The sequence below is a fragment of the Bubalus kerabau genome, chromosome 7 (genome assembly GCF_029407905.1).
Source record: "Bubalus kerabau isolate K-KA32 ecotype Philippines breed swamp buffalo chromosome 7, PCC_UOA_SB_1v2, whole genome shotgun sequence".
NCBI classification, from domain to species: Eukaryota; Metazoa; Chordata; class Mammalia; order Artiodactyla; family Bovidae; genus Bubalus; species Bubalus kerabau.
Genome location: NC_073630.1, coordinates 10097905 through 10160375, shown reverse-complemented (window position 1 = coordinate 10160375; position 62471 = coordinate 10097905). Strand labels below are relative to the sequence as shown.

The following is a 62471-nucleotide window of genomic DNA, read 5'->3' as shown; positions in this document are numbered from 1 at the left end:
GAAGCATCACTACGAACAAAGCTAGTAGAGGTGATGAAATTCCAGTTGAGCTATTTCAAATCCTAAAAGATGATGCTGTGAGAGTGCTGCACTCAATATGCCAGCCTATGTGGAAAATTCAGCAGTGGCCACAGGACTGGAAAAGTTCAGTTGTCATTCTAATCCCAAAGAAAGGCAACGCCAAAGAATATTCAAACTACAGCACAATTGCTCTCATCTCACATGCTAGCAAAGTAATGCTCAAAATTATCCAAGTGAAGCTTCAACAGTGTGTGAACCAAGAACTTCCAGATGTTCAAGCTGGATTTAGAAAAGGCAGAGGAACCAGAGATCAAATTGCCAATATCCATTGGATCACTGAAAAAGCAAGAGAGTTCCAGAAAGACATCTGCTTTATTGACTACGCCAAAGCCTTTGCCTGTGTGGATCACAGCAAACTGTGGAAAATTCTTCAAGAGATGGGAATACCAGACCACCACTTGACCTGCCTCCTGAGAAATCTGTATGCAGGTCAAGAAGCAACAGTTAGAACCTGACATAGAACAACAGACTGGTTCCAAATTGGGAAATAGTATGTCAAGGCTGTATACTGTCACCCTGCTTATTTAACTTAGATGCAGAGTACATCATGAGAAACGCTGGGCTGGAAGAAGCACAAGCTGGAATCAAGATTGCTGGGAGAAATATCAATAACCTCAGATATGCAGATGACACCACCCTAATGGCAGAAAGCAAAGAAGAACTAAAGAGCCTCTTGATGAAAGTGAAAGAGGAGAGTGAAAAAGGTGGCTTAAAGCTCTACATTCAGAAAACTAAGATCATGGCACCCGGTCCCATCACTTCATGGCAAATGGATGGGTAAACAATGGAAACAGTGAAAGACTTTGTTTTGGGAGGCTCTAAAATCATTGCAGATGGTGACTGCAGCCATGAAATTAAGATGCTTGCTCCTTGGAAGAAAAGCTATGACCCACCTAGACAGCATATTAAAAAGTAGAGGCATTACTTTGCTGACAAAAGTCCATCTAGTCAAAGCTACGGTTTTTCCGGTAGTCATGTATGGATGTGGGAGTTGGACTATAAAGAAAGCTGAGCGCCAAAGAATTGATGCTTTTGAACTGTGGTGTTGGAGAACTCTTGAGAGCCCCCTGGACTGCAAGGAAATCAAACCAGTCAATCTTAAAGGAAATCAGTCTTGAATATTCATTGGAAGGACTGATGCTGAAGATGAAACTCCAATACTTTGGCCACCTGATGTGAAAAACTGACTCACTGGAAAAGACCCTGATGCTGGGAAAGTTGAAGGCAGGAGGAGAAGGCGACAACAGAGGATGAGGTGGTTGGATGGCATCACCAACTTGATGGACATGAGTTTGATCAAGCTCTAGGAGTTGGTGATAGACAGGGAAGCCTGGTGTGCTGCAGTCCATGGGGTCACAAAGAGTCAGACATGACTAAACGACTGAACTGAACTAAGGATCTCTAAGATGCAGAAGTTACTTTTTCCCTTAAAATTCCAATAGTGTACATCTGGGCCTTCATTCCATTTATTGTAGAAACCAGATATATCCAAAATAACTATGAGAATTTTCTGGGGGCTTACGTTTCTACTAACTACCTCACAATCTAGGGTTTTTGGTGAAATCTCTCTCTCTGTCTGGTCTGTCCTCAGATTTCAGACCTCCTTCCACATCAGCACGTAGTGTGGACGTCACCCCATAGTTTCCTTTCCCACAGAACCACTGATACAAGATACACAGGCTTCTGTGTATGATACAAGGCTTCTGTGTATGGTTTGGGATGACCATAGGCATTTATAGAATAGCTTACAGTTTTAAACTTAATATGAGATAGAAATGGCTCACAAAATTAATTTCCAACATGCTTATATCTCTCCTTTAATTCATTCTATAGCTATAATGCTGAAACATATTTCATGTTCTTCATTTTTTTCCACCTGTAATTAGACAGGAGTTCCTGGTTGGCCTCAGCCTTTAACCAAAATAATGTTATTTTCATTTAGAACAATTCTTAGAACACAGCACTGAACACAAGCCATTATTCAGTAAATTAATATTTAGATTTTTCAAAAAGATTGTTTGGCTATAATCAAAACTCTGGAGACATCCCAGAATAGGAAAAAAACAAAACAAACAAACAAACATATTATATATATATACACACACACACACACACACATGCCTCAAAACATGGTGAATTCAATTACAGCTTTATTTTTTCGAACTTCATATTTGTAAATTATTTATTAGGGTTTTCCCTGGTGGCTCAGATGGTAAAGCGTCTGCCTGCAATTTGGGAGACCAGGGTTCGATCCCTGGGTCAGGAAGATCCTCTGGAGAAGGAAATGGCAACCCACTCCAGTACTGTTGCCTGGAAAATTCCATGGATGGAGGAGACTGGTAGGCTACAGTCCATGGGGTCACAAAGAGTCAGACACGACTGAGTGACTTCACTTTCACTTATTAGATGTACAATATTTTTAGAGTTATCTTTTAGCTTTTAATATTCAGTATATTTTAAAATGCTAATTATTATTCAGGAAATAATTCAGTAAAAAGCAATTATTTCCTGAATAATAATTCAGTAAAAAGCAATCATTCTCATAGCAAATTTAAGGACCAGGAAATGCTGGTTTATTAACAATATTATCCTTGACTCATCATGTCATTGTTTATCCCAGCATTTGTCAACTTATTCTATCTAAAATCCATCAACCTTTGTACTCATCAGACCTAAAGAAGAAACTGTACTCCTGTACTAAAGAACAGAAGGATCGTAGGGTGAGAGGACCCGAGATGTGAGCCTCTCAGAGGTCACTATCACCCTGTGACTGTGGCTGAGATAAATCCTTTGTTGCTGTTGATGACTATTTGAAGTGCTTCCTTCACTTTTTCCATTGTAGAATATTTAGGGAGTTCCAGAATATTATGACATGTCAGTGATTTTGGGAAATCGCTTTCACTGCAAGTCTCAGGACAGCAAAACCGGATTCCTGGTTTCTGTATGCCTTTTACATGTAGTCTATCATTTCCTGTAAGAAAAACTAAAAAGAAATAAGCTTCAGTTAAGGTAGTTCACAGAAAGAACAAAACTTAAAATGAAAAGGAAGAAATTAATCATTTCATTCAAAAATATTTATTGGGTCCCCCTTGTGCAAAGAGAACTACATGGGACCACGTTGGGTGAAGAAAAATCATGACATTTGGTCTTTGTCTTTGGAGAGTTCACGATCTAGTTGGGGGGAAATTACGCATGTGAAAAGATAACAGCAAGATACAAGGAGTTTAGTTGAGCTCAGCTAGGAAGTATGATGTGAAGAGATAATGAAGACACTGAGCCTCAAGGCAGGGAGAGAGGTGCCAGGTTAGGGTGACAGGGAAGCTTCAGGCAGAAAGAAAAAACCAGAGGAGAAGATGTATGTGAACTCACTGAATGTACAGCCAACAGAATCCCTGGACTGAAACAAAAGTTTCCCATTAAGAAAGAACATTGGGAAGGTAGTTTGGGCTTGTGGAGAAGTAGTTAAGTTTGTGGAAAAGTTGTCCTCAAACATCCTCAGTAGCAACAAAAATAGCAAGAAAGATGTGTACGCATCTCAAGAAGAACTAAGAAATGGGATGAAAGATAAGAGAATAAGGCATTAAATCTGCCCTATACTAAAGCTGAAACTCCAATACTTTGGCCACCTCATGCGAAGAGTTGACTCATTGGAAAAGACTCTGATGCTGGGAGGGATTGGGGGCAAGAGGAGAAGGGGACGACAGAGGATGAGATGGCTGGATGGCATCACTGATTCGATGGACATGAGTCTCAGTGAACTCCAGGAGTTGGTGATGGACAGGGAGGCCTGGCGTGCTGCGATTCATGGGGTCGCAAAGAGTTGGACACGACTGAGCGACTGATCTGATCTGATCTGATGGAAACCCAGGTTTCCCACTAAGAGAGGTTCTTATGTCTTAGTGGTCTTGAACACGGGCTTTGAATTAGCCTGCTGGGTTCAAATTCTCATTCTGACATTAACCAACTGTCAGAACATAGGCAAGCTACTAAATGCTGCAAGCCTCTTTTTCCTCATATCTGAAGTGGGGGAAAATAAAGGTACCTGCTTCATAGGCTGCTATTAGGATAAAGGGAAGTAAAAGTTATAAAGTGATCAGGACAGTGCCTGGTATAGAGTAAGCATACAATATAAATGTTATTATTATCATCATCAGCGGTCACTGGAACTATAATCATTAATAGTATTTGAGATAGTTTACATTGCCCTAATTCCATAGGACTTTAGATAAGTAAATAAAGGTAGGAATGTGAGATAAAAGGCTCAATTAGGAGCCAACTAAAGTGAAGAAAGAAGACACAAACTGGGTCAGTGTAGACAAGGTAGTAAAATAACAATATCTTTATTACTATCATTTTTTAAAATGGAAAACAGGCTTAAGTAAGAAAATGAACGCTGGTCTAGAAGCTAGGGGACCTGCATTCTAACCCTTGCTTTGCCATTAACATTTGTGATACACTATTAATGACTTTATCTCAAATAAGATATTTTAAAAGATATGTAATTATAGATTCATCTATTTCTGCAATACTTACAGAGGAATTTTCTCTTTTCATCCAAAGTTAAATTATGGAAAGCTTTCCAAAACATCAGTATAGTAGGATGTGACTCATGGTATCCTTGCTCATATATAGAATTCTTGAAAAAAAAAAAGGAGAAATTTGGTTTTTAGGGGTAATTTTTGTTTGGAAGACTTGGGGGCACTTTAGTTATTACCTACCTTTTCAAATTGTTCCCAGTCATAGTCAGTATTTCCAATTATTGCTCTCATTAGTTCTTCAGGCTTGAAATGTTTAAGTATCTCTTTGTCAAAAAGTTTATAAAATCCTCTCTGAAATTCCTCATAAACTGCCTTTACAGAGGTGTTGAAAACATAATCAACACACTTAGAAACATAGTCTTTCCTGAAGGAAGCAAAAAAAAAGGCCAATAATATACTTAACCAGTGACTAAACTATTCTCTACTTTGCCTTTTCATCATTTCTATTAAGAAAGAAAAGTAAGTTACATCTGCAGAGCACACAACGCTATATGACACAGGGCTACGAAAACATCCAGTCAGCTGGAAGAAGAGAGCATGGAGAATATGCAGAAGCATGAAGGCTTTGTTTTGCTCCCATTGCCCCAACCACATTCAGGATGATATTTTAAAAACACCAATCTGAATATGTCATTCTCCCGCTTAAAATCTTTAAAAGACTTCTCATTGCCTGGAAGGTAAATTTCAAACCACTTTAGCAGGATTAAAAAGGTCTCCATGGGGGAAGGGGGTAAAAAACCATGGGCTCCATGACGTGCCCCTTGCCTGACTCTGCAGTCTCTGCCCACTGCCATTTGAACCTCCGGCCATGCTGACCTTCAGTTCACTGGCCTCACTGTCTCCCTTACAGTTAGGCCACAGCAGGCAGAGCTTCCTTTTCACCTGGCAACTTCCGTCACTCATCAGAATTAAAAATGAACATGACTTTCTCAGGGTTGGTCCTCTGTTCTACTCTCTCTCCCCTCTCACAGCACATCACTGTGTGTAAATTATGTCTGCAGATTGTCTTCTCCAATTTGTGATGAATTTCCTGAGAGCAGGTGTGCTACTGGAGATATTTCCACCAGATATCACCCTAAAACATGCTAATCTCCTACCCTTTGAGCATCCTTCAAGGACCATCATTTCTGAATCAACCTCCTCTGTCCTCCCCTGTAACCAGTGGTGTGCTGGTAAATGTTCTACAACCAGCTTTCTTAAAAGGTGAGGGAACAAGATGGAACCCTCATTTGCAGCATTTGCCAATTTCTGTGGTTTACCTGTCACCTTCTAGTTTCTTAACTGGTTTTCATTTTCTTCGGAGTGTTCGTCCTTATCTGACTTTCTATTACATAATAATTTATTGACTTTCTGCTCCACTGTAATTTCTGCTCCAGATTTTGCATCTTTTTTTACTGCCGTATCTCTGACACCTAGAATAGGGTCTAGTATAGAGTAGGGGCTCAAAAAATAATTGTTAAATGAACAGTGTAAAGTGCTGCAAAGGAAATATTTAATCTTGACTCCTTTCGTCCCTTCTTTTCCTGTAACCTTTAATCCTTTGAAAAAGATCAGAAGCTAAAATGATCATCTGGAAAGACTGGGTAGCTCAGACGGTAAAGAATCTGTCTGAAATGCGGGAAACCTGGGTTCAGTCCCTGGGTTGGGGAGATCCCCTGGAGGAACGTATGGCAACCCATTCCAGTATTCTTGCCTGGAGAGTCCCACTGGACAGAGGAGCCTGGTGGGCTACAGTCCATGGGGTCACAAAGAGTTGGACACAGCTGAGCGACTGAGCACAGCAAAAGACAAAATATATTTATAAAGCATAGTGATATAAACATTTTATGTGTATTCAAAACAGATGTGTGATGTCTCAAACTTACTTGTTGCTTTGGTCTACAAATACAGAAATCCCATTTGGAATTAAATCAACATCATTTTGGTCCCAGTGTATCTGTAACCAAAATATATTCAGGTACCAAACATGAAAGAAAGTCTGAATAGTCAACCACAAGACCATTATTGCTAGTACATTCTTCCCTATAAAACTTTAAATAACTAGGCATTAAATAATTATTTATATAGTTCAATCATCTAACTATATATATAAATAAAAACATACCATAGTATATGCTATATATTGCTTTATGCATATATCATTCCATTTAATTTTTTACAGTGTTCACATTGATTGAATAATTGCTATCTTTTCACTTTGAGAGTGTATAGACATAAGGCATCAAATAAGGAGCAAGTGGGGGAAAAGTCTTACAGTACCGAAGTATAATACCCTTCAAAAAACATATCCAATATATAAGATATTATAATAAAAAACATTTTTAAAAACATTAATCTAAACTATAATCTGATTTTCATTAGTACTCACAGAAAAACGTAGGCCAAATTCTTCTTTAATGTCATTAGCATCATCATTTAGAACTTCTTGCAAACACCTAATGAAAATTTTGGTTTAAAATATACATATTATTCCTACACAACTTCAAAAGAAATAAATGGTCAATGGAAAAAATGGGAACAATATAAAAATTTATAAAGTGTATTAAAAGTCATGTAAATTTCTTCTCCACCTTCCCATTCCCTCTTCCTAGAGTTAACCTTTACAAGTTTGATTGGTCAGATTACTGCCTATCATGTGGACACTGCTGAATCTTGGTGGAAATTTTCAGAAAGGAGCCCCTTCCCCTAGACCAGCCCTTCCCCTAAACCAGGCCTTATTTTGTCTCCCAGGGGACATTTGGCAAAATCTGGAGACATCTTTGGTTGTCACAATTAAAGGGAGTGTTATGATTAAAGGGGGTCCCTTGGACTGCAAGATCAAACCAGTCAATCCTAAAGGAAATCAGTCCTGAATATTCATTGGAAGGACTGAAGCTGAAGCTGAAACTACAATACTTTGGCCATCTGATGCAAAGAACTGACTCGTTGGAAAAGATCCTGACGCTGGGAAAGATTGAAGGCAGTAAGAGAAGGGGATGACAGAGGATGAGCTGGTTGGATGGCATTACCAACTCGATGGACATGAGTTTGAGCAAGCTTCCCTGATAGTTCAGTTGGTAAAGAATCTGCCTGCAATGCAGGAGATTCCTGTGTCAGGAAGATCCGCTGGAGAAGGAATAGGCTACCCACTCCAGTATTCTTGGGTTTTCCTTGTGGCTCAGCTGGTGAAAAGAATCCACCTGCAATGCAGGAGAGCTGGGTTTGATCCCTGGGTTGGGAAGATCCCCTGGAGAAGGGAAAGGCTACCCACTCCAGTATTCTGGAGAATTCCATGGACTGTAAAGTCCTTGGGGTCGCAAAAAGTCTGACACGACTGAACGACTTGCACTTAGTACTGGCATCTAGTGGGTAGCAGCCCCATATGCTGCTAGGCATCTCTACAATGTCCAAGTCAGTCTTTCACAACAAAGAATTATGTAGCCCAAAATGTGTGTACTGCCAAGGTTGAAAAGCCCTGCTCTACACTGTCAGAGTATATGGTATAAATCTAGCCAGTGTTTTCTTTCACTAACAGTACACAGGAAGAGAATCTTTTTCTTCCATCTGTTGCCAACTCTATGCTATATGAAAAACTTTGTAACAGTCGTCAGTCTATAAGCAGAAAAATTATATCTCATTTTCATCTGCATTTTCTTGGTTACTAGTAAGGTTGAGCATATTTTTTGTTTATATATATACATATAGTCATATCTATATTATACAAAGATATTAATCCATTGTCTATCACGTGTTGCCAGTTTTTTCTTTACAGAATATAGTTGGCCTTTTAACCTAGAACAAGCATTTTTCAATCCTTAAAAAATAAAGTTCATGGGCTTCCCTCCTGGCTCAGTGGTAAAGAATCTGCCTACAAATGCAGGAGACACAGGTTCGATCTCTGATCCGGGAAGATCCCACATGCTGCAGAGCAACTATGCCCGTGCACCACAACTACTGAGCCTGTGCTCTAGAGCCTGGGGGCCGCAACTACTGACCCTCGTGCTGCAGCTACTGAAGCCTGCATGCCCTACAGCCCATGCTCTGCAACAAGAGAAGCCACCACAATGAGAAGCTCGAGTACTACAACTAGAGTGCCCCCCACTCCCTGCATCTACACAAAGCCTGCCCAGCATGAAGACCTAGCACAGCCAAAAAATAAATAAAAATGAAAAACCAAAGTTTGTGACATGCTGATTTAGTGAAATAAGTGAAATATGATTTAATAGGATTGATTTAAAATCAGTATAGCATGCATGATTCTCATTACGAATATCATGTTCTATCCAAAGCAACTATTTCCATCTGGATAAATTCAAGAGACTAGACCACAGCTCTGTTCATTGTGCCATTGCTAATTAGAGGAGCATTTGGCTTTTTTCCACTTCTGAAGGTTTACTTGATTATAAGTTATGCTAAAATTCAAACTCATCTAAAAAGCATGCACATTTATTGAACCTGAAGACCTTATCTGTGTGTGTGTATGTGTCTGTGTGTAACATTATTTGTGTCTAAACAACTGAGAAGGACTGAGACTGACTAGATACACAGTCCTAAAAAAAAATTATATTTACTCACTTTCCAAAAGAAGGACTGAGTTCTTTTAAATCTTCCAATGATGGCTCCTGGTCCAGAAGTTTCTTAAACAGAGCCAGTGGGAAAGGGAGGTAGACAACATTAAAATTATATAGGGAGAGTCCACACAGCATCCCAAAGAGGAAATACATCTTCTTCTCAAATTTAGGCTAGAGAAGAAAAAAAAATCCTTTATGTATTAAATATAATCAATAATCCAAACATAATTAGATTAGTAAAAAAAAGTTTGGTTCCTTTTTCTCAGAGTCAGAAATTAGAAACAAAATGAGCTTTAGGAAAATAAAAATTTGAGGTTCTTATATAGGTTATAATACAATATAAAATTCTTCTGTAAGTTAAAATACAAATTTTAACAGTTCAGAATATTAAACAAATGAATTTGCTTTTTGTGACTGACAGCATATCTGGAATATGAAAAAAATGCTCAGTGAACCTTAAAAATGAAGGTTTTCACTATTGAATTTTACAGTGTTTGTCTTCAAATTCATGTAGAAAATGACCCCAGGAAGGAAGGGTATACTTTATGCCTGCAGCGGGCATCAGTCATGCCAGGGGTGTGTCAGAGGAGTGCTGGCCCCTTCAGCAACGCAGCCCCCAACCCAGGCGTGGTTACAGGGACAAGCATATGGGTCAGGGAAGGTGACTGATGCTGTTGAGTATGAAGGTCTGTGGAAGGAAGAAGGAAAGAGTCCTGATAAAATTGGCTTCACTCTTCTCTGCACTGTGTGGTCCTGGATGAAGTAAACCCTGGCTACATCTGGCCAGGCCGTCACTGCAGCCCAACCGACAGGTCACGATTCCAAGACTTCAATTCCAGTGCCGGCTTTGCTGTTAGCTGATCACTGACTTTAGGCCACCCATATAGTAATCTGTGCTTCAATCTACTTGCTCTATTTACTTCCTAGTGTAATTGCCTAGGAGAAACGTTAAAAATGCACTTAAATTTTCAAAAGGAGTTAAAAGTTCAATACAAGTACTCTCCAAAGGAGACCTCTTCTAATCTAATCAGTCTTACTTCCTGTATTTGTAAGGTGTCCCTGATTCTAGTGGATTTTGTCTCTTTGTTTTCTATCCAGCAGTATAGTATTCAGTAACACTTAAGGGGGCTTTGGGATCACTCTTAAATTTATATCCTCACTTGGTCACTTGCAAGTTGAATATCCACTCAGTTCAGTTCAGTCTCTCAGTCGTGTCTGACTCTTTGAGATCCCATGGACTGCAGCCATGTCAAGACACCCTGTCCATCACTAACTCCCAGAGTTCACTAGAGTTCATTCAAACTCATGTCCATTGAGTTAGTGATGCCATCCAACCATCTCATCCTCTATTGTCCCCTTCCCCTCCTGCCTTCAATCTTTCTCAGCATCAGGGTCTTTTCAAATGAAACAGTTCTTCACATCAGGTAGCCAAATTATTAGAGTTTCAGTTTCAATATCAGTCCTTGCAATGAATATTCAGGACTGATTTCATTTAGGATGGACTGGTTGGATCTCCTTGCAGTCCAAGGGACTGTCAAGAGTCTTCTCCAGCACCCCAGTCCAAAAGCATCAACTCTTTAGCACTCAGCCTTCTTTATAGTCCAACTCTCACATCCATACATGACCACTGGAAAAACCACAGCTTTGACTAGATGGACCTTTGTTGGCAAAGTAATGTGTCTGCTTTTTAATATGCTGTCTAGGTTGGTCATAACTTTCCTTTCAAGGAACAAGTGTCTTTTTAATTTCATGGCTGCAGTCACCATCTGCAGTGAATTTTGAGCGCCCCAAAATAAAGTCTCTCACTGTTTCCACTGTTTTCCCATCTATTTGCCATGAAGTTATAGGACTGGATGTCATGATCTTAGTTTTCTGAATGTTGAACTTTAAGCCACCTTTTACACTCTCCTCTTTCACTTTCATCAAGAGGCTCTTTAGTTCTTCTTCACTTTCTGCCATAAGGGTGGTATCATCTGCATATCTGACGTTATTGATATTTCTCCTGGCAATCTTGATTCTAGCTTGTGCTTCACCCAGCCCAGCATTTCTCATGACGTACTCTGCATATAAGTAAAATAAGCAGAGTGACAGTATACAGCCTTTACGTACTCCTTTCCTTATTTGGAACCAGTCTGTTATTCCATAGAGACTTCCCTGGTGGCTCAGATGGTAAGGCGTCTGCCTACAATGTGGGAGACCTGGGTTCAATCCCTGGGTCGGGAAGATCTCATGGAGAAGGGAATGGCAACCCACTCCAGTATTCTTGTCCTCCCCCACGAAAAAAGGGGCTCAAAGAAATATTTGACTTCCCTGGTGGCTCACACGATAAAGTGTCTGTCTACAATGCGGGAGACCTGGGTTTGATCCCTGGGTTGAGAAGTTCCCTGGAGAAGGAAATGGCAACCCACTCCAGGGTCTTGCCTAGAAAATCCCATGGACAGAGGAGCCTGGCGTCCATGGGGTCATAAAGATTTGGACACGACTGAGCGACTTCACTTTCACTTTCTTTCTTTCTTGTTGTTCCATATCCAGTTCTAACTGTTGCTTTCTGACCTGCATACAGGTTTCTCAAGAGGCAGGTCAGGTAGTCTGGTATTCCCATCTCTTTAAGAATTTTCCAAAGTTTGTTGTGATCCACACAGTCAAAGGCTTTGGCATAGTCAATAAAACAGAAATAGATGTTTTTCTGGAACTCTCTTGCTTTTTCGATGATCCAGTAGATGTTGGCAATTTGATCTCTGGTTCTTCTGCCTTTTCTAAATCCAGCTTCAACATCTGGAAGTTTGTGGTTCAAATACTGTTGAAGCCTGGCTTGGAGAATTTTGAGCATTACTTTATTAGCATGTGCGATAAGTGCAATTGTGCGGTAGTTTGAGCATTCTTTGGCATTGCCTTTCTTTGGGATTGGAATGAATACTGACCTTTTCCAGTCCTGTGGCCACTGCTGAGTTTTTCAAATTTGCTGGCATATTGAGTGCAGCACTTTCACAGCATCATCTTTTAGGATTTGAAATAGCTCAGCTGGAATTTCATCACGTCCACTAGCTTTGTTCGTAGTGATGCTTTCTAAGGCCCACTTGACTTCACATTCCAGGATGTCTGGCTCTAGGTGAGTGATCACACCATCGTGATTATCTGGGTCATGAAGATCTTTTTTGTATAGTTCTTCTGTGTATTCTTGCCACCTCTTCTTAATATCTTCTGCTTCTGTTAGGTCCATACCATTTCTGTCCTTTATTGTGCCTATCCTTGCATGAAATGTTCCCTTGGTATCTCTAATTTTCTTGAAGAGATCGCCAGTCTTTCCCATTCTATTGTTTTCCTCTATTTCTTTGCACGATTACTGAGGAAGGCTTTCTTATCTCTCCTTGCTATTCTTTGGAACTCTGCATTCAAGTGGGTATATTTTTCCTTTTTTCCTTTGCTTTTTGCTTCTCTTTTCATAGCTACTTGTAAGGCCTCCTAAGACATCCATTTTGCTTTTTTGCATTTCTTTTTCTTGGGGAATGTCTTGATTCCTGTTTCCTGTACAATGTCATGAACCTCCATCCATAGTTCTTCAGGTACTCTATCAGATATAATCCCTTGAATTGATTTGTCACATCCACTGTATAATCGTGAGGGATTTGATTTAGGTCATACCTGAATGGTCTAGTGGTTTTCCCTACTTTCTTCAATTTCAGTCTGAATTTGGCAATAAGGAGTTCATGATCTGAGCCACAGTCAGCTCCTGGTCTTGTTTTTGCTGACTGTATAGAGCTTCTCCATCTTTGGCTGCAAAGAATATAATCAATCTGAATTCAGTATTGACCATCTGGTGTTGTCCATGTGTAGAGTCTTCTCTTGTGTTGTTGGAAGAGGATGTTTGCTAAGACCAGTGCATTCTCTTGGGAAAACTCTATTAGCCTTTGTCCTGCTTCATTCTGTACTCCAAGGCCAAATCTTCCTGTTACTCCAGGTATCTCTTGACTTCCAATTTTTGCATCCAGTCCCCTATAATGAAAAGGACATCTTTTTGGGGTGTTAGTCCTAGGTCTTGTAGGTCTTCATAGAACCGTTCAACTTCAGCTTCTTCAGCATTACTGGTTGGAGCATCAGATCAGATCAGATCAGTCGCTCAGTCGTGTCCAACTCTTTGCGACCCCATGAATCGCAGCACGCCAGGCCTCCCTGTCCATCACCAACTCCCAGAGTTCACCCAGACTCACGTCCATTGAGTCAGTGATGCCATCCAGCCATCTCATCCTCTGTCGTCCCCTTCTCCTCCTGCTCCCAATCCCTCCCAGCATCAGAGTCTTTTCCAATGAGTCAACTCTTTGCATGAGGTGGCCAAAGTACTGGAGTTTCAGCTTTAGCATCATTCCTTCCAAAGAAATCCCAGGGCTGATCTCCTTCAGAATGGACTGGTTGGTTGGAGCATAGACTGGGATTAATGTGATATTGAATGGTTTGCCTTGGAAATGAACAGAGATCATTCTGCCATTTTTGAGATTGCATCCAAGTACTGCATTTCGGACTCTTGTTGCGTATGATAGCTACTCCATTTCTTGTAAGGGATTCTTGCCTATAGTAGTAGATATAATGGTCATCTTATTTAAATTCACCCATCCAGTCCATTTTAGTTCTCTGATTCCTAAAATGTCAACGTTCACTCTTGCCATCTCCTGTTTGACCACTTCCAATTTGTCTTGATTCATGGACCTAACATTCCAGGTTCCTATGCAATTTTGCTCTTTACAGCATCAGACTTTGCTTCTATCACCAGTCACATCCACAACTGGATGGTTGTTTTTGCTTTGGCTCTGTCTCTTCATTCTTTCAGGAGTTACTTCTCCACTGATCTCTAATAGCATATTGGGTACCTATCGACCTGGGGAATTCATCTTTCAGTGTCCTAATTTTTCGCCTTTTCATACTGTTCACGGGGTTCTCAAGGCAAGAATACTAAAGTGGTTTGCCATTCTCTTCTTCAGTGGACCACGTTTTGTCAGCACTCTCCACCATGACCCTTCCTTCTTGAGTGGCCCTATAAGGCATGGCTCATAGTTTCACTAAGATAGACAAGGCTGTGGTCCATGTGATCAGATTGATTAGTTTTCTGTGATTGTGGTTTTCAGTCTGTCTGCCTTCTGATGGAGAAGGTAAGAGGCTTATGGAAGCTTCCTGATGGGAGAGACTGACTGAGGGGGAAATTGGGTCTTGTTCTGATGGGCGGGGCCATGCTCAGTAAATCTTTAATCCAATTTTCTGTTAATGGGTAGAGCTGTGTTCCCTCCCTGTTATTTACTTGGGGCCAAACTATGGTGGGGCTTCCCTGGTGGCTCAGAGGTTAAAGCATCTACCTCCAATGCGGGAGACCTGGGTTTGATCCCTGGGTTGGGAAGATCCCCTGGAGAAGAAAATGGCAACCCATTCCAGTATTCTTGCCTGGAGAATCCCATGGACAGAGGAGCCTGGTAGGCCACAGTCCATGGGGTCGCAAAGAGTCGGATACGACTGAGCGACTTCACTTTCACTTTCAAACTATGGTGGAGGTAATGAATATCTGTAGACAGTTTATTTAATCTCTCTGTGCCTCAGTTTCTTCATCTGTAAAATGGGGCAAACCACCTATCTCATAGAGTTGATATGAGGTTTATTTTCTTCCTTTCCATTCCCTACTTGCATTGTTTTGATATATTTAGTCCCTATCCTTCGTCATTAACCTCAGGGCTCCATTTTCCAATGACACTTTTTCCAATCACTTCAGTCCCCCTTGATTTCTTTAGGTCCTAAGAAAGAATCCCTTAAATTTGTATAGTGACCTAAAGTTTTCAGGGAACTTCACACTTTGACATACCTTTTATCTTGTTTTAATCTCACAATAGCTCTATAAAGCAGGCAGAATAGAAATTAGTTTTGCTAGTACTTAGGCATTTTTACCGGAGAAGGCAATGGCAACCCACTCCAGTACTCTTGCCTGGAAAATCCCATGGACGGAGGAGCCTGGTAGGCTGCCGTCTATGGGGTTGTACAGAGTCGGATACGACTGAAGTGACTTAGCAGCAGCAGCAGCAGGCATTTTTACAGTTGAAGAAACTAAAAACTCAGAGAGGCTAAATTATATACCCACCATCACTCAAGACTAGATCTCTGGGCTTCTCATCTCACAAGAGTGCTTCCTTCCCTATCCTACCTATTACCCAACAACTATTACAACAGACCCTGATGCTGGACAAGATTGAAGGCAGGAAGAGAAGGGGACAACAGAGGATGAGATGGTTGGATGGCATCACCGCCTTGATGGACATGAGTTTGAGCAAGCTCCAGGAGTTGGTGATGGACAGGGAAGCCTGGCATGCTACAGTCCATGGGGTTGCAAAGAGTCAGAAACAACTGAGCAACTGAACTGAATTGATTACAACACAAAGTCAGCAGCACAAAATTTCAAAAACTTTCTAAAATTCCTGGTATTTTAGTCTTATTGCTCTATCTACATATATAAAATGTTTTCAAAGCAAAGAGATTGTGTTATCCACTAATCTGAATCTTCTATAGTATTTAATACAATGTGGGAACTTCAAGAAACAGCCAGTAAAAACTTGCTGGTTGACCCTACCAATGGCACACCTTAGCCACTCCTATCTTTTAGAGATTCATTCTTTCTCAAAAAGATGTTTAGTGGCTAAACATCTAGCCGCTAAATTGTGTCCAATTCTTTCGGGACTCCATGGACTGTAGCCTGCCAGGCTCTCTGTTCATGAATTTTCCCAGGCAAAAATACTGGAGTGGGTGGCTTCTCCAGGGTATCTTTCCCACCCAGGGATCAAATCCATGTCTCCTGCATTAGCAGGCAGATTCTGTACCACTGAGCCACCTGGGAAGCCCTTCTAAAAAGATACAAAACACCTTTTAGTACTTTTTCACTCTCATTCATGTTCTCTTCCTGTACCCTTTTCTTTCTGGGTTCCAAACTTCACCATATCATTTGAAAGAGTATTTGGAAGTTTATGGGAAAGGAGATCAATAAATTGAAGTTCAACATGTGATTCTTGTTAGAATTATTTGCTCTGTGTTACTAACAGAGAAGGCTTCCCTTGTGGCTCAGCTGATAAGGAGTCTGCCTGCAATTCAGAAGACCTGGATTCAATCCCTGCATTGGGAAGATCTCCTGGAGGAGGGCATGGCAATCCACTCCAGTATTCTGGCCTGGAGAACCCCATGGACAGAGAACTTTGCTACCAAAGGCTACCAAAGGCTACAGTCCACATGGTCACATAGAGTCTGACATGACTGAGTGACTAACACACACACACACACTAATAGAGAAATGAAGTTTTTACTACTTTAAGAAAATGTTTGTAAAAATATAATTATTTCATAAATGAATCATCTTATTAGAATTAGCAATTATCTCTAGGATTCTGTTAACAATTTCTCTCCTAGTTTGAAACTCTAGATTACTGCCTCTTAAAATTTAGGAAACCACCCAATATTCAACCAAGTGTAATACATCTAAACAATGGAATACTACTCAGCAATAGAAGGGAATGAACTATGATAGATACAACAACACACATGATTCTCAATATCATTATGCTGAGTGAAAGGACAGATACAAAGACTACTTATGATTCCATTTATGTAAAATTCTAGGAAATTCAAATTATAGTGTCAGAAATCGAATCAGTGGTTGCATAGGCATGGGCAGGGAATAGAAGCAGGGAGAAGTAGGATCAGAAAGGAACCTGAGGAAACTCTAGGGGATGATGGATGTGTTCACTGTCTTTTGTTTTCATTGTCTTGAATTTCATGGGCATAGATGTACATCAAAATGTATCAAAGTGCACATTTTATGTACCATTTATCATATCTCAAATATACCTTATTCAAGCTGTTTGAAAATTTAATGTCATATAAATCACCTGGCAATCTTATAAAAATATATATTCTGATATGGGCCTGAGATTCTGCTTTTCTAACAGTTCCAGGTAATGCTGGAACTTCCGCTCTGTGGACCACATTTTGAGTAGCAAGGTTTTGTGACCTAATTTTACATTAGCAGGTATTGTGTTCATTTACAGTATATGGTATACTTTTTCTGTTCTGAAAAACCATAAGAAAACAAATAAAAGACTTACTTTGACAGGAAACCACATGTAGGAATCCTCTTCGGGATATATGAACATTCCATATTCTTCCTTGGTCATAGATTCAAATATACAGTGAAAAAACTCAGACTTCACCCCTTCCCCCACAGAACGAATTTCTTTAATAAATTCAACCTGAGAAAAGAGGACTTTGTCAGGTCCAGACTTAAAATATAATGCCTTGACATTTACAGAAAAGTTTCAAGCCTCCTGCCATCACCAGAATTCCCAGAACCCACTCTCCTTACCTAACTGTACTATGCTCTCTCACTTTGCTTCTGATAGTGGGTGCCGTGAGCCTGCTTACTGTCAGATTACTGTATAGTGAGTACATGGGTCCCTCCCATGGCCACATGAACCAAGTGAAGTGAGGTTCTGGCAACACTCAACATTCACCAATTATGCTGACTAACATCTTGAACCAAATTTTGATGTGCTTCAAACCCCTGAGCCCCTAAATTTCTCAATTTTTCTCTCTTGTCTAGCTTCCTCTCATCAGTCAAGCTTTACAACTTAGGCTACAGTCAACAAATATTTGGTTTCTTCTGCCTCGCCCCTCATTAGAACTTCAGATAAACAGCCCTCCCTCCCTGTCAGCCTGGACATGGCACCTTTGTTGGAAATTTCAGAGCTGACTGCCCAGAGCCCTCATGTGAGCATCAATAAGAACTGGTCCCTCTTTTCTAAAGTCTACCTCTGGGATTTGCAGTGCGAGTACTATCTTAGATTTCCTCCCATCTCTCTAACTACTCTTTGTTGTAAATATTTATGTGTTTATTTGGCTGTGTCAGGTCTTAGTTGTGGCATGTGGTATCTTTAGTTGGGATATGCAAGATCTTTAGTTGCCGCATAGGAACTCTTAGTTGTGGCATGCATAATCTAGTTCCCTGACCAGGCATCAAACCCAGGCCCCCTGCATTGGGAGTGTAGAGTCTTATCCACTGGACCGCTGAGCAAGTCCCTCTAACTACTCCTTCTATACTTCCCTTCCGTTTGTTTCTTTTCATCTTTTTAATGTAAATATCACCAAGCTTCACTGAGAGTTCTCTTTCACTTCTCTTTACCTAGATTTACCTCCTTGGCCTTGTCCATCATCACCAAGGGCCTGCCTCACATTCCATCAAGATATACCAAGAATAAATTAAGCTTGCTTCTGATTTTCTTACTTCCACTCATTTATACAACAAGGTTGTCTTTGCTATGGTCAGGACGTGCTCATAAAGAGCTCGACAACTTTGACTTGTTGAGAGTCTACATTTTGATTGGATTTCTCTTGAAGTTTACCTTCTTACCTCTTTGTCATTTCCTGTAGGCAGAATCACTTTCTATTGATTTCCTCATAATCAAGATTTAAAGGAAAATAGGTACAGAGGGAGATAAAAACTAGAAAGCCTAGCTTATAAAATCCTTTCCTCATTTTCCATCAGAATCCTGAGACCCAACTCTCAGAGTCTGACTTCCTCTCTGAGAACCTAACTTTTCCCTTCTTGGCTGATATCAGGAAAATGCACTCCCCTCTGGACAGATGCCAGCTCTCACCTACAAAGTTAATCTTTATTCTGTGGGCAAAGGATCTGAAGTATTACACAGTAAAAACCTTACAGATGCCCCCAAGGATGAAGTGAAGGATGGCTAGGAAATGGAACCAACACAGTGGAAAGTCTGTGACTAAAACTAGAGCCAAAAGTATCCATTCTACCTGCCGCTTGCTGAATGCATTCATTGCCCCAATTCTTCACCCCTCCTTGGCCCAGGTCTTTCGCATGTGGCTTTATAGTTCCTCTCATTAAAAAGGCTGAGTATAGCTTTTTTTCGGATCCGCCATCTGCGGTGGAACCGCCGCCAAGATGCAGATTTTCGTGAAGACCCTGACGGGGAAGACCATCACTCTCGAGGTCGAGCCCTCGGATACAATAGAAAATGTAAAGGCCAAGATCCAGGATAAGGAAGGAATTCCTCCTGACCAGCAAAGACTGATCTTTGCTGGCAAGCAACTGGAAGATGGACGTACTTTGTCTGACTACAACATTCAAAAGGAGTCCACTCTTCATCTAGTGTTGAGACTTCGTGGTGGCGCTAAGAAAAGGAAGAAGAAGTCTTACACCACTCCCAAGAAGAACAAGCATAAGAGAAAGAAGGTTAAATTGGCTGTTCTGAAATACTATAAGGTGGATGAGAATGGCAAAATCAGTCGCCTTCGCCGGGAGTGTCCCTCAGATGAATGTGGTGCTGGAGTTTTTATGGCCAGTCACTTTGACAGACATTATTGTGGCAAATGTTGTCTGACCTATTGTTTCAACAAACCAGAAGACAAGTAATTGTATATTGGTTAATAAAGATATGAGCTAACATTTAAAAAAAAAAAAAAAAAAAGGCTGAATATATTATGCCAGCCCTTGACTTGAGTTCAGCCATGTGACTTGATTTGACTAAACCAATGTTTGTTGTCTAACTGGGCCTGCTATCTTTTTTTTGGCAGTGGCTTGGCAGGTGGGTGTGGAGGGGCCTTGCTATCTTGTACCTCTGACACTGATATGCGAACATGTTTGTGGGTCCTAGGAAGAAGATGGAAAACATAGGAGTCAGGGCCAGACTGCCTGAGCCAGGCCAAGCCTAGGTAACCAATCCCTAGCCAATTCTCAAACATGTAAACAGGTACAGACAAAATCTGAAAAGCCACTCAGATGAGTTCAACTTAGAGCAGCAGTCTCAGCAGAACTGCAGATCTGTAAAATTACTATTTTAAGTCACTATGCTTTGGGATGGTTCATTATGAAGCATTTCTGTAGCCAAAGGTAACTAACTAATAGTTAGCTCATAGAGCCAATGGTCAATTAAACATCCTGGAGCTTTTCTCTGAAGGGTAAGCAAGGAATCCTGGTAACCATTAGGCTGATAACTATAGTTGCAAATACAGGTTCTCCTTGTACCACATTATATAAATGTTCCCCCCACACACATCAGTAAAAATATTATGAGGATTTTTAGCATACCACTAATATTTTCTGGAGGTCAGTGTCTTCAGCTTGGCTTAACTGACATAGAGCATCTTCAACTAAGTGACTTCGTCTGACTCTAAGCGTAAATGAAGGAGATTCATCCCTTCTTGGCAGAATTATTCCCCTAAAATCCATGTAGTTGTTCACTTCAGATTTCTAGAAAAAGAAATATTTTAGGAATCCTCATAGGAGTACAAGAAATTGTGTAATATTTCAAATAAACATTTTATATAGCATACATTTATGCCAACCATTGCTATATATACTCATATCGCAATAACTTAAGTAAAAGAGCATTTAACTATAATTTGGAAGACAAAGAGATCATAAAATCTATGGCACCAAGGAATTGCGCAAATGATGGAATACTCAGTTAAGTTCAGTTGCTTAGTTGTGTCCGACTCTTTGCGACCTCATGAATTGCAGCATGCCAGGCCTCCCTGTCCATCACCAACTCCCAGAGTTCACCCAAACTCATGTGCATCAAGTTGGTGATGCCATCCAGCCATCTCATCCTCTGTCGTCCCCTTCTCCTCCTGCCCCCCATCTCTCCCAGCATCAGAGTCTTTTCCAATGAGTCAACTCTTCGCATGAGGTGGCCAAAGTACTAGAGTTTCAGCTTTAGCATCATTCCTTCCAAAGAAATCCCAGGGCTGATCTCCTTTAGAATGGACTGGTTGGATCTCCTTGCAGTCCAAGGGACTCTCAAGAGTCTTCTCCAACACCACAGTTCAAAAGCATCAATTCTTCGGTGCTCAGCTTTCTTCACAGTCCAACTCTCACATCCATACATGACCACTGGAAAAACCATAGCCTTGACTAGACGGACCTTTGTTGGCAAAGTAATGTCTCTGCTTTTGAATATGCTATCTAGGTTGGTCATGACTTTCCTTCCAAGGAGTAAGCGTCTTTTAATTTCATGGCTGCGGTCACCATCTGCAGTGATTTTGGAATACTACACAGCCATTAAAAAAAAAACTAACAAAATTTTGCCTTTTGCAGCAACATGGATGGACTTGGAGGGCATTTTGCTACGTGAAGTACAACGTATGGAAAAAGACAAATACTGTATGATATCATTTACATGTGGAATCTAAAAACTACAACAAACTAGTGAATAAAACAAAAAAGAAGGAGACTAACAGATACAGAGAACAAACTAGTGTTTACCAGTGGGGAGAGGAAAGCTGGGAGGGGCAATATAGGAGTAGAGGGGAAGGGGTACAAACCATTAGATACAAAATAAGCTACAAGTATATATTGTACAACACAGGGATATAGCCAATATTTTATAATAACTATAAATGAAGTATAACCTTTAAAAATTGTGAATCGCTATATTGCATGTCTGTAATTTATATAATATTGTACACCAACTATGATTTAATTTTTTTTTTTTTAAAAAAAAAGGTTAATGGGAAATGTTACAGTGGAAGAATGTGGTCACCATCTGAACCCACTGATGAATCTCAGAATGAACAAAAGTGAAACCACCAGAAATAATGCACTGAAATATGGAGAGGTGAAAATAAACTGAGCCTGGAATTTGCTTTACAATACTTAACAAAAATATGGGAATTCCCTGGTGGCCAGAGGTTAGGACTTCGAGCTTTCACTGCTGAGGGTGAGGGATCAAACCCTGTCAGGGAACTAAGATCCTACAAGCTGCATGCCACAGCAAAAAAAAAAAAAAAAAAGAAACTTTAGCAAAAGTAGTAGCAACTAAAAATTTAAAAAATGATAAATGAAGTATGGCAAAATGTTGATGACTGCTGAAAATTTGTGCTGGGGTTTAATATGCCATTATCTCTACTTTGTATATATTTGAAAATTTTACATAATGAAAAATAAGACATACATACCAGCATTCTTATTTGGGAATCAGCTTGCAATAATTTAATTTTGGACACCAAATTAAAGGCAAATGGAAAATCACTGAAAATAATCAGATTGAAGTTTTCTGCAGGTATCTAAAAATTAAAAAGACAGAAGAATTTTGATAATCAAAAGAAAAGGAAGCCTTCATTCCTTTACCTCACTACCTTAAATTATTTACCTCCATACTTTATAGAATTCATTTTTAAGAATCTAAATTACCTAGAAACAAATTTCTAGGAAAATGCATTTGCTTTGTGGCTGAAAGATACTTTAAGTTATCCAAGAGCATCTACTTTAGCAAATTCAGCATTATAATGAGGACATTTTCAGATCATAACTTACAAAGAAGCTACATAGCTATTAATGTATTTCCCTTTCCCTTTTAAAGTACAAAAAATATTCAGAAAGTAAAATATTATTCTTACCAGGTTTTTTTCCCTATTGATCACTCTTCTTCTATCTTCATAAAAGTCCAACAAAAAGGAGAATTCATTTATGTGGAACATATCTTCTGGTAATCGACAGTTAGTTTTGTTTACCTTAAAGAAAATACAACCTGTGATATTTATTTTCTATCAATGAGTAACTTAATCTATTTTTATATATGGCTCAGTTCAGTCGCTCAGTTGTCTTTGCGACTGTTGTCCGACTCTTTGCGACCCCATGGACCGCAGCATGCCAGGCCTCCCTGCCCATCACCAACTCCCGGAGTTTACCCAAACTCATGTCCATTGATTCGGTGATGCCATCCAACCATCTCATCCTCTATCGTCCCCTTCTCCTCCTGCCTTCAATCTTTCCCAGCATCAGGGTCTTTTCAAATGAGTCAGCTCTTTGCATCGGGCGGCCAAAGTATTGGAGCTTCAGCTTTAGCATCAGTCCTCCAGTGAATATTCAGGGTTGATTTCCTTTAGGATTGTTGGTTTGATCTTCTTGCTGTCCAAGGGACTCTCAAGAGTCTTCCCCAACACCACAGTTCGAAAGCATCAATTCTTTGGCACTCAGCCTTCTTTATGGTCCAACTCTCACATCTGTACATGACTACTGGAAAAACCACAGCTTTGACTGTATGGACCTTTGTCAGCAAAGTAATGTCTCTGCTTTTTAATACGCTACTTAGGTGTGTCAAAGTTTTTCTTCCAAAGAATAAGCGTCTTTTCATTGCATGCCTACAGTCACCATCCACAGTAATAATCAAAATATCTAATTTTAAAAAATGGGCAGACGAACCGAACAGACTTTTTTCAAAGAAGACTTACAGATGCCCAACAAGTACATGAAAATATGCTCAACATCATTAATCATTAGGGAAATGCAAATCAAAACCATAGTGCAATATTACCTTATGGCTATTAGAATGGCTATCATCAAAAATACAAGAGAGAAGTGTTGGTGAGGATGTGGAGAAAAAGGAACTTCCGTGCACCATTAGTGGGAATGTCAATTGGTGTGGGCACTATGGAAAACAGTATGAAGGCTTCCTCACAAAATTAAAAATAGAACTACCACATGATCCAGCAATCCCACCTTTGGGTATAGAGCCAAAGGAAATGAAATCACCTGCTCAAAGAGATACCTACAGCCCCATGTTCATTTTAGCATTATTTAGAATAGCCAAGATAAATAAACAACCTAAGCGTCCATGGACAGATGAATGGATAAAGAAGATATGGTGTGTATATATGTGTACACATATACACTGGTACATACATATATACGCAATGGAATTTTATTCAGCCATGAGAAACAAGGAAATCCTGCCATTTGCAACAACATGGATGGATGGTGAGGACATTATGCTAAGCAAAATACTTCAGAGAAAGGCAAATACAGTAAGATATCACTTACACATGAGATCTAAAAAAAGCTAAACTCAGAAACAGAGTGGAGTGGTGGTTTATAGAATTGGGGGTGGGAGAAAAGGAGAGATGTTGCTCAAACGGTACAAACTTGCAGTTATAAGATAAATAAGTTCTGGGGATTTAATGCACAGCATGGCGATCATAGTTAACAATATTGTACTATATAGTAGAAAGTTGCTAAGACAGTAGATCTTAAGTGTTCTTACCACACTAAATAAACAGTAACTATAAGTGTTTTGTAATATATATGTGTCTAGAAAGAGAAAAAGTGGAAGTAGTAACAGATTTTATTTCTTTGGGCTCCAAAGTCACTGAGGATAGTGACTGTAGCCATGAAATTAAAAGACTCCTGCTCAGTGGAAGGAAAGTTATGACAAACCTAGAGAGAATATTAAAAAACAGAGATACCGCTTTGCTGACAAAGGTCCATATAGTCAAAACTATGGTTTTTCCAGTAATCGTATACAGATGTGAGAGTTGGACCATAAAGAAGACTGAGCGCCAAAGAATTACTGCTTTCATAACGTGGTGCTGGAGAAGACTCTTGAGAGTCCCTTGAACAGTGAGAAGATCAAACCAGTCACTCCTAAAGGAAATCAACCCTGAATGTTCACTGGAAGGACTGACGCTGAAGCTGAAGCTCCAATACTTTGGCCATCTGATGCGAAGAACCGACTCACGTGAAACGACACTGATGCTGGTGAATACTGAAGGCAAAATGAGACGTGGGCAACAGAGGATAGTAGGCAACAGACTTAGTGACTGAACAACAACAAATCAAATTAACACACTGTACACCTTAAACTTACACAATGTTCTATTTCAGTTATATCTTAATAAAGATGGAGGAAATACACTACTTTAGAAATATGAGTGCATTATTACTTCTGAAAAGCACTAACTTTTTGCACACAATACTCTCTCCTATTGAGACTGATATTTTGTGATGAAACAGTACTCTTGCCTGGAAAATCCCATGGACAGAGGAACCTGGTAGGCTATAGTCCATGGGGTCGCAAAGATTCAGACAGGACTGAGTGACCTCACTTTCACTTTCTTTTTGTTTTGGTTACCAATTGAGCAATTTATATTTATAAAAGCATCTATTTTAGCTAATTATTTTTCAATTGAACAATATCAATTTAATTCTGCTCTTCTATTTAAAATGCTCTGATTCCTTCCTGTCCTCCAATAATTATTGGATTTATTAGTAGCCGCCTAATCTTAGGTTACTTCTGGATTATGTTATATACACTAATGAAAATGCTGAATCATTGTCATATCTGAGTATTTGTGCCTGTAATATATTATATATACACTATATACATGTTATATGTACTATGTAATATATTCCACCAGAGTCTATCCAGTTAGCAAAACAAACAAAATTCTAAATATTTAAGGTCTGAATCAAATATTTTCATTCTTGCTGTGGAAAATAAAATAAGACTTCAACTGGCTAACAACTAAGGGAACTTGATTTAGTAAAATGGTGTATACATGAAGCCTTACCTTATACACGTCTTTCATCACTTCCAGAAGAGTTTTAACATTGTGGTTACTCTGAACAGTTTCAGTCCAGCAAATCATTTGAGAGATGATGGCAGTTTTCAGCATCTGGACAAGTGAGTTGAGAGAAGATTCTTGCAAAGATGTCCAACACTGCTCTGAGAGGTGTAAAATCAGCCATGATAAATATCCACCTCCAAAAAAATTCTCTCAGTTTTCTTAGATCTTTAATGTAAGAAATAGATCATATTTTCCAGTTCTGATGGCATAACCCATAAATCATGGGATAACCTTTTTGAAGGATAACATCCTGGACAATATTTATTACTCACAGATGTGGAAAAAATTTTTGCTCCCTGATTAAGTATCTTTGGAATTAAAAGCTCAAATTCAGGTTTCTGAAAAAAATGTGTTGATTATTCATATTTATGCTTGATTACTTGATTGATTTCATGATTTTCAAACTGAAAATTCCACAGGGTATTTATAAGGTCTGAAAATATACACAGGTGAAAACACAGAATACATATGCACACACACACATATACACACAAAGACACAAAATGTGATCAAGGACAATTTTAATCTGAAAAAAAATTATCTTTGTTTTCAGACTTTATGATCACCTATGATAGATGGATATATTTTTAAATTAGTTCAGTAACAATATTTTAGTATCTCTGAGTTACAAACTGAATTTCTGTACCTTTAGAAGAAAATTCTCAGAAAACAAACAAGTCAAATGTTAAAATGTATTTTCAAGTTAATGTAATTAAAATAGTATGACCCAGATGCATGAAAGGCAGACAATGTAGCAGACTTCACAAATGGAATCAAATACATACGAGACATTGGTATATGATGAAAGAGGGATTGTGTATTATCAGGGAATGAAACAGATCACTTAATAAATGTGTGACAACTGGAAACTGATCCAAAAAAATGAAATGTAATCAAGATAAACTCCATATAGTTCAAAGATTTGAACATTAAAAATTAAACAATGGGGGGACGGATATATTGGGAGATTGGATTGATGAACCTACTGGATAGCACAGGGAACTCTACTTAATACTCAGTAATGGCTTATATGGGAAAGGAATCTAAAAAAGAGTGGATTTTTATATATTATAACTGATTCACTTTGCTATACAACAGAAACTAATACAACATTGTAAATCAACTATATTCCAATAAAAATTAATTAAAAGAATAAAACAATGAATATTCTAATAGGAACATGGGAAATCTTTAAATTTTATCATGAGGTAAACTTTTTGAGGAAAGATCAGAAACCATAAAAGAAAATGTTAATACAGTAGGCTGCATAAAAGTGTTTAAAAATAATTACGCATGGCAAAAATGGCAAAAAGTAAAAAATTTCAGTAACCTAAAGGAAAAAAATTGCACCTCATCTTATGGATAAAGAATTAATTGTTGGGACTTCCCTGGTGGCCCAGTAGTTAAGAATCCACCTGCCAATGCAGGGGATACAGATTCGATCTTTGGTCCAGGAAGATCCCAAATGCCAAGGAACAACTGAGCCCGAGAGATACAACTACTGAAACCCTCATGCCTAGAGCCCATACTCCACATCAAGAAGCCGCCACACCGAGAAGTCCTTGCATTGCAACGAAGAGCAGCCCCCGCTTGCCTCCACTAGGAAAGCCTGCACACAGCAACGAAGACTCAGCGCAGCCAAAACTTAATAAATAAATAAATAATTTTTTTTAAAAAACTGCCTTAGTAGTTTAAAAAACTTCAAATAGAAAAGAAAGATACTAACAACAAATGGAAAAATAGGTAAGAGGAGAGAACTGATGGTTTGTAGAGTATGATATACAAATATAGCTGAATATAGGGAAAAAAGCACAACTTCACTTATAATGAGACAATTTAAATTAAGATATTCTTAAAAATTCCCTGGAAGCCCAGTAGTTAGGACTTCAGCCTCCCACTGCATGGGACATGGGTTCCACAAGCAAGCCATGTGGCAGGGCCAAAAAAGAACAAGAAATAGATTCTTCTTTTCAGAGTGGTATAGACCAAAGTTTGGTTTACACTGTGGAGAAATGTGTGGGCTGATGCTTTCATATTAATTGATTAAGTATAAATGGTACATCTTCTGTCAGAGCTGCCATATTGCCCAATTCCAAGGGTGATAATGTGAATGGTGACCCCTTAAGCTGGGCAATATGGTGGCCCTGACATCTGTGGAGGGCCATTTGGCAAAATTTCTCAAGATTTAAAATGCACATACAATGTGATCCAGTAATTTTGCTTTCTGAAAATTTCCCTGCTTGTGTAAATATATATATATATATATTCATATAAATATATATTGTATTATTATATAATATATATTAAATATGTATAATTATAATATAATTATAAGCATGGAAATTTCCAGAAAGCAAAATTATTGGGTCTATATATATATATACAAAGAAATGTATGTTAGAACTATTATAAGAGCAAAAATTTAGAAACAATTATTCATGTACATGAATAGAATACTATTCAGCCATTAAATTGGAACAAAGCATTCATATAAGTCAGGTAATATAATGATTTCCACAATATCGTGATTTGTGGAAAAAAGCAAGTTGCTGAAGTATGTATGCTACCATTTGAAAAAAAAGAATACATTTCTATATGTTTTTATAGAGTATCTTTCAAACGTTATGTAAGAAACTCTACTTTGTAACTGCTTTGTGGGAGGGAAATTAGATGGCTATTTCACTGTATATATCATCTTTGTATCTTTTAAGCTTTGGACTTTGAACATTAGCTCAAAGTCATACAAGGATATCTCAAAGCACTGAATAAAATAAAAAACAAGAACACAAAGATAAACATTGTTCCTCTCATGTCTGATCAAAATACCTAAAGTTTTAAAACACCATAAACAAAAAATTTTAAAGTATGGTTTTATCTTGACTGAATTCTCTATGGTTGTGAAATTCTGAGGTCGAGTCCATGACCAAGTCTAGGAATTACACATGTTTTGTAATAATAAGAGTAGTGATTATCTACTCAATCGTGTCTGACTCTTTGAGACCCCGTGGACTGTAGCCCACCAGGCTCCTCTGTCCATAGGATTTTCCAGGCAAGAGTACTGCAACGGGTTGCCATTTCCTTCTCCAGGGGATCTTCCCGACTCAGGATTTGAACCCATGTCTCTAGTGTTTCCTTCATCTCCTGTGTCTCCTGTATTGCAGGAGGATTCACTGAGCTACCAATGAAGCCCATTAAAATAGTTTTGAAATCAAGCAGGATCCTGTGTGGTCCTCCTTAGTACAAGGGCCTTCTTGTGTCTCCTTCCTGCATCTTCCCTGCTTCTTGTTTGCAGGGAAAAGGCTTCAGCCTCCTAGACCTTCCCTGAGTTTCAAAGGGCAGATTCAAACTGTTACTCATTAGGAAAGTGAGGGAATGCAGAAACAAAGGGAAAGCAGTCAAGAAACAATAGTGGAGGGATGGGGCAGGGTCCTGGTTCCTCCTCAAAGGATATATAAGACAGTTTGACATATATCTCTGAGTTCTACAGGAACTAAGACTCTCACTCAGGTGGAGGATGGTAACTTCAGGCTGAGCACAAGCACTTGAACCCCAGACTGTTTACAGCCAGAAGGCTGAAGACTGAGATTCCTAGAGCACCACCCTGTTACCTCACCACCAACCAATCAGAAGAAAGACACACTCAGCAGCCCTCCATGAAAATTTTTCTTTAAAAACTCTTTCCTGAAACCCATCAGGGGGTTTAGGTCTTTTGAGCACAAATTGCCCATTCTCCTTGCTTGGCACTTGAAATAGACCTATCTCTGCCCCAAACGCCAATGCTTCTGTTTGTTTGCCCTCAATGTGTGTCGGGCACACAAACTTGAATTTCACAATAGCTTTAGGTTAATCTTTTCAATAATACACATATCACATACTCAAACATTTGTATAGTGTTTTCAAATCTATCTAAAATTTGTTACAAATTCTATTTCAGACAGTATTCTATTGAGAATACAGATAAAGTGACATAAAAGTAATCAAGCTTACTCAGGACTTTTGAAGATTGATTGGTCATTTTACGAATAGCCTCTGCAAATGGAACCACCAGAGTTATACAGTTCCTGGAATCAAGCATGACAGGACACTCTGGGAGCAGAAGGAAGACTGATAAAGCTTCTTGGTGTGAAGAACGACATGGAAGAGCCCCAAGCAGATTATCCTTGAGACATGTGGTTATCTGTGGTTGAAAAACAATCAGGGAAAGGCCCAGGACATATTAGATACAGTATCATAAGAAACAAGATATAAGAAGAGAGGTTTCATATCTACTATATTCCTAATGGAATAATAATTTAGTTTTCCTAAAACCTACTATTCAAACTCCATCACTCCTTAATATCCCAAATCCCCCTAAAGTAGTATGTGAGAACCATCTTCCCTATTTTATGTTGGAGTCAATGAAAGAAATAAAAGTGAAATCACATGCCTGGACCTACTGGACAAATCGTGAAGGTTGCTCAATTAGAAGGGATCCATACCTAAATCTATCTGACCTAAAATATACCGTAGCAGAGAAAAATGGCACATGTTCACCTCACCAATCCTATTTCATCTTCCTTCAGGGCTCACAGGAAGATGGCATTGCCCGGCCTCCCTGCAGTTCGGTGGAGCCATGTGACCAGGTTCCAGCTAATGGAATGTGAGGGAAGGTGATATATGATACTTGCAGGCTTGACCCCTAAAGCTTCTCTGTGAACTTTCACACCCTTTTTCCTCATCTGCCAATCAACATGAAAGAGCTACCGGAGAATTCTATGGCCCTGGGGCCTAGAATGCCACAGAGAAGGAGCCTGAGTCACCCCTGAATGAGCTTGGGCGGAGGGGGGGAGGGTAACAGAATCTGCCATGCCCAAATATGCCACTCTGACATGACAATTATTTTAAGCTGAAGGCAAGTGAGAAAAAGTAGACACAGAATGAGCTCTCTGGCCTCCCCCATCTTCCTGAAAACAGAACATAATTCCCCTCATCAAGGTGTCCTCCTGTCCACAACTTCCCGTATCAGGAAGGGCATAACAGTCTCACTAGCAGAGCTGAGCTGGCCTGCCACACAGCAAACCTTACTACCTAGCCCTTATCTACCATTACTTTCTTCATATATCTGCCTTCCCACCATTTGCCATCTAAGAAGCTCAAAGTCCTTTTCCTTTGTCTTTTCACTTCTCTACAAAATTATTGTTCTTCATTTGCTAAGTTGCTATCATGAAGTGAAAGTGAAGTCGCCCAGTCGTGTCCGGCTCTTTGCGACCCTGGGGACTGTGTAGCCCACCAGGCTCCTCCACCCATGGGATTCTCCAGGCAAGAATACTGGAGTGGGTTGCCATTTCCTTCTCCAGGGGATCTTCCTGACCCAGGGATCGAACCCAGGTTTCCCACAAGCAGGCAGATGCTTTAACCTCTGAGCCACCAGGGAAGCCCTGTGTGACTCTTTGTGACACAGGGCTTCCATGGACACTAATTCCATGGACACTATACAGTCCATGGAATTCTCCAGGCCAGAATACTGGAGTGACTAGCCTTTCCCTTCTCCAGGGATCGAACCCAGGTCTCCCGCATTGCAGGTGGATTCTTTACCAGCTGAGCCACAAGGAAAGCCCCAGAATACTGGAATGGGTAGCCTTTCCCTTCTCCAGTGGATCTTCCCAACCCAGGAATCGAACCAGGGTCTCCTGCATTGCCGGCGAATTCTTTACCAACTGAGCTATCAGGATTGCTAGAGAAGCCCCAATTCTAACCACTCCTTAAAGTTACTCATCACTGAGTATTTCCATCTATATGCAGGATGCACATGTTAATAAACTTGCTTTTCTCTTGTTTGTCTGTCTTTTCTTAGTGTAATTTGCAAGGTCCCAGCCAATGAAGCTAAGATAAGGAGAGAAAAAATAATATTTTTTTCCTTCCCTACAGGTGCCTCCTACCTCAACCCTCTTTGGACTTTGGTGTGGGAAAAAAATCTTTACTGTGTGAATAAGCCATTGAGATTTCAAAGCTGTTTGGAGGAGCTTATGTTTGGAAGAGGTAATCAAGACGATGTTGCCCCTTGAACTGGACCTGGGCAATCAAAGCCTCCTCACCCACTCCCACGTGTTTGGAATGTATGCTCTGCCCACTGTTCCCACAGTTGGTGTGTTCCAAGGACCCTGCCTTCAGAGAGTAAGGTATTCTGAGACCATCTGGATGGTATATGTGACTGAACCCAGCAGTTAATGCCTCTGTATGAACTTGAAGATTCCAGGGGTTGGGTGTAGAGACCTACTCATCTTGATGTCACCCAAGACAAACCTTGTAAGTTCCCTGGCTTATTAAACCTGCCACCTTCCAATCTGGAGTGGCTGCCTCTTCAGTCTTTCCTGGTCCTCTGATCACAGGAGCCAGTTTCTGAACCAATAGTTTATTTATTCTAACAGATCTTAGATACTCTGTAACTACGAATGTCTGCCTTTACATAAGGATTAAGTAAGATGATACATAAAATAAACTGTGAAGTACTGTATATTATTGTTATTATTACATTAATGTTCTTGCAATTTGTTTTTTCATATGTTCAGAAGAACATGACTTCTGTTGAATGCTATTAGGTATACATGAGAAAGGTGTACAAAGTCAAATAACATCAAAATAGGGTCAAAAAAGCTCGATTTCTTTTGGCATATAACATCACAGAGTCTTTGATTTACTTGTGTGCATCATGACACCATAATAGTATGCAGTGTTCCCAAAGTTGCTTCACTAAGAGCCCCTTTTCATAGAGTGTTCTGCAAAACTAATGTTTCTTCACACTTATATTAGGTATAGCACACCAAATAATCTCCCACAGCACTTAATTTGTTAAAAATATACTTGATCACATTTACTACTCTTACTTTTTCACTTTGAAAATTAAAATAGTTTCTACTGCATATTAAGAAACTCTCTCCCCCTTTCCCTTCAAAATGTAGGGACCCACAACAGTATAAAGATGATTTTAAACCGAAGACATCAGAGATACAGCTAATAGAAGAATGAACGGAAAGAAGCTTTCAGAGCTTTCCTCATCTGACTAAATGCAGAGACTTCAAGAATGAAGCAGCCATAAATTTCCTCCTAACTGGGCAGGCAAGTGAGTAACACTGCCAGGGAAAAGACCCTGCACTTGAGTTTGGATGAGAAATTGCATAAACAAACATTACTGCAAACTATCTTATGTTCCATGTATCCGCCTAAAAGCCCCTCTGTTTCCCTGGAAAGTTCATTTGTTTTCTCACAGAAGCCCTTTCTATCCTTTCCCTAAAATTAGTGTATAAACCCTTATTCCTAGCTGTTCTGTACAAGAGTAGAACTTTTCTTTTCTGTCAATCCATCTATTGTTACTTGGTAGGTCCCCAAACATATGAATTCCATAATGCTCTTTTCATAAGTTATACTTCTTAAACATTGTTTTTCTCATACTGAAAAAAAAAAAATACTGTATCTACTGTACAATTAAGCATTCAGTAACAAAGGTGTGTCTAGTCAAAGCTATGGTTTTTCCAGTTGTCATGTATGGGTGTGAGAGTTGGCCTATAAACAAAGCTAAGCGCTGAAGAACTGATGCTTTTGAATTGTGGTGTTGGAGAAGACTCTTGAGAGTCCCTTGGACTGCAAGGAGATCCAACCTAAATCCTAAAGGAAATCAGTCCTAAATATTCATTGGAAGGACTGATGCTGAAGCTGAAACTCCAATACTTTGGCCACCTGATGCAAAGAACTGATTCACTGGAAAAGCCCCTGATGCTGGCAAAGATTGAAGGCAGGAGGAGAAGGGGACGACAGAGGATGAGATAGTTAGATGGCATCACCGACTCAATGGACATAAGTTTGAGTAAACTCCAGGAGTATGATGGACAGGGAGGCCTGGCGTGCTGCAGTCCATGGGATTGCGGAGTCAGATATGACTGAGTGACTGAACTGAACTGAAGAAAATACTGGAGTCGGTTGCCATTTCCTCCTCCAGGGGAATCTCCCCGATCTCCCTAGGGATGGAACCTGCATCTCGTGTGTCTCCTGCATTGGCAGGTGGATTCTTTACCACTAGTGCCACCCAGGAAGCCCTGGAAAATAAAATGCCAACACCTAAATCAGTAGTATTTCTCCTTGTGGCTCAGATGGTAAAGAATCTGCCTGCCATGTGGAAGACCTGGGTTTGATCCCTGGATTGCAAAGGTCCCCTGGAGAAGGAAATGGCAACACATTCTAGTATTCATGCCTGGAGAATTCCATGGACAGAGGAGCCTGGTGGGTACAGTCCATGGGGTCTCAAAGAGTCGGACATAACTGAGCAATGAACACACACACACAATATAGTAACTGTAATAAACACTAGTCCCTCCTTTATCACACTTCTATCTCACTCAACTCCTAAGAAAATTAACTGTTGGTTAATTGGCTCCTGTAAAGAAATTCTATTGCTCTATTTCTAAAGTGAATATTGTTTATTACCATCGAAGAAATCCATTCTTTTTCTGTTAACTTCTTGAAGGTATTTCTTGCCATTTCTAAGTCCACATCAATGGAAATAATTTCTCCAGGTTCTCTTTGGATGCAGGAAATGCAAAAATAAATAAACAGATTAAAAGAATATTTCTAACTTCATATATCATTATGTGTAATTTTATTTTCCCTACAAAATTAGATATAATCTATTTTCTTGAAGTTTGCATTCTTTTGAAATCATCGATTTACTTGGCACCAAAAGTTTTTTTTTTTTTTAAGTTTATGTTTTCCTAAAAGAAAACAGGTAACAATTTATTATCTCAAGTTTGGACAGTTAACAATAGCAAAAGTTTACATGCTATGTCTGAGAAATGAAATAATTTACGCTTACACTCAGCCTGCACACTGGGAGTTGAAACTCCCTAACCCCACCTATTTTCCATCGATATTTACATTACTTTGGGATTCCACTGTTTCATTAGCATGACTGTACTATTCCAAGACTCTCCTGCCCAGCCCAATGGCTTGACTGTTCACTTTAGGAACTTCCTGAAAAGACCCATTAACTCCTCTATGGAACACAATCAACAGTTTATACCCTAAAATTCTTTGCATCTCTTGTCTCAAAATCCTTGCCTTGATGTTTCCATCTGTCCTGGATTGTGGTACCTTTCCTCAGTCCTAATCAAATCCCCAACCCTCCTCTCCCACATTGAAAAGATCTGCCTTATTCCAAATTGCTAATTTTTAAAAATCCAAACCTGGCCATGCCCCTCAGAAATACTACAAAGGCTTTGTTTAGGTGTGGCATTTCCCTGGGTTGTGTTGATAATATTTGAGGAGCCTGCATTCTATATAACAATTTGTCTTTATAATATATTATTTAAAAATATTTCAAGTTTACTGGATTAACCAACCAATTGTAATACTAGGGCTAAAACATTCATGCAAGTACTAAAACAAAGTACTGTAAATTCCCCTTTAAAATAAATCTTCCTTTGCAAACTTTGGCATCTTAAGATCAAACCTTAAGGTTTCTCACTCCTGGGAAGGGAACATGGAAATTTTAGAAAGATAATATTCTTAGTGTAGAAAAGATTATCCTCTATGTAGTGAGAACTAACTTAAGGCTACAGTGGGGAAGAAAGAGAATGAGTTGCATAGTAGAATCCCCTCCTTTGCTGCCTAGAAAGACGGAAAGAAGAGGAAGGCAAATGGGAGAGAAAGGGAGCAGAGAGAAGCAATGTCATAATTTCTCATCTCCTGCCTTTGGCTAAATATGTGGAGTCAAACAGGGATGCCCTGTGGGACTCTCAAATGATAACTGCCTCATGAGCTGTGGAGGTTAGAAGAGGGGGTGAAGGAAGCCATGACATTCAGCTTCCCTGGGCTTCTCTGGTTCCCAGGTGAAGCCTCTGGATCCAGCAGTTCCTCCAGTCTCTCTGAGGAGTGGCTGAGCATGCAGCTGGGTTAAGAAGCAAAGCTGAGAAATAACTGCAATAGGGATTAAGTAAATACAGAGTACCGCCTAGTGGCGGTTGTATACAGGTATCTTCTGAACCTGTGAGCCAACCTGAGGCCAAGTCAACAAGGGAGGGACAGGACGTGACCTAGCAAAGGAGGACTGGGAGGAGTTTCCACCAGCTGCAAGCAGACCTGTAGGCATCAGCCTCCAGAGAAGACAGATGGCAGCCTAATGTTAGTCGCTCAGTCATGTCCGACTCTGCGACTCCATGGACTACAGCCTTCCAGGCTCCTCCATCCATGGAATTTTCCAGGGAAGAATACTGGAGTGGGTTGCCATTTCTTTCTCTAGGGGATCTTCCCAATCCAGGGATCGAACCCAGGTCTCCCGCATTGCAGACAGACCTTTTACTGTCTGAGCCACCAGGTAAGCCCAGGGGCAGCCTAAGGGCCCCTTTATGCTGCTACCCACCCCACTCCCTTGTTATTGCTAAATTAATTATACAAGGAGGCCATCACACTGCAGTGGATCTCAGGCCACGGTGGCCTACAAAAGCAAACCAAAATCTAAGCCTGTAAATTCCTCAAAGTTATGAAATCAAAGCCTAAGGACAACCAATCAAAAAACAAACAAAAAAAGCCAACTAGGCTTTAAGCTATAGCTAATCAAATGCTTCCTTTCTTTCTGCGCCTTCTCTATGTCTTTCCCTGAGCTCTTGCCGCTGGAGCTCTCCACCAGTTCCAAACTGGTGCTGTGTGATTCAAATCGATGTTCACTCTAATAAACTCTTACAATTTTTAACCTGCCTCACTTTATCTTTCAGTCATTCCCAGGTATATTATTGGAGATCAAACAGGGAGGGCAAGGAACAGTTGACCCAGTGTTCAGCATTTAACAAAGGAAATGTTTAAACTACCAAGATAAAGTGTCAAACCAAGTAGCAGAGAACTTGGACTCTCCTCTGTGGTAATAAGACTGTTAGTAGTTAAAATAAATAGGATGTGTTTTCCTTACTGGGCTCACAATAAGACCTTCAACGTGCAGCCCAGGCCTCTAAGTACATAAGCGAAGTTAGAATGAATTGATCACTCCTAGATACAAAGATTCTGGAAAAAAACACCATTCTTGCCAATCAGATAACACAGGAGGGCAGGGCAGAGGACGGAACAATGTAAATTAGAGATTACAATTTGTAGTAGTCCAATGGGAAATTCCTTTATAAAACAGAAGAATTCTGTAACAATCCATGGAGTTTTCTATGTTGGATTTTTGGTTCATAGATAACAAAATTCACAAATTAAAATGACTGAGTCTAAATATTTCATTTAAAATATTCTCCAGTGTTTTAAATAAAGGTAAGTCTCTTTAAATAAAGGTAATTATAAATATTACCTCTTCTTTAAAAAACTTGCAGTCAGACAAGCAGGAGATGAAAATATCACTCTAATTTCACTGAAAAAATAATAAAATAAGGTTAAGTCACAACATACTACTAGTATGTTCCTTTTATCTTACTCAGTATATAACTGGTGATGTGGAATCATTAACGATAATAACTGCTCTCTTAAGAGTTTTCCAAATTCTTGCTATATTTTGTGCATGGTCTGCTAGATCTCATAAAAATCCTTCATAGCTGATTTGATCAAGTCATCTAGATTTAAATAAAATCCACCCTTTTGAAAACAGAAATTTGTGGAGCTGCAGAGAATAAACTGCTGCTGCTGCTAAGTCGCTTCAGTCGTGTATGACTCTGTGCAACCCCATAGACGGCAGCCCACCAGGCTCCCCTGTCCCTGGGATTCTCCAGGCAAGAGCACTGGAGTTGGGTGCCACTGCCTTCTCCAGAGAATAAACTATGAAGCTATAAAAAGAGTCAGTCTTGGGGATGGCTTTGTGGGACAGACAGAAAGCATTTTTGATTCACTCCTGAATTTCCCTCACCTATCAAAGTACCTGGCACATTGTACATCTTCAATATAGCCCAGTTAAGTGAAGAATCAGTGAATATGTCAATGACTTCTTCAAACTACAGATGGTTTAAATCAAGATTAAAATGCAAATAATTTAATGACAAAGCCAACCCCTCTCTCTTATGTCTAGGATAAAATGAACCAAGGCTTCAGAACCAAGTAAAAGTGGTTTCTACTTTATCAGATAGAGCCACCTCTTAGCCACTTCATCTTCTATACTTCTTTTTGCCACTGCCATCCATTTTTCTATCAGAGACTGGTTAATTCGGCTTATTTCTGGCAGGGTTTTCCTGGAAACACTGGTGGAACTAGTATCCTTCTAGGAAAAAAAAAAAAAAAAAGAATGATCAGGAAAATACACACACACCAAGTAGTAAGTAAGACACAGGTGGAAGACACATGGAACCTGCTCAGGCAGTGGGATTTGGTGGGAGGAGCCTTGGCATCAGACTGGCTGGCTGTTCCATTTCCCAGCCTGGGCCACTTTGATTGGTCTGAGCCTTAGTTTTATCATTTAAAAAGTGAAATAACACAAAAGAATTGAAAACAGAGACTCAAACAGATATGTGTATGACAATATTCATTGCAGTATTATTTACAATAGCCAAAAAAAAAATGGAAACAACCCATGTCCAGCAACAGCATCAATGGATGAATATGGAATATTGTGTGCTCCGTTGGTTAGTCATGTCCAACTCTTTTGAGCCCATAGACTACAGCCCACCAGGCTCCTCTGTTCATGGAATTCTCCAGGCAAGAACACTGCAGTGGTTTGCCATTTTTCTCCTCCAGGGAATCTTCCCAACTGGGGGATTGAACTGGTATCTCTTACATCTCCTGCGTCGGCAAGCAGATTCCTCACCTCTAGTGTCACCTGGGAAGCCCATATGGACTATGACTCAGCCACAAAAGGAAGGACATTCTGACACATACTGCAACATGGATGAACTTGGAAAACATTATGCTACATGAAATAAGCCCAATATAAAAACATGATTCCACTTATACGAAACAGGCTAGTTGATAGAAAGGCTATTCGAATGTACTTGGGGTTAGGGGTAGGGGAGAACTCAGAGTTATTATTTAATGGTTAAGAATTTCTGCTTGAGGGGGAATAAAGAATTTCTGCTTGGGGTGATGAAGAGTTTTAGAGATGGTTAGTGGCCATGGTTGGGCTTCTCAGGTGGCACAGTGGTAAAGAATCTGCCTGCCAATGCAGGAGATGCAGGAGACACAGGTTCAATCCCTGGGTCAGGAAGATTCCCTGGAACAAGAAATGGAAACCCACTCCAGTATTCTTGCCTAGGCAATTCCATGGACAGGGGAACCTGGTGGGCCAGAGTCCATGGAGTCACAAAGAGTCAGACATGACTCAGCAACTGAGCAAAACAGTGGTGATGACTGAACAACACTGTGAGCACAATCAATACCACTGATGGCACATTTTTAAATGGTTAAAATAGCAGATTTTATGTTACGTATGTTTTACTACAGTTAAAAAATGAGTTAACGATGACCACCTCTCTAGGCTCCCGTTAAGACTAAAATACATTAGGTATACAAAGCCTTTCAATTCTAGGAAGTACTCAATAAAGACTAGCTTCTTTCAGCTCTTTAACCATCCACAGAGTTTTGCTTTTGTATCAGGGGCTTTCAAACTTATAACAGAATCATCTGGTGATCTTGTTAAAGCAGGGCCCATCCCCACAGTTTCTGATTCAATGGTCAGGAGTGGAGCTCAAGAATTTATATAGAGCAAATTTCTAGGGGATGCTGATGCTGATGCCTGCCGATTTGGGGGCCACACTTTGAGAACCGTGGTTCTTTACAATATTTGAAGCCAAATGGTTCAGTCAGAGGTGTCAGAGAAATTTGGGGAAAAAAATCTGTCTTTAATATATTATTTGAAAGACATCAGTGCTATGACTCCATATTATACCTCTGCTTTTGCTAAATTTATAATAAATCAGAGAATTCTGCATCACTTTTGTTTAATGCTTAACTAAAGACCTCTTGAGAAAGATGTATAACCATAATTCCCCTCACTCTCTTGATCTGAGTCCTGGGTGTCCCCTGGAGTTCAGTCATAAGGAAGTTTTTTTCCTCCAACATCCCAGGAACCTCAGGACAATGAGGTGCTCCGTATTGGCACCCACAGACCATTTCTTCTACTTTATTCTTCAAAATCTCGGCTCTTCGTAAGTGCGTGACATTAGACTATATCACCTGCCTCCCTTTCTTCTATGATAATCACCTGCCAAAGTCCTAGGCACTACCCTTCAATAATTGAAAACTTTAGCATCTTGTTGACTGTCTTCCTCAGCACAACCATGCCTGTCACCATTCTTTCCGTCATTCTTGGCAACTTCAGAATTAATTAACATAATTTATTTCCCTCCATGACCTCTCAATTCTTGATCTTATCTGCACTCTCTTCCTCTGCTTCATCTTAGCCACCCAGGCCCTGGATCAGGGTTTCTAAACTGACACAGTCGACATTTTGCATCAGATAACCCTTTTTGTGGCAGGTGTCTTGTGCATTAGGATGTCTAGCAGCATCCCTGGCCTCTACCCATTAGACATTAGCAGCAGCCACCCCAACACACATGGCCCTCCCTCAGTTAGGACAACCTAAACTGACGATAGACATTTCCAAATGTTTCCGGGGGTGCAAAATCACTCCTAGTGATACTCTGTTCTTTATAATTATCAAGAATTGTTCTACCTTCTAAGTATCTATTGGAAACATACTCCTCTCAGATCATCATACACCATCCCTCCACTTCACTGACTTCACAGTGGTACTCCAGTCTAACATTCTTTGACACGAAAATGAGTTAAGACTTTGGGGCTGCTGGGTTGAAATGAATGTACTCTGCATGTAGAAAGGACATGAATTGACTGGGGGCAGTGGCAGAACATTACAGACTGAGCATTTCCCACCTAAGTTCATATATTGGAATCCTAACCCCCAATGTGATGGTGTAAGGAGGTAGGGCATTTGGGAGGTGATTGGGTCATGATGGGGGAGCCCTCAAGAATGGGACTAGTGTCCTTATAAAGACCCCAGAGAGCTATTTTGCCCTTGTCCCTTTTGCCATGTGAGGATACATGGAGAAGACAGTCATCTATAAACTGGAGGCAGACCCTCACCAGACATCAAATATGCTGTCATCTTTTTTAAGTCATACTGCATTGCTTACGGGATCTTAGTTCCCTGACCAGGGATCAAACCTGAGCCACGGCAAGAAAAGAATGAAGTCCTAGCCACTGCACTGCTAGGGAATTCCCAAATGTACCATTATCTTAATCTTGGGCTTTCCAGCCTCCAAAACTGTGAGAAATAAATGTTTGCTTATAAGCCACTCAATCTACAGTGTTTTGTTAATAGCAGCCAGAACAGACTAAGACACTTACTTTAACAGTGGAACCCACTCCAACATTTTTTGAGGCCATTGGGCACTCTGATCTGTCAACTCTATTGTTTGTTCATTATCCATCACCCTCCTCATGTCTTTCTTACCCAGCTTAGATTCTATGGTCAGCACTATAATCAGTCCTTTACAAATACCTTTAAGTCTTCTGTCTTGAGTCACCTAGGAAAAGTCCACCTACAGTTAATCTCAACTCTGAATTACTCCAAAGGAATCCAAGCAGCTTAACATCAGTGGAAAAAAATAAACAGTGCTGACTGACTTCACCATAAGCCTACGACCACAGATTTCAAATGGACACTCTATACTGGCTAGTAATCTCCCACAATGTTCACTTTCTCACTCTGAGACATGATTGCACACATTCCTTGTATTCCTAAACCTGTAGCAATCATCCTCTGCTTCTCCAAGTTTTAGATAAGGATTGTACATCACTAACACCTTCCCTGGTGGCTCAGAGAATAAAGCGTCTGCCTGCAATGCAGGAGACCCAGGTTCGATCCTTGGGTTGGGAAGATCCCCTGGAGAAGGAAATGGCAACCCACTCCAGTATTCTTGCCTGGAGAATCCCATGGACAGAGGAGCCTGGCAGGCTACAGTCCATGGGGTCGCAAAGAGTCGGACATGACTGAGCAACTTCACTCAACACCCAAAAAATATATCCTTTTCATTAACAGGGGACTGGAATGCAACAGTAAGAAGTCAAGAGATACCTGGAGTAACAGGCAAATTTGGCCTTGGAGTAAAAAACAAAGCAGGTCAAAGGCTAACAGAGTTTTGCCAAGAGAACGCACTGGTCATAGCAAACACCCTCTTCCAACAAAACAAGAGAAGACGTTACACATGGACATCACCAGATGGTCAATACCAAAATCAGATTGATTATATTCTTTGCAGCCAAAGATGGAGAAGCTGTATACAGTCAGCAAAAACAAGACCGGGAATTGACTGTGGCTCAGATCATGAACTCCTTATTGTCAAATTCAGATGAAATTGAAGAAAGTAGGGAAAACCACTAGACCATTCAGGTATGACCTAAAGCAAACCCTTATGACTATACAGTACAAGCAACAAATAGATTCAAGGGATTAGATCTGATAGACAGAGTGCCTGAAGAACCATAGATGGAGGTTCATGACACTGTATAGGAGGCAGTGATCAAGACCATCCCCAAGAAAAAGAAATGCAAAAAGGCAAAATGGTTGTCTGAGGGGGCCTTACAAATAGCTGTGAAAAGAAGAGAAATGAAAAGCAAAGGAGAAAAGGAAAGATATACCCATTTGAATGCAGAGTTCCAAAGAATAGCAAGGAGAGATAAGAAAGCCTTCCTCAGTGATCAGTGCAAAGAAATAGAGGAAAACAACAGAATGGGAAAGACTAGAGAACTCTTCAATAAAATTAGAGATACCAAGGGAACATTTCATGCAAAGATGGGATCGATAAAGGACAGAAATGGTATGGACCTAACAGAAGCAGAAGATATTAAGAAGAGGTGGCAAGAATACACAGAAGAACTGTACAAAAAAGATCTTCATGACCCAGATAACCATGATGGTGTGATCACTCACCTAGAGCCAGACATCCTGCAATGTGAAGTCAAGTGGGCCTTAGGAAGCATCACTACAAACAAAGCTAATGGAAGTGATGGAATTCCAGTTGAGTTATTTCAAATCCTAAAAGATGATGCTGTGAAAGTGCTGCACTCAATATGTCAGCACATTTGGAAAACTCAGCAGTGGCCACAGGACTGGAAAAGGTCAGTTTTCATTCCAATCCCAAAGAAAGGCAATGCCAAAGAATGCTCAAACTACCGCACAATTGCACTCATCTCACAGGCTAGCAAAGTAATGCTCAAAAGTCTCCAAGTCAGGCTTTAACAGTATGTGAGCCATGAACTTCCAGATGTTCAAGCTGGTTTTAGAAAAGGCAGAGGAACCAGAGATCAAACTGGCAACATCCGCTGGATCATTGAACAAGATCCAACAAGAGTTCCACAAAAATATACTTCTGCTTTATTAACTACACCCAAGCCTTTGACTGTGTGGATCACAACAAACTGTGGAACATTCTTAAAGAGATGGGAATACCAGACCACCTTATCTGCCTCCTGAGAAATCTGTATGCAGGTCAAGAAGTAACAGTTAGAACTGGACATGGAACAACAGATTGGTTCCAAATTGGGAAAGGAGTACATTAAGGCTGTATATTGTCATTCTGTTTATTTAACTTATATGCAGAGTACATCATGTGAAATGCCAGGCTGAATGAAGCACAAGCTGGACTCAAGACTGCCAGGAGAAATAACAATACCCTCAGATATGCAGATGACACCACCCTTATGGCAGACAGCAAATAAGAGTCTAAAGAGTCTCTTGATGAAAGTGAAAGAGGAGAGTGAAAAAGTTGGCTTAAAACTCAACATTCAGAAAACTAAGATCATGGCATCTGGTCCCATCACTTCATGGCAAACAAATGGGGAAACAATGGAAACAGTGACAGACTCTACTTTTTTGGGCTCCAAAATCACTGCAGATGGTGATTGCAGCAGTAAAATTAAAAGACACTTGCTCCTTGCAAGAAAAGCTATGAGCAACCTAGACAGCATATTAAAAAGCAGAGACATCATTTTGCCAACAAAAGTCCATGTAGTCAAAGCTATGGTTTTTCCGGTAGTCATGTATGGATGTGAGAATTGGACTATAAAGAAAGTTGAGCGCTGAAGAATTGATGCTTTTGAACTGTGATGTTGGAGAAGACTCTTGACAGTCCCTTGAACTGCAAGGAGATCAACCAGTCCATCCTAAAGAAAATTAGCCCTGAATATTCGCTGGAAGGACTGATGTTGAAGCTGAAGCTCCAATACTTTGGCCACCTGATGCGAAAAACTGAGTCATTTGAAAAGACCCTTATGCTGGGAAAGATTGAAGGTGGGAGAAGGGCATGACAGAGGACGAGGTGGTTGGATGGCATCACTGACTCAATGGACATGAGTTTGAGTAAGCTCTGGGAGTTAGTGATGGACAGGGAAGCCTGGTGTGCTGCAGTCCATGGGGTCACAAAGTGTTGGACACGACTGAGCAACTGAACTGAACTGAACTGTACATCACTGAGAAAATGGAAACAGGCAAGACCTAACCTTGCCTTCCTACCTCACCTCCACTGTTCCTCATCAGAACAAAATTTCTGCCCAAAGCCCTATATTCTACATTGGACCCTGGACCCCGCTTTCTTGCATCTATTCTAGGACATTAGCTCTGCAATCATTCTCTTTCTCAGGAATTATCACTTTTTCCACCTGAACTGGATTATTCTCATTAGCACACAGACATACCTTAACATCACTACTTCTAACAACAATAAAAACCTCCCAAGATCCTCTACTCCCTTTCACAACAAAACTTCTCAGAACTTTCACAGTCATTGCCTCCACTTATTCCCCTCTATTCTCCGTCCATCCCAGAGAATGTTTCATCCTCTGTCCCCTGAGACAACTCAGTCTTGACAAAGCAAAAACAAACTCTGTGCTCATCCTACTTGACCTCTCAGCAATATGTGCCAGGTTTGGCCACTTCCTCCTTCTGCAAAGACTTTCTTCTCTTGTCTTGATGAGCCACCCTTTTCTGGTTCTCTCTACCTCAGAAACTGGTTCTTCTCAGTTCTTCTGGCTCGGCCTCACTGCCTGACCTCCTCATGGAGAAGTCCCTCGAGGCTGGATTCTGTCCCCTGCTCTTCTCATTTCTACTCTCACTCCAGGCGACCTTTCATCCAAGCCTGTGGCTTAATAACAATCTGTAGTTTAACAACTATCACGTTTATTTTCCAGTGCTAGCGTCCTCCTTGAGATCCAGAGTTGAACACGCAATTAAGACTTTAGATCTCCTCTCCAAGGACATTTCAAATGAACCTCATCTCCCATAACTGAGCCCATTTCCATACGACTCCAGCTCATATAACTCTTTCACGCTTTCCTACTATACTCTCTCTGACTGGTTTACCTTTTTGTCCCTCACGCATGCTAAACTTATTCTTGCCCCAGGGCCTCTCTATTCCAGAGAGAGTGGTCCCTCTCTCTGGAATGCTTCTCCTGTGGATTTAAGCATGGCTAAGATCTCTGCTCAAACGCTACAGCCTCTGGGAGGCCTTTCCTGACCGACATTTCTAAAGAAGCCCATCTCATCTCATCATCAAATGGCCCATTTTATTTTTTTTCAGAGCAATTGTCGCTCTCTAACACAATTGTATTTATGTGTTTCTCATCTGTACTTCCTGGTAGAATCCAAATGCCATGAATGAGGATATACTTGTGTGTACTATTCACAGTACCCCAAGGACCCAGAGCAGAGCCTGAGACAGAAGCCTGATCAAACAGCTGTAAAAAGCAACCAAGCACCATCTCTTGACTATCCCCAGCAGCACAGACTTTTGCCTTGCTTACAGTTTTCTGTCCCAGAGAATACAGTTAAGAGTCTATATGAGTGTTGTTTAAAACATCCCTAATAATAGGAAAAAAGTACAAATTATTAAAATAACTATGTATACTTTTTCTATCTAAAACATTTCAGAACTTGTTCAGAAATATAATAATATAAACCTTTCTGTTAATAATTAGGAGGGTGCTAGAGCATGGTGGGTAATGGTGGGTATGGTGGGGCTGGATTGCTTAGGTTTGAATCCAGCTCTGTCAGTTCTTAGCACCATAATTTTGGGCAAGTCCATGTCTCTGAGACTCAGTTTTTTCATCTGTAAAATGGGAGTGATGATAAGAATCAGAGCTGATTTGAGGATTAAGTGTGTTGATCAGTACTTTGGTTGCTAACTCATGGGTGACCATTAGTATTAGTCATTGTGAGCACCATTGGTATCTGTTGGGAATCCAAATGAGGAAGTGAGAATTACATGATATTTTCAAAGAAGAATTCTAACAGAGGAACTTACTAGTTTAGTAAAAAAATTTAATATATACAAATGACACAATGTTTCAAATACCACCATGAAATCCAGAAGAAAAGATGATTTTTAAAAGAAACAGAAAATGTAATAGATACCTGGTAAGTTGTCACAAAGTTGGCATATGTTCCAGCAAAAATATGTTTGACTTGAACATCCGCAAGGTCTAGAAGAAAGTCATAAATCCATGCTTATTGTTTTTTTAGATGTAAAAAGTATAAATCTTTTGTTATAAACCTAAAGCTGCTTTTAAAAAGTTTTTTAAAAAAACTAATGTATTACCAAGCTAAATTTACTTATTCTTTGGCTTCTAAATAGATTTTGACTACAAACAGCATAAAAGATTAATACTGATCAGATTACACATTTTCCCTTATCTTAAAATTTAATTTTCCATGTATTTACATAATGAAACCAGGCTGGTGTGCTTTAGTAGAGATTTGATTAAATATATAAAAAGTGTGCTATTCTGTTGAGGTTTGACAGAAAACAATAAAATTCTGTAAAGCAATTATCCTTCAATTAAAAAATAAATAAAAATAAAAAATAAAATAAAAGTGTGCTATTCTGAAGTGTAAATAACTGATTCTTTTGTATTACCTTAATCTTTAGAAAAAATTACTTAATATTCCAGGAAGCATTGCATTAAAAAAAATGCATATTCTACAAATCAAAGATAACAGTACCAAAAGAACCACCATTCTATGCACTCTTTGAAAGGAAACTGAATAATATTTTTCCTCCAATGACACCAATTAAAACAAAATGACAAATCGTGGGACCACTCATACCATTAGCAGAAATCAGGCAGCTAATGTCAGAGCTCTCTGCCAGAGCCCCCGGATGTGGTGAGCTGCTTGCACAACCTGGTCCACGACCGAAAGACACCACCTGACCAGTGGTATAGACATATGCAAGGGTGTGAAGACTGCAGGAGACAAGATACCATGAACACTTATTATAATGAGTCATGCTTTTTGAGAAAGATGATGTCTCAACACAAAATAACAGATTTATCTTATACTAAGTACCCAGACCCCATTATCACAATGTCAGAGTTAGAGAGTACCAAGTCATATGGCCAAACAAATGGTGGGTGAATAGTGACTTATTACCACCCCTAAAGGCAGAATATTATTGATGGGTCTTTACTATGGTTTCTATCATTTGTGTTTTAAATGTAAGTTCTTTTTGTCTTTTGCTCTTTTTACTAATTGGGTGGATAATAGCCAAAGTGTCCTCATGCTGCTGTTGCTGCTGCTGCTAAGTTGCTTCAGTCATGTCTGACTCTGTGCGACCCCATAGATGGCATAGATGGCGACCCCACCAGGCTCCCCTGTTCCTGGGATTCTCCAGGAAAGAACACTGGAGAGGGTTGCCATTTCCTTCTCCAATGCATAAAAGTAAAAAGTGAAAGTGAAGCCGCTCAGTCATGTCCGACTCCTAGCAACCCCATGGACTGCAGCCTACCAGGCTCCTCCGTCCATGGGATTTTCCAGGCAAGAGTACTGGAGTGGGGTGCCATTGCTTTCTCCTAGTGTCCTCATAGGGAGGGATAAATTAGGAGATTTGGATTAATACATACGCACTATAAAATAGATAGCTAAGGACTTACTGTATAGCACAGGGAATTCTACTCAATACACTGTAATAACCTATATGGGAAAAGAATCTAAAAAAGAATGATATATGTATAACCAATTCACTTTGCTGTATAGCAAAAACTAACACATTTTAAATCAACTATACTCCAATAAAAATTTTTTTTAAAGTTCTCACACTTAGGTTATGCAAAACTCAGAATGCACATGCAAATATACATCATCTTCTACCTGCATGAGGGTAATTTTGTCTAATGAACTCAAGAAGATAAGCACCACTATTTTTGTTATATACAAACTCCCCTCACCCTAGAATCTAGTAAGGTGGTCTATGCCCAGTACATTTCCAATAAATTCTTATGAAATAAAAGAAATGCCTAGAATAAAGAAGAAAAACAGAAAAATTAAACCATATTTGAAAGGAGTAAATTTTCAGAAAGGAAAATGATCTATAAAAAGAGTAATCACATATTTTAGTGTTTTAAGGTTTCAAAACATTTCATAAAAGTTATTTCTAAGTAATAAAATACACCACTTTCTTCTCTCACTTAAAAAAACCTATTACCTTCCACAGTCTATCTGTGAAACGAGGCCTTCAATTCTTTCCACAAGTTGTGGACCCCTCTTCTCAGCAGTGGGATCGTGTCCCAGCTGTCCATAGCTATTGTCTCCAAATGTGAATACTTTCCCATCCTGTTTAAAAAAGGAAGAATCAGACTAATTTCAGGCTAAAAGTGTAATTAAAATTTAAAAGATTAAGTCCCATAAGAGAGTTTTATGAGAGCACTATGGTAAATACAAGCTTTATATGAAGAAGGGTCTTATATTTATTATTTCTACTAGTGAATAAAGAGTTAACATATTAAACTTGAAAAATCACTGGCATTCCCTTCAGAACTGGGTACTTACTATGTATTTGTAGAAAGAATTGATGGAGAAATTAACTGGTTCAAGAGCAACACTAACACTTAAATATAAGGTTGCTTTATTTATTTGAGCATTTCTCTGAAAATAAATCTCTTTTCAAAAGATGATTCTGGATTAAAACAATTCTAGCTCTTTCCTGCCAACTGATAATATAATCCAAGCATATTTTTAAAACAAACAAAATATAAATTATTTTAGATATTTTGCTTTAAATAAACATTTCAACCACACAAATAGTCTTCAGGTCTATTCATTACAGCTATGAAGAGAATACATCTCATCAGAATGAAATGCATGGCCAGTATAAGACATTCAGGATGCTGATTCATAATTGTGCCAAGTAAGAAATGGAACATAGAATGTTCTGGTCTGTAATGTAGGCCACTGAAACCTAAAAAAATTACTTTGTTGCTTCTACAATATTTTTCATATGTAGAGCTACATTATGACAGAATAATTGGCTCCTAATCTATAAGAGATTTTGAAATATCTAAAAATATTTCCTGAAGCTGAAATTAGCTTTTGTTATAGGATCTTAAAAGTTCCATGGCTTGGCTGACTTCTCCTCGTTAGAGATCTGTACGCTGAATGGGTATCTTCAGATATTAATACACATATTGTTTTCTACAATAATTAGTACATGTACCTTACAGTAACATTTCTCTGGGATTTAAAAAAAATAGCAAAATGGGAATTCCCTGATGGTCCAGTGGTTGGGACTCAGTGTTTTCACTGCCAGGGGCCCAGGTTTGATCCTTGATTGAGGAGTTAAGATCCCACAAGCCACAAGGTATGGCCAAAATATATATATATATCCCTCTCTCTCAAGATGTTTTGGTTTACCTGGGTAAGCACTGCAGTGTGCTTGGAACCACAGCTGATAGAAACCACACCGAGAGTCTTCAGTGCACCAACTGATACAGGCTTATATCTTTGAACTGTGGAAAGAAAGCAGAATCTCTCAAGTATAAGAAATAATCATGTATCATGAGTTTTTATATATTTTAATATTTTTGTTATCTTATTATAATTCATCAACATAATTTAAAATGTGAACAATCAGAAGTATTATAAAACAGAAAGAAAGACCTACACTGGAAAAGAAAAGCAGTCCTTTAGCATTTATTTTTGGAAAATATTTAAGTTTCTGGAATGACTAAGGCTATTGGCCAAGAAACCTAAGGTTTAAGACCCCACTTCCCAATAATATTTCCATTATGCTGCATTCATTTTTGTCACATTATAGATGTTCTGCAAATATGCAACAATAATTGAGAAAATAAGAGGACCCACTTCACGTTGATCAAGTTAAATGAAATGAGATGTAAGAGATCAGCATGGTACAGGTATGGGGTCATCCAGCCACTAAGTCGAGTCACAACTCTTTGCTGCCCCATGGACTGTAGCCTGCCAGGCTCCTCTGTCTATGTGATTTCCCTGGTAAGAATACTAGAGTGGGTTGCCATTTCCTTCTCCAGGAGATCTTCCCGACCCAGGGATCGAACCAGCTTCTCCTACATCGGCAGGTGGATTCTTTACCGCTGAGCCACCAGGGAAGCCCTGGTACTGGTATGTAACAGGAGCTAAATATACATGAGCTGCATGTAAAGAATTGAACAGAAGGGCTCATCAGGAAGACATCACAGTGAGTTTTTTTGAAAGATTGTCAGAGGAACTGGTTGTTTCTCATACTGCTAGCAACTGTCTGAAAAAGGGTTCCCAAACTTTGTTGTGCAAGGGCACTACCTGTGCAGTCTTTGGTAATGACTGATGCCTGGCTTCCCTCCCCAGACAATCTGATTTAATGGTCTGGGGTCCAACCTGGGCGCTGGAATTTTTAAACATTCTTAGAGTAACATAATAATGGCCTTCCAAAGATGTACAAGTTCTTTTCCCAGAGCTCAGTGGTAAAGAATCCATCTGCAATACAGGAGACATAGGAGACTCAGGTTCGATCCTGGTGTCAGGAAGATCCTGTGGAGGAGGAAACGGCAGTCCACTCCAGTATTCATGCTAGGATAATCCCACGGACAGAGGAGCCTGGTGGGCTACAGTCCATGGGGTCACAAAGAGTTGAACATGACTGAGCACACAGAGGTGAATATGTTAGAGGACATGGCAAAGAGGAGTTACGAAAGCACGTGAATTTAAGGTTTTCTTAATCAGTTGACCTTAAAATAGGAAGGTTAGCTTGGATTGGAGAAGGCAATGGCACCCCACTCCAGTACTCTTGCCTGGAAAATCCCATGGACGGAGGAGCCTGGTAGGCTGCAGTCCATGGGGTCGCTAAGAGTCAGGCACGACTGAGCAACTTCACTTTCACTTTTCACTTTCATGCATTGGAGAAGGAAATGGCAACCCACTCCAGTGTTCTTGCCTGGAGAATCCCAAGGACGGCGAAGCCTGGTGGGCTGCCGTCTATGGGGTCACACAGAGTTGGACACGACTGAAGAGACTTAGCAGCACCAGCAGCAGCAGCTTGGATTATCTAGCTGTGCCCAATGCAGTTACAAGGGTCCTTTAACTGAGGAGGAGGGATCAGAAAAGTCAATGTCAGAGTAATGTGACTTGAAGAAGGCTTCACCAGCCATTACTGGCTTTGAAGAAGAAAGGGGGCTATAAGTCAAGAGTGTAGGTGCCAGTAGAAGCTGGAAAAGGCAAGAAAATGGTCTGTCTTCCTCCAGGAAGCCCCTGCTGACACTTTCATTTTAGCCCCGTGAGACCTGCATCAGAACCATGAGATAATACATCTATGTTGTTTGAAGCCACTAGATTTGTGGTGATTTGTTATAGCAGGAATCAAAAAAAAAAAAAAGTTAATAGAGCTCCCTAAGTGATTCTAATGTGTCCCAAAGTTTGGGAACCACTGTTTTAACCTTTGAGAGTGCCCTTTGAAGAACTGGTCTTCCAAGTAGAAAGAAAGAAGGACTTACTATAAGCCTAACCCATTACCTGGGGCGTTATTCCCACTGAGGGCCAGCTGCCCTGCATTGTTGCTTCCCCAGCCAAATGAAGTCCCAGAGAGTGACAGGGCAAAGCTGTGGTCCCCTCCTGCAGCCACCTGTGCCAGCGGGATCCCCTCCAGGGACCTCACCCTCTGTGGGATAGCTTGGGAGGGGAACTCCTTCCCCAGGCCCAGCTGTCCATGGCTGTTCTTCCCCCATGAAAACACTTGGCCATCTGCAAAAGCAAAGAGGAGAAATTCAGAACTGCAAACATACTGTAATACCAAATTCAAGGAGAAACTACCACCTTAATTCTAAAAATCTTTAGAGAATAAAACAGGAGTAAAGGAGGTTAAAGTACCTGTACTAAAGGCAAAGTGAATGGCCAAGGTCACATTTAAAAATCTCTTCCAAAAACATCCACTCTTCTTTTCCCTCCCACTTAAGAATAACCATGATCTTTCATCTGCTCCAGTTAAAAATCCTGGAGTCATCCTTGACTCCTCTCTCTTTTTTTTACAGCCTTCAACCCAGCAAATACTAAAGTCTCTGCTTCAAAATCTATCGAGGATCCAACTGCTTCTCACCACTTCACTGTTACCCCCTTACCTGCCAAGTCAATATCACTTTTCTCCTGGAAAACGGCAACAGCATCTCACTGCACTCCCACATCGTATCCTTGCCCCCAGCAGTTTCTTCTCTCATGAGCAGCCAGAGTGCGCTTTTAAAAACATGTCTGATAAAACCCTTCAAGAGCTTGCTTTCTCACTCAATAAAAGGCCAGTTCTTAGCACGGTTCATAAGCCCCACATCACCAGGATTCCCACAGCTACTTCTCAGACTGCATCTCCCCTGGCTCCCTTCTCTCCCTCTCTAGAACCTCTGCTGCTCCTGAGCACCCTGCTGGGCATGGTCTTGCATCTGCATCATTCCATGGCCTTAGCATCATCTCTCTCTCTCCTCTCCTTTTAGTCTTTGTTCACGTCTCACCTTATGAGGATAGCTTCCTTGATCTCCTTTATAAAGTAGAAAGACCCCTTCCCTCCACCTACCCCTTCGCTCTCTGTCCCCTTTCCCGTCTCACTTCTCTTCACATCCTTATCCCTATTACATCACACAATTATTCGTCCGTGTGTTTAAGGCTCACTTCTCCTACATCTCCCCAGAATACAAGCTTCATGAAAGCAGTCTTAGGTTTGTTCACTGTTATATCCTCTTTGTTGGATATACTGTAGGCACTTAATAAATACTTGTGGAATGACTGGTGGGGGTGGGGGTAAGCAACATTTTATGTTGAATTTGACTAGAGATAGATCATTTACAAGAGGTAAAAAAATCAAGCTCTTCTAATGCTAAATTATGTACCCAGAGAATTGCTAACACATTTCAGATTTCTACAAGTTATTATATCTAAGTTTTCTTTTTAACTTTAAATGCATTAAAATGAACCCCAATGCATTAAAACTCAACAGGTATTATTTGTATTCAAAAAATTACTTTCTGATGACATTTACAAGATCCAAGAAGACTTTTTTACCTTCTGATAATGCCACGGAGTGGTAGTGTCCACAGGCAACTTGTATAATTTTTATACCAGCCAGAGTTTTTATCTTCCTATAATAATAATGATACAAAATCTATTAATTCTTCTTCAGATTGGGTCACCAAGTGGACTACAGGTATTTTAAATTACTTTCTTGCACTTCTGTAACACATTTATCCCAAAGCCCTCAAACTGTTTTCAGCATGACATCAACATGTATAAAAATACAGGGCAGAATCCAAAACAATATATAATGCAAAAGTTATTTTCATTGGGCTTTTAATGTATTGTATAAAGTTCTAACCTTTATACTATACTTACCAACCTAAAATAAAAATAAATTTCTTTATGCACATATAGTGTAGGGTTTTAGAATTTATGGAGCACTCTCGCCTACACCACCTACCTTAAGCCCTGTGAGATAAAGATACTACTAGGTTGATTCTTATTAAATTGCTGTTTTTGTAGATTAGAACATACTCTTTCAAGTCCCTTGGACTGCTAGGAGATCCAACCAGTCTATCCTAAAGGAGACCAGTCCTGGGTGTTCACTGGAAGGACTGATGCTAAAGCTGAAACTCCAGTACTTTGGCCACCTCATGCGAAGAGTTGACTCATTGGAAAAGACCCTGATGCTGGGAGGGATTGGGGGCAGGAGGAGAAGGGGACGACAGAGGATGAGATGGCTGGATGGCATCACCAACTTGATGCACATGAGTTTTAGTGAACTCCGGGAGTTGGTTATGGACAGGAAGGCCTGGCATGCTGCAATTCATGGGGTCGCAAGAGTCGGACATGACTGAGCGACTGAACTGAACTGAACTGATCAGCAATTTTATACGGTTGAACCTAGGAGAACTCAAAGAGGTCAACTGGTATCAAGCTACAGAACAGATTCAAACCTTGGGCTTTTCTTTACAAGTTCAATGCTCATTCCTCCGAGCCACAGCCATCTCTTATACAATTTAATGACCAGAGAAGGTAACAAGAGGTAACTTCCTAGTATTAAAAAACATGTTTTTGAAATTCCTCAGAGTATGTAATTCATGAACACACAGTTCAGACTGCTTATCATATTATTTGGCCTAGGAAGCTGTGTGTGAGGATATGATTTTCCCCCAATTTTACTAAGTAAAATATTAGGATCCAAGGGCTTATGGCAAGCCAAAAGATTACGTTGGGAGTAACACCTTTCCTCTTTCAACTTGTGTTCTCTGCCTGGGGAACCTGCAAATTAACTGCCATAGATTAACAGGGAAAAAAAGACAAAAAAGTTTATATGTGCAGATAGAAGCTCCCAAGTAATGGAAAATTTGTACAAAAACCTGAGTAGAGGTTTATATATATTAACTTAGCAAAAGGGTCTCTTTTTTTTAGGGCTTCAGTGGCAGAGTATGGAAGGTTCTATTGAGTTTTTTGATGCAAATTGGGCATTTTATTTTCAAGACAGCTGAATTCATAGGAAACTCCCTCAAAGGAGGGTTAATGGCAGCTTATGGATTTTCAGGAGGCCCTGTTTTAGTCAGGTAAGTTATCTCTGTGAATCTTCTGGAGCTCAAATATTTTCACTTTAAAATAATTTTTATACTAACTCTGGAGGCCCAAGTGTCATTCCCGTACATAAGATTAAGATCAAAGCGTCATAGGTTCTCACATCATGCGGCCCTTCTCTTTCACAGATCCTAATTAAGTAGTAATTGGTGTTCTATGTTATTTTCCCTGCCTCCTTCCCTCACAACACTGTAACCCTTCAGGTTAAGTGTGTGTTTGTTATAGTCATCTTTGGACCCTGGCAATCTTGCATGGTGCCTGGCACATGAAACTCAAAAACACTAAATGAATGAACTAAAATACGTACTTAGGTATACACGTTTCCTTAAATCCTCCAATTCCCAGCTGTCCTTCAGAAGCAGCTCCCCACGCAAAGACCCTTCCTTTGTGACAGACAGCCAGGGAGTGCTCCTTTCCACAGCTCACCAGAGCCACGTGCAGAGTTTCCAATGCCGGAATTCGTTCTTTAGGGACAAAAACAAAACAACCCACACCAAGATTGCTAATTTAATACCAAGTTTAAGAAAGTACTTTTCTTCAAAAGGAAGAGTCACTGGGATGTCTCATCTCTTCCAGAGATTTTTAAATCAAGGCCTAAAGTCCACTTTAAAGAAGAGAAGAAAATAGGCTCATCGTGTGGCACATCTTAATGGAATATCACTACTATTTAAAAGGATGGGCATGTGGAGGAGTGGAACCTGTAAGGACTTGATGCTTGGCCGAACACTTCCTTGTGATGGTGGAGTAAAAAGCTCAGCTAGATAAAGGGAGCCAGAGAAAGGATGGGCTCACCCCTACTCCATTCCTCTGACTTCCCAGCCTTCAACAGTGAGAACAGTGAATCCTCTGCTCAGGAAGAGATGGGCAGGGAGCCTGCCTGAGTATGAGAGGCAGATGCCAGATGCCCTCCCAATGAAACTCTGGGCGAGTTACTTAATAGGCCTCTGGATGGGTCAAATACGCCCACAGTTGAAACTCTGAGCATTTTTCCCTACAGGACAATCTAAACTGTTTTCCTAAAGTGTTTGTTTCTGAATTATTAGAGGCTTGGAGTTAAGCACATCATTACCAGTCAAGTTTTTGTTAATATTTAAGTTTTCTTTTTTAGTCTTGTGATCTTATTCTTTTCAGTGATTTACTTTTCAAACCGTGCAACAAGAAAAAAAATTTCCAAAGATGCATACACTCATAGAAGTAGAACCTGGTACCTCATTGCTGGAGAAGAATTTGGCTTTAAGGATCACATTGTCCCTTACTTCCACTTTAAGGGAATCAGGATATACCACCCCAAAGCATGCCACTTTGGCATAAGGATGATTTTGAGCTGAAGGCAACTGAGAATCAACAGATGCAGGAAGAGTTCTCTGCCTTTCCCTATCAACTTAAAAACACAAATATGGCATTCTCCTCTGAAGGTGTACCCACCTCCCCCTTTCATACCAGGAAATGTGACTCATCACCAGAGTTGGTACTGAGATAAGATTGCATAAACAGCCTTAAGTAAAATAACCCTTAAATTTCATTAGTTTCCCCCATATATTTCAAAATCATTTCTCCACAATTGATCATTCCTCAAAACCCAAACCCTCTACTCTTTGTTAAATGGCACATAAGTTCCTAAGTCTAACCCCTTCTTTTCTGTGAACTCCTGTGCACATATTAAAACTGTAAGGTTTTTTCCCTCCTTAATTTGCCTTTATCAATTTAGTTCACAGGTCCTCAGGACAGAACTAAGGGTAGAACTAAGGGTAGAGGAAAAGTTTTTTCCCCCCAGACATAATTCTTGGAATTTAAGTAAATAATCAGAAATGTGACGTTACTTACAATAATGTCAATCATAGTATTGTTTACAAAAGGCCCTGATGAGAAAAAAACAAATTTCCCTAAAAGAAGAATAGTTATACTGTCAGAGCCTAGAACATTATGCAACAATTCAAAATCTATTTTTAAATAGACTATAATATAGTAATAGATTATAATATAATATTATATACTATAATAAAAGGGCAATGTTTGTGATATTATTCTTGATGAAGAACACAACTTACAAAGTTATATAAATCTGCATATACAAAGCTTATAAAGACATAATTTTATAAAGATTAAATATGTAATAGGAAAATAAGGCAAAAAAGAAATGCATCAAAATGTAAGTTGTCTTTGGGTGTTAGACTAATAAGCGATTTCTTTTCCTGTGTTTCTCCAATAATCAATACTAGCAAAACGCTAGCATACATTATTTTAAGGGTATTTCGGAAGGAGTTACAGTGTTCAAACTACAAACTATGTTTGGAAGGTCACTCTGTTCCAGATAGGTTCGCATAGGTAAGGACTGGTCTCAAAAGGCATCTCTGTTCAGAGGAACGCGGTCCAGTTTAGTTCTGCTCTCAGTTTCCTTTTGAAGATAAAACTACTGGAAACCGAAACAAACCTGAGGCGCGAGGAGGAAACGAAACTGATGGACCTGCGCTCCGGCAGCGCGGAACCCTGTTCTCCTGTCGCCTGTGGTCCAGCAGACCCACGGCTCCAGCACCGCCACCCGTCTGATCCCTTGCCCCGCATCTGAGTCCAGGAGCTCACCTGGCTGCTCCCCGCGCGGCGTGCCTTTCCGGCCCAGCTGGCCCCGGCTGTTGTCCCCGCACGACTGGACCGTGCCGTCGCTCAGCAGCAGTAGCGAGTGATGCTCCCCACTGGCCGCCTGCAGTAGCGTGTTGCCGCCAGCACACACCTGGCGCTCCCGCAGCGGCCTTCGGCGGCCAGCGCGCCAGCAGAAGTACATCGCGTTCCCGCGCCCCAGCCGCCTGCCCGAATCTGTGAGCTCTGCTAGCCCAGCACCCTAAGGCTAGTGACGAGTGCGCGCTGTTACTCAGAAAACCGGAAGCTGCGTGAGCCGCGCCTTCGCTGGCGTCTCCCTGCGGTCCCTCCCTCTTCCTCAGTTCCCCAACAGTCTCCCTCCTCCCACTTTCTCTTCCTCCCGCCAGCACTGACCTGACCTCTTCGTCGCCTCTGGCGAATGGCTTTCAAGAATTAAACTTGAGCCCCAAGCTCAGAGGAGCAGATGAATGAAGCCTAAATTTGCATCCTAGCTAACCCACTTAATGGAGAAGGAAATGGTAACCCACTCCAGTATTCTTACCTGGAGAATACCATGGACGGAGGACCCTGGTGGGCTACAGTCCATGGGGTCGCAAAGAGTCGGACACGACTGAGCGACTTCACTTTCACTTTCACTATAAACCACTTAAATGCTGTGTGACTCTGGGCAAGTTACTTAACTAATCTGTGTCTCAGCTATCAGGTCTGTGAAATGTAGACAGTTCAGTTCAATTCAGTTCAGTCGCTCAGTCGTGTCCGACTCTGCACCCCATGAACCGCAGCACGTCAGGCCTCCCTGTCCATCACCATCTCCCGGAGTCCACCCAAACCCATGTCCATTGAGCCGATGATGCCATCCAACCATCTCATCCTCTGTCGTCCCCTTCTCCTCCTGCCCTCAATCTTTCCCAGCATCAGGGTCTTTTCAAATGAGTCAGCTCTTCGCATCAGGCGGCCAAAGTACTGGAGTTTCAGCTTCATCAGTCCTGCCGATGAACATTCAGGACTGATCTTTAGAATGAACTGGTTGGATCTCCTTGCAGTCCAAGGGACTCTCAAGATCTCCAACGCCACAGTTCAAAAGCATCAATTCTTCGGTGCTCAGCTTTCTTTATAGTCCAACTCAATACAGCAAATCTAATGTGTTAGGACAACGTAACAGATAATACAGAGTGTTAAAGTAATGTCTAGAGTACTTATAAAAGTATCATCGAAACTGTTTTTGGCACTGGAAATGCAAAGTCCTCATTGTGCTTACATTCTTTTGTTTATAAACAGATAAATATTTTGTATAATGTCAAATGGCAACATGAAAAATAAAACAGGAATAGAGGGTAAGGACAGACGGCACTAGCATTTTTTAAAATAAGATATCAGGGAAGACCTCTCTGATGAAGTGACATTTGAGCAGTGTCAAGGGGATCTGGGCAATGAGGGAATGAGTCATGCTTATGTCTAAGGGTGGAGGGTGAAGTGGAGCATCTGGAGGCTTCTGAACAGAGAAATGATATGATCTGACTTTAGTATCAAGAGAATTATTTTGGCTACCATGTAGAAAATAATATAACAGAAATGGAAACAGAAAAGCCAGCTAGGGAAGGCTACTGTCAGAGTACATGATAGAAGGGTGATGCTGAGTCCAAGACTAAGGTGACATCCAAGAGGGGGAAAAAGAAGACATGATCATATTCAAAATGGTTTAAAAGCCAGCGTCTACAGAGCAGCTGATGAACTGGAAGTGAGAGGAAAGAAGAAAAGGGATTAGGATTACTTGAACGTTGGCCTGAGCGACTGAGGTGAAAGGTGGTACGCTTTACTCGGGTGGGAATATCGAGAAGGCACCAGTTTGGGACTGATGGATCAGGAGTCCCGTCTGGTAATAACTGCGAGATGCTTGTTATACAAGGAGGCAATAAAATCAATCATTCTAGAGTTGTGGAGAGAAGTTGAGGTGGTCATAAAACTGGGAGTCATCAGTGTACAAATGATAGTTAAAGCAAGAAGACTGAATGAGATCATCTGGAGAAAAGTGTGTTAAGCATGGAACAGAGGACTGATCCTGGGAGGAAAACCAGGAAGGGGAGTGTGCACAAGCAAGTGAAGAATCAGGGAATGATTAACTCTGTCAGTTGCTTTTTGAGCAAGGTTAAGTGTTGATCTTTAGATTTGGCAAAATGGAAGTCATTGGTGACCATCAGCATTAGCCATCATCTGCATTATTTTATTTTATGACAGCATCCATTTTATACTCTCAGTCACCTCTCTTTACTACTACATTTTAAGTTCTCTAAAGATGACAATGAATGTTATTTGTTTTTCTACCTCAATAATGTCTAGCTCGTATTAGAGGCTAATAAGTACGTATTAGACAAATGGATTGATGAGTGGTGATTTCATACTTTTGGTTCCATTTTATTGTATGCCATATATAACCTTTCTCTGAATAGTAATTTCCTAAATGTTTATCACTTTCCTCAGGCATAAGACACCAAGTCTTCATATTGTTTCTTTCTTTTTTTTTTTAAAGAAATCTACTGGAGAACTAAACTGTAAGTGTATCATTTTATGTCCCTCCTACCTAGCACAGTGTGTGTCACTTAAAAAGAGCTCAATAAATGTTAGTGAGATAGAGAATAAAGTAAAGAAATTGAGAACATTTGAGAAAGATATAATTCTCAATTAGTCTGTGTCCATGCACTTGAAAATAGTATTTAGCACCTATTTACTGAATGTTTACCATGTGTTAGCTACTTTAAATAAAATATCTAATTTAACTCTTTCACCAGCTTTTCTCAGTTAAGGTTCTTCTGGCTGCAAGTGACAGAAAATATGACCTAAGCTTGCTTAAGCAAAAGGGAAATTTACTGGTAAATTGCATTGTTATTCAAAAACATTTACTGTCCCTCTGCACACTATGGCATCAAGCTTGAGTATGTGCATTTGTTCTGCCCAATGACATGTAAGCAGGAAGCATATGCCAGGCAGATGGCTTAAAAGCCAGTACTTATTTTCCCTACTCTCTTTTCCCTCTATTACAGCCACTGGTGATTTTCTCCAAATAGAAATTCCTCCATCATCCTAAGACCCAGACCAAAAATAATCTAGCAGAGTTGCAGCCATTCTATGGAGCATAAGAGAGAAATAAATCTTTGTTGTTTTAAGCCCCTAAGCTTTTTTTTTTTGGTGGGGGTGGGGGGTGGGGGGTGGGGGAGGTGTTTATTATTGCACAGAGAACATAACTTAGCCTCTTCTGAAGTTCACATAATTGAAAAGTCCATCAGCCTAGTTGATTTGGGGAAGTACTGTCCACAAGGGCTCATACAATGTTCAAGTGATTCCATTTCTCTGTATCTCTTGCTATGAAGGCTTCATCTTTGGGCCCCAAGCCACTATAGTGCACAGTTCCAAAACCTCCTCTGAGGTGGCAAGAGGGTTATAGCAGCTCTAGAGCCCCTTGGACTGCAAGGAGATCCAACCAGTCCATTCTGAAGGAGATCAGTCCTGGGTGTTCTTTGGAAGGAATGATGCTAAAGCTGAAACTCCAGTACTTTGGCCACCTCACACGAAGAGTTGACTCATTGGAAAAGACTCTGATGCTGGAGGGATTGGGGGCAGGAGGAGAAGGGAATGACAGAGGATGAGATGGCTGGATGGCATCACTGACTCGATGGACATGAGTTTGAGTGAACTCCGGGAGTTGGTGATGGACAGGCAGGCCTGGCATGCTGCAATTCACAGGGTCACAAAGAGTCAAACAGGAATGAGCAACTGAACTGAACTGAAACTTTGTATCCAACTCTCAGCTTCACAGCCTGTGGAGAATCTGCTCATAAACAAAAGCCTCTGAGTTTAGCCATAATATTCTCAATGGACAGATTTGGATCACGTGTCCATCCCTGAGCCAATGAGATCTGCCTGTTGGAAGCTCATGTGTGCTGACAATCTGAGAGTGAAGAGTAGGTGGATTCCAAAATGAAAGCTGGGTGTGTTGCTGGAAGAAGTGGAGGATGGATGCCAAGGAGATTAAGCAACAGGGATTCTCTACATCAATCATGTAAACTAAGTAGTATTACTATTCCCATTTTTTTAGGTAAGGAATCAAGTCTCAGAGAGTTTTGGTAACTTGTTTGTTGATAACATGCATATAAATAGCAGGATTTTAACATTAGCCAATTTGACTAGAAAGCCTATTTAATTTCTACTATAACATACTTGTTGCTGGTTTGCTGGTTTAGACGCTAAGTCGTGTCCAACTCTTGCAACCCCATGGACTGTAGCCTGCCAGGCTCCTCTGCCCATGGGATTCTCCAGGCAAGAATACTGGAGTGGGTTGCCATTTCCTTCTCCAGGGGATCTTCCCGACCCAGGGATCGAACCTGGGTCTCCTGCATTGCAGGCAGATTCCTTACCAACTTAGCTACGAGGGAAGCCCATAACAACATACTTGTTGGCCTTTAACAAATCAACTGCCATATATTTCTCCAGCAAAGGTGGGTTTGTTTGGAATCAGTAAAGAATTGCAATTCAGAGTCTGCAATCATGGTACACCATGTGGAAATCCCCCCATGGCAAGCAAAGAACAATTCCATGGAGGGGAAAAGGAAGTTGGGAGGACTATAGTAAGCTAAGAGCCCATGGCTTTTCATTGTCTGAGTCCTTTTTCTTCCTGCTGGGCTCAATTGAGGTTTCTATTTATTAATTTTTACACTTTTGAGTCCCTGATCTTTGGGCTGTCTTTGGGCTGATGGCACATCCTCACAATCCTTCCATCCAGGTAATTTCAATTCATAGTATATTCTTTCTTCATTGCAAACTCCGCCCCTAATTAATAGTTGCTGAAGGATGTAGGCTCATATTAGCAACATCTCATTTTCTATACACTTTGTATCTCCAACATCCTACTCTAGTTCAGTTATTTTGCATATTTTGTGATAATATCTCACATTATGTTTTCCTAAGAGTTACATGCAAAAAACACAGTTCTGATCATGCCATTTAACTGTTTTAATGGTCATGTCAGACTCTTTGCGACCCCATGGACTGTAGCCTGCCAGGCTTCTCTGTCCATGGGGATTCTCCAGGCAAGAATACTGGAGTGGGTTGCCATGCCCTCCTCCAGGGGATCTTCCCGACCCAGGGATTGAACCCAGGTCTCCCTTGCTGCAAGCGGATTCTTTACCATCCGAACCACCAGTGACACAAAATTCTTTGTGTATAATTAAGGCCCTCCAAGATCTGCTTGTAACGGACATTTCCAGGTGCATTCTATCAACAGTTAAAGGTGTATCTCGTTCTCTCTCTCACTTGTGTGCGCGCGCACACACACACACACACACACACTCTTTCAGTCTGCTGTTTCAACAAACAACTTGCTTCTTTCTCCCAGATTTTTCCAAATTCATGTCTTTGTTCATTCTGAGAAGACAAGTTTTCTTT

At 40.3% G+C, this 62471-nt stretch overlaps 2 protein-coding genes across 3 annotated transcripts; one reads left to right on the top strand and one right to left on the bottom strand.

Moving 5' to 3' along the window:
* Window positions 1–1925: 1925 nt before the first annotated feature.
* On the bottom strand, window positions 1926–57321 carry HERC6 (HECT and RLD domain containing E3 ubiquitin protein ligase family member 6). Of its 2 annotated transcripts, none has more exons than XM_055587604.1 (23): window positions 57021–57321; window positions 54748–54904; window positions 52884–52960; window positions 51354–51581; window positions 49245–49339; window positions 48040–48167; window positions 46665–46801; window positions 45972–46039; window positions 37687–37808; window positions 36915–36974; window positions 34064–34157; window positions 29594–29783; window positions 25550–25704; window positions 22601–22714; window positions 22160–22267; window positions 20292–20453; window positions 17290–17433; window positions 9174–9340; window positions 6988–7054; window positions 6485–6555; window positions 4800–4983; window positions 4615–4717; window positions 1926–3064 (listed from the first exon to the last, which is right to left on the bottom strand). In XM_055587604.1, exons 1-23 carry the CDS (start codon window positions 57217–57219, stop codon window positions 2841–2843), a joined length of 3054 nt encoding a protein of 1017 aa, XP_055443579.1. In that variant the 5' UTR covers window positions 57220–57321; the 3' UTR covers window positions 1926–2840. The 2 variants fall into 2 exon arrangements, with proteins under 2 accessions (XP_055443579.1, XP_055443578.1); XM_055587603.1 differs by having other exon boundaries at window positions 1927–3064; window positions 37687–37811.
* Window positions 19109–19649, top strand: LOC129657441 (ubiquitin-40S ribosomal protein S27a). Its single transcript, XM_055587605.1, has one exon. It carries the CDS (start codon window positions 19146–19148, stop codon window positions 19614–19616), a length of 471 nt encoding a protein of 156 aa, XP_055443580.1. The 5' UTR covers window positions 19109–19145; the 3' UTR covers window positions 19617–19649.
* Window positions 57322–62471: the final 5150 nt, after the last annotated feature.

What these genes read in the sequence shown, in the direction of transcription:
- LOC129657441 (XM_055587605.1), top strand. Translation starts at nt 19,146, where the DNA reads ATGCAGATTTTCGTGAAGACCCTGACGGGGAAGACCATCACTCTCGAG.
- HERC6 (XM_055587603.1), bottom strand. Translation starts at nt 57,219, where the DNA reads ATGTACTTCTGCTGGCGCGCTGGCCGCCGAAGGCCGCTGCGGGAGCGC. An exon ending in TCAATCTTCAAAAGTCCTGA is followed by an intron (nt 25,705 to 29,593) that starts GTAAGCTTGATT and finishes TACACCTCTCAG; the next exon opens with AGCAGTGTTGGACATCTTTG. An exon ending in AATTTGGCCTACGTTTTTCT is followed by an intron (nt 6,556 to 6,987) that starts GTGAGTACTAAT and finishes TTTTGGTTACAG; the next exon opens with ATACACTGGGACCAAAATGA.